This window comes from Phyllobates terribilis, unplaced genomic scaffold (assembly GCF_046119375.1).
Source record: "Phyllobates terribilis strain yellow unplaced genomic scaffold, ASM4611937v1 Scaffold_121__1_contigs__length_5197421, whole genome shotgun sequence".
Classification (NCBI taxonomy): Eukaryota; Metazoa; Chordata; class Amphibia; order Anura; family Dendrobatidae; genus Phyllobates; species Phyllobates terribilis.
Genome location: NW_027362881.1, coordinates 1,876,310 through 1,948,398, shown reverse-complemented (window position 1 = coordinate 1,948,398; position 72,089 = coordinate 1,876,310).

The following is a 72,089-nucleotide window of genomic DNA, read 5'->3' as shown; positions in this document are numbered from 1 at the left end:
ACCACCTCCTCATCTCGCCCCCTATCTGTCGGTGTCCCCCAAGGTTCAGTTCTAGGACCTCTGCTCTTCTCCATCTACACCTTTGGCCTGGGACAGCTCATAGAGTCTCACGGTTTTCAGTATCACCTCTATGCTGACGACACACAGATCTTCCTATCTGTACCCGATATCTCCTCCCTACTAACCAAAATCCCACAATGTCTGTCCGCCATGTCATCCTTCTTCTCTGACAGATTTCTAAAACTCAACATGGATAAAACAGAGTTCATCATCTTTCCACCCTCTCATTCACATCCCCCATCTGACCTAGCCATCAACGTCAATGGCTGTTCACTCTCCCCAGTCCCACAAGCTCGCTGCCTTGAAGTAACCCTGTACTCTGATCTCTCCTTCAAGCCACATATCCAAGCCCTTTAAACTTCCTGCCGTATCCAACTCAAAAACATCTCCCCGATCCGTGCATTCCTCAGCAATGACTCTGCAAAAACCCTAGTGCATACCCTCATCATATCCCGCCTCGACTACTGCAACCTCCTGCTCTGTGGCCTCCCTTACAACACTCTTGCGCCTCTCCAATCTATCCTAAACTCTGCTGCTCGACTAATTCACCTTTCCCTTAGCTATTCTCCGGCCTCTCCTCTCTTTCAATCTCTTCACTAGCTCCCCATTGCCCAGAGAATCCAGTTCAAAACTTTAACCATGGCATACAAAGCCATCCACAACCTGTCTCCCCCATACATCTGTGACCTAGTCTCCCGGTACATACCTGCACACAACCTCCGATCCTCACAAGATCTCCTTCTCTACTCCCCTCTTATCTCCTCCTCCCACAATCGTATACAAGATTTCTCCCGTGCATCCCCCCTACTCTGGAACTCTCTACCCCAACACATCAGACTCTCGCTGACAGTGGAAAACTTCCAAAGAAACATGAAGACCCACCTCTTCCGACAAGCCTTCAACCTGCAGTAACCACCGCTGCAAGACCAGCTCTACCCTCATATAATGTATCCTCATCCATCCCTTCGAGAATGTGAGCCCTCGCGGGCAGGGTACTCGCTCATCATGTACCAGTCGGTGACTCGTTTTGTTAAGATTATGTAAATGCTTTTGTTATGTATATCCCTATCACATGTAAAGTGCCATGGAATAAATGGCGCTATAATAATAAATAATAATAATAATAAAAATAATATTAATAATAAAAAGACAATATCAATTCCCATAGGAAAAGTGGTGGAGGTTACAGTGGAATAAAAAGACAATATCAATGCCCCTTTGATGAGCTGTGGAATTCAGAGTGGTTTAACCAGATGGTTTTAATGCTCCTTGGAAGAGACGTGGAGGTCATAGTAGCTTAATAAGATGTTTTTAATGCCTCTTGGAAGAGTGGTGGAGTTCGCAGTGGTTTAAAAAGACAATATCACTGCCCCTTAGAAGAGTGGTGGAGGTTACATTGGAATAAAAAGACAATATCAATGCCCCGTGGAATAGACATGGAGGTTACAGCAGCTTAACAAGACAGTTTTAATGCCCCTTGGAAGAGCTGTGGAGTTCAGAGTGGTTTAACCAGACGGTTTTAATGCCCATTGGAAGTGACGTGGAGGTCACAGTAGCTTAAAGAGACGTTTTTAATGCCCCTTGGAAAAGTGGTGGAGGTCGCAATGGATTAAAAACACAATATCAATGCACCTTGGAAGAATGATGGAGGTCTAAGTGGAAAAAAAAGACAATGTCAATGCCCCTTGGAAGAGTGGTGGAGGTTAGAGTGGAATAAAAAGACAATACCAATGCCCCTTGGAAGAGCTGTACAGTTCAGAGTGGTTCAACCAGATAGTTTTATTGCCCCTTGGAAGAGACGTGGAGCTCACAGTAGATTAACAAGATGGCCCTTGGAAAAGTGGTGGAGGTCACAGTGGATTAAAAAGACAATATCAATGCCCCGTGAAAGAGTGGTGGAGGTTACAGTGAAATAAAAAGACAATATCAATGCCTCTTGAAAGAGCTATGGAGTTCAGAGTGGTTTAACCAGATGGTTTTAATGCCCCTTGGAAGAAAGGTGGAGGTTACAGTGGAATAAAAAGACAATATCAATGCCCCTTGGAAAAGTGGTGGAGGTTACAGTGGAATAAAAAGACAATATTAATGTCCCTTGGAAGAAAGGTGGAGGTTACAGTGGAATAAAAAGACAATATCAATGCCCCTTGGAAAAGTGGTGGAGGTTACAGTGGAATAAAAAGACAATATCAATGTCCCTTGGAAGAATGGTGGAGGTTACAGTGGAATAAAAAGACAATATCAATGCCTCTTGGAAGAGTGGTGGAGGTCACAGTGGAATAAAAAGACAATATGAATGCACCTTGGAAGAGCTGTGGAGTTCACAGTGGTTTAGCCAGAAAGTTTTATTGCACCGTGGAATAGACGTGGATGTCACAGTAGATTAACAAGACGGTTTCAATGCTTCTTGGAAGAGTGGTGGAGGTTTCAATGGAATAAAGAGACAATATCAATGACCTGTGTAAGAAACTTGGAGGTCACAGTAGCTTAACAATACGGTTTTAAGGCCCCTTGGAAGAGTCGTGGACGTCGCAGAGGAATAAGAAGACAATATCAATGCCCTTGGAAGAATGCAGATGGTTACAATGGAATAAAAAGACATTGTCAATGCCCCTTGGAAGAGCTGTGGAGCTCAGAGCGGTTTAACCAGACGGTTTTAATGCCGCTTGGGAGAGACTTGGAGGTCACAGTAGCTTAGCAAGACGGTTTTAATGCCCCTTGGAAGAGTGGTGGTAGTCACAGTGGAATAAAAATACTATATCAATGCGCCTTGAAAGAGTGGTGGAAGTTACAGTGAAATAAAAAGACAATATCAATGCCCCTTGGAAGAGCTGTGGAGTACAGAGTGGTTTAACCAAACGGTTTTAGTGCCCCTTGGAAGAGACGTGGAGGTCACAGTAGCTTAACAAGACGGTTTTAATGCCCCTTGGAAGAGTGGTGGAGGTCGCAGTGGATTAGAAAGACAATATCAATGCCACTTGGAAGAGTGGTGAAGGTCCCAGTGGAATAAATAGACAATATCAATGCTCCTTGGAAGAGTGGTGGAGGTTACAGTGGAATAAAAAGACAGTATCAATGCCCCGTGAAAGAGACGTGGAGGTCACAGTAGCTTAATAAGACGACTTTAATGCCCCTTGGAAGAGAGGTGGAAGTTGCAGTGGAATAAAAAGACAATATCAATGCCCCTTGGAAGAGTGCTGGAGGGTGCATTGGAATAAAAAGACAATATCAATGCCCCTTGCAAGAGCTGTGGAGTTCAGAGTGGTTTAAATTGACGGTTTTATTGCCCCGTCGAATTGACGTGGAGGTCAAAGTAGCTTAACAACATGGTTTTAATGCCCCTTGAACGAGTGGTGGATGTTACAGTGGAATTAAAAGACAATACCAATGCCCCGTGGAAGAGACGTGGAGGTCACAGTAGCTTGACAAGATGGTTTTAATGCCCCTTGGAGGAATGGTGAAGGTCGCAGTGGAATAAAAAGACAATAATAATGCCCCTTAGAAGAGCTGCGGAGTTCAGAGTGGAATAACCAGACGGTTTTAACGCCCCTTGGAAGAGACGTTGTGGTCACAGTAACTTATCAAGACGGCTTTATTGTCCCCTGGTAGAGTGGTGGAGGTCGCAGTGGATTAAAAAGACAATATTAATGCCCCTTGGAGGAGTGGTGCAGGTTGCAGTGGAGTAAAAAAACAATATAAATGCCCCTTGGAAGATTGTTGGAGGTTACAATTGAATAAAAAGACAATAATAATGCCCCTTCGAAGACACGTGGAGGTCACAGTAGCTTAAGAAGATGGTTTTAATGCCCCTTGGAGAGTGGTGGAGGTCGCAGTGGAATAAAAAGACAATATCAATGCCCCTTGGAAGAGTGGGGGAGGCTAGAGTGGTATAAAAAGACAATACAAATGCCCCTTGGAAGAGCTGTGGAGTTCAGAGAGGTTTAACCAGATGGTTTTAATGCCCCTTGGAAAAGATTTTGACGTCACAGTAGCTTAACAAGACCGTTTTAATGCCCCTTGGAAGAGTGGTGGAGGTCGCAGTGGATTTAAAAGACAATATCAATGCCCCTTGGAAGAGTGGTGGAGGTCGCAGTGGAATAAAAAGACAAAATCAATGCCCCTTGGAAGAGTGGTGGAGGTTAGAGTGGTATAAAAAGACAATACAAATGCCCCTTGGAAGAGCTGTGGAGTTCAGAGTGGTTTAAACAGATGGTTTTAATGCCCATTGGAAGAGATTTCGACGTCACAGTAGCTTAACAAGACCGTTTTAATGCCCCTTGGAAGAGTATTGGAGGTCGCAGGGGATTAAAACGACAATATCAATGCCCCTTGGAAGAGTGGTGAAGGTTACAGTGGAATAAAAAGACAATATCAATGCCCCTCGGAAGAGCTGTGGAGTTCAGAGTGGTTTAACCAGACAGTTTTAATGCCCCTTGGAAGAGACGTGGAGGTCACAGTAGCTTAACAAGACTGTTTTAATGCCCCTTGGAAGAGTGGTGGAGGTCGCAGTGGATTAAAAAGACAAAATCAATGCTCTTTGGAAGAGTGGTGGAGGTTACAGTGGAATAAAAGACAATATCAATGCCCCGTGGAAGAGTTGTGGAAGTCACTGTAGCTCAACAAGATGGTCATAATGCCGCTTGGAAGAGAGGTGGAGGTCGCAGTGGAATAAAAAGACAATGTCAATGCCCCTTGGAAGAGTGCTGGAGGTTAGAGTGGAATAAAAAGACAATGCAAATGCCCCTTGGAAGAGCTGTGGAGTTCAGAGTGGTTTAACCAGATGGTTTTAATGCCCTTGGAAGAGACTTCGACGTCACAGTAGCTTAACAAGACGGTTTTAATGCCCCTTGGAAGAGTGGTGGAGGTCGCAGTGGATTAAAAAGACAATATCAATGCCCCTTGGCAGAGTGGTGAAGGTCGCAGTGGAATAAAAAGACAAAATCAATGCCCCTTGGAAGAGTGGTGGAGGTTACAGTGGAATAAAAAGGCAATATCAATGCTCCTCGGAAGAGCTGTGGAATTCAGAGTGGTTTAACCAGACGGTTTTAATGCCCCTTGGGAGAGACGTGGAGGTCACAGTAGCTTAACAAGACTGTTTTAATGCCCCATGGAAGAGTGGTGGAGGTCGGAGAGGATTAAAAAGACAATATCAATGCCCCTTAGAAGATAGGTTGAAGTCGCAGTGGAATAAAAAGACAATATCAATGCCCCTTGGAAGAGTGGTGGAGGTTACAGTGGAATAAAATGACAATATCAGTGCCCCGTGGAATAGACATGGACGTCACAGTAGCTTAATAAGACGGTTTTAATGCCCCTTGGAAGAGTGGTGGAGATCGCAGTGGATTAAAAAGACAATATCAATGCCCCTTAGGAGATAGGTTGAAGTCGCAGTGGAATAAAAACACAATATCAATGCCCTTTGGAAGAGTGGTGGAGGTTACAGTGGAATAAAAGACAATATCAATGCCCCGTGGAAGAGTTGTGGAGGTCACTGTAGCTTAACAAGATGGTCTTAATGCCGCTTGGAAGACTGGTGGAGGTTGCAGTGGAATAAAAAGACAATGTCAATGCCCCTTGGAAGAGTGGTGGAGGTTAGAGGGAAATAAAAAGACAATACAAATGCCCCTTGGAAGAGCTGTGGAATTCAGAGTGGTTTAACCAGATGGTTTTAATGCCCTTGGAAGAGACTTCGACGTCACAGTAGCTTAACAAGACGGTTTTAATGACCCTTGGAACAGTGGTGGAGATCGCAGTGGATTAAAAAGACAATATCAATGCCCCTTGGCAGAGTAGTGAAGGTCGCACTGGAATAAAAAGACAATATCAATGCCCCTTGGAAAAGTGGTGGAGGTTACAGTGGAATAAAAAGACAATATCAATGTCCCTTGGAAGAAAGGTGGAGGTTACAGTGGAATAAAAAGACAATATCAATGCCCCTTGGAAAAGTGGTGGAGGTTACAGTGGAATAAAAAGACAATATCAATGTCCCTTGGAAGAATGGTGGAGGTTACAGTGGAATAAAAAGACAATATCAATGCCTCTTGGAAGAGTGGTGGAGGTCACAGTGGAATAAAAAGACAATATGAATGCACCTTGGAAGAGCTGTGGAGTTCACAGTGGTTTAGCCAGAAAGTTTTATTGCACCGTGGAATAGACGTGGATGTCACAGTAGATTAACAAGACGGTTTCAATGCTTCTTGGAAGAGTGGTGGAGGTTTCAATGGAATAAAGAGACAATATCAATGACCTGTGTAAGAAACTTGGAGGTCACAGTAGCTTAACAATACGGTTTTAAGGCCCCTTGGAAGAGTCGTGGACGTCGCAGAGGAATAAGAAGACAATATCAATGCCCTTGGAAGAATGCAGATGGTTACAATGGAATAAAAAGACATTGTCAATGCCCCTTGGAAGAGCTGTGGAGCTCAGAGCGGTTTAACCAGACGGTTTTAATGCCGCTTGGGAGAGACTTGGAGGTCACAGTAGCTTAGCAAGACGGTTTTAATGCCCCTTGGAAGAGTGGTGGTAGTCACAGTGGAATAAAAATACTATATCAATGCGCCTTGAAAGAGTGGTGGAAGTTACAGTGAAATAAAAAGACAATATCAATGCCCCTTGGAAGAGCTGTGGAGTACAGAGTGGTTTAACCAAACGGTTTTAGTGCCCCTTGGAAGAGACGTGGAGGTCACAGTAGCTTAACAAGACGGTTTTAATGCCCCTTGGAAGAGTGGTGGAGGTCGCAGTGGATTAGAAAGACAATATCAATGCCACTTGGAAGAGTGGTGAAGGTCCCAGTGGAATAAATAGACAATATCAATGCTCCTTGGAAGAGTGGTGGAGGTTACAGTGGAATAAAAAGACAGTATCAATGCCCCGTGAAAGAGACGTGGAGGTCACAGTAGCTTAATAAGACGACTTTAATGCCCCTTGGAAGAGAGGTGGAAGTTGCAGTGGAATAAAAAGACAATATCAATGCCCCTTGGAAGAGTGCTGGAGGGTGCATTGGAATAAAAAGACAATATCAATGCCCCTTGCAAGAGCTGTGGAGTTCAGAGTGGTTTAAATTGACGGTTTTATTGCCCCGTCGAATTGACGTGGAGGTCAAAGTAGCTTAACAACATGGTTTTAATGCCCCTTGAACGAGTGGTGGATGTTACAGTGGAATTAAAAGACAATACCAATGCCCCGTGGAAGAGACGTGGAGGTCACAGTAGCTTGACAAGATGGTTTTAATGCCCCTTGGAGGAATGGTGAAGGTCGCAGTGGAATAAAAAGACAATAATAATGCCCCTTAGAAGAGCTGCGGAGTTCAGAGTGGAATAACCAGACGGTTTTAACGCCCCTTGGAAGAGACGTTGTGGTCACAGTAACTTATCAAGACGGCTTTATTGTCCCCTGGTAGAGTGGTGGAGGTCGCAGTGGATTAAAAAGACAATATTAATGCCCCTTGGAGGAGTGGTGCAGGTTGCAGTGGAGTAAAAAAACAATATAAATGCCCCTTGGAAGATTGTTGGAGGTTACAATTGAATAAAAAGACAATAATAATGCCCCTTCGAAGACACGTGGAGGTCACAGTAGCTTAAGAAGATGGTTTTAATGCCCCTTGGAGAGTGGTGGAGGTCGCAGTGGAATAAAAAGACAATATCAATGCCCCTTGGAAGAGTGGGGGAGGCTAGAGTGGTATAAAAAGACAATACAAATGCCCCTTGGAAGAGCTGTGGAGTTCAGAGAGGTTTAACCAGATGGTTTTAATGCCCCTTGGAAAAGATTTTGACGTCACAGTAGCTTAACAAGACCGTTTTAATGCCCCTTGGAAGAGTGGTGGAGGTCGCAGTGGATTTAAAAGACAATATCAATGCCCCTTGGAAGAGTGGTGGAGGTCGCAGTGGAATAAAAAGACAAAATCAATGCCCCTTGGAAGAGTGGTGGAGGTTAGAGTGGTATAAAAAGACAATACAAATGCCCCTTGGAAGAGCTGTGGAGTTCAGAGTGGTTTAAACAGATGGTTTTAATGCCCATTGGAAGAGATTTCGACGTCACAGTAGCTTAACAAGACCGTTTTAATGCCCCTTGGAAGAGTATTGGAGGTCGCAGGGGATTAAAACGACAATATCAATGCCCCTTGGAAGAGTGGTGAAGGTTACAGTGGAATAAAAAGACAATATCAATGCCCCTCGGAAGAGCTGTGGAGTTCAGAGTGGTTTAACCAGACGGTTTTAATGCCCCTTGGAAGAGACGTGGAGGTCACAGTAGCTTAACAAGACTGTTTTAATGCCCCTTGGAAGAGTGGTGGAGGTCGCAGTGGATTAAAAAGACAAAATCAATGCTCTTTGGAAGAGTGGTGGAGGTTACAGTGGAATAAAAGACAATATCAATGCCCCGTGGAAGAGTTGTGGAAGTCACTGTAGCTCAACAAGATGGTCATAATGCCGCTTGGAAGAGAGGTGGAGGTCGCAGTGGAATAAAAAGACAATGTCAATGCCCCTTGGAAGAGTGCTGGAGGTTAGAGTGGAATAAAAAGACAATGCAAATGCCCCTTGGAAGAGCTGTGGAGTTCAGAGTGGTTTAACCAGATGGTTTTAATGCCCTTGGAAGAGACTTCGACGTCACAGTAGCTTAACAAGACGGTTTTAATGCCCCTTGGAAGAGTGGTGGAGGTCGCAGTGGATTAAAAAGACAATATCAATGCCCCTTGGCAGAGTGGTGAAGGTCGCAGTGGAATAAAAAGACAAAATCAATGCCCCTTGGAAGAGTGGTGGAGGTTACAGTGGAATAAAAAGGCAATATCAATGCTCCTCGGAAGAGCTGTGGAATTCAGAGTGGTTTAACCAGACGGTTTTAATGCCCCTTGGGAGAGACGTGGAGGTCACAGTAGCTTAACAAGACTGTTTTAATGCCCCATGGAAGAGTGGTGGAGGTCGGAGAGGATTAAAAAGACAATATCAATGCCCCTTAGAAGATAGGTTGAAGTCGCAGTGGAATAAAAAGACAATATCAATGCCCCTTGGAAGAGTGGTGGAGGTTACAGTGGAATAAAATGACAATATCAGTGCCCCGTGGAATAGACATGGACGTCACAGTAGCTTAATAAGACGGTTTTAATGCCCCTTGGAAGAGTGGTGGAGATCGCAGTGGATTAAAAAGACAATATCAATGCCCCTTAGGAGATAGGTTGAAGTCGCAGTGGAATAAAAACACAATATCAATGCCCTTTGGAAGAGTGGTGGAGGTTACAGTGGAATAAAAGACAATATCAATGCCCCGTGGAAGAGTTTTGGAGGTCACTGTAGCTTAACAAGATGGTCTTAATGCCGCTTGGAAGACTGGTGGAGGTTGCAGTGGAATAAAAAGACAATGTCAATGCCCCTTGGAAGAGTGGTGGAGGTTAGAGGGAAATAAAAAGACAATACAAATGCCCCTTGGAAGAGCTGTGGAATTCAGAGTGGTTTAACCAGATGGTTTTAATGCCCTTGGAAGAGACTTCGACGTCACAGTAGCTTAACAAGACGGTTTTAATGACCCTTGGAACAGTGGTGGAGATCGCAGTGGATTAAAAAGACAATATCAATGCCCCTTGGCAGAGTAGTGAAGGTCGCACTGGAATAAAAAGACAAAATCAATGCCCCTTGGAAGAGTGGTGGAGGTTACAGTGGAATAAAAAGACAATATCATTGCTCCTCGGAAGAGCTGTGGAGCTCAGAGTGGTTTAACCAGACGGTTTTAATGCCCCTTGGAAGAGACGTGGAGGTCACAGTAGCTTAACAAGACTGTTTTAATGCCCCTTGGAAGAGTGGTGGAGGTTACAGTGGAATAAAATGACAATATCAGTGCCCCGTGGAATAGACATGGACGTCACAATAACTTAATAAGACGGTTTTAATGCCCCTTGGAAGAGTGGTGGAGATCGCAGTGGATTAAAAAGACAATATCAATGCCCCTTAGAAGATAGGTTGAAGTCGCAGTGGAATAAAAAGACAATATCAATGCCCTTTGGAAGAGTGGTGGAGGTTACAGTGGAATAAAAGACAATATCAATGCCCCTTGGAAGAGTTGTGGAGGTCACTGTAGCTTAACAAGATGGTCTTAATGCCGCTTGGAAGAGTGGTGGAGGTCGCAGTGGAATAAAAAGACAATGTCAATGCCCCTTGGAAGAGTGGTGGAGGTTAGAGGGAAATAAAAAGACAATACAAATGCCCCTTGGAAGAGCTGTGGAGTTCAGAGTGGTTTAAATTCACGGTTTCAATGCCCCTTGGAAGAGACGTGGAGGTCGCAGTGGATTAAAAAGACAATATCAATGCCCATTGGAAGAGTGGTGGAGGTCGCAGTGGAATAAAAAGACAATATCAATGCCCCGTGGAAGGGACGTGGAGGTCACAGTAGCTAAACAAGACAGTTTTAATGCTTCTTGGAAGAGTGATGGAGGTCGTAGAGGATTAAAAAGACAAAATCAATGCCCCTTGGAAGAGTGGTGGAGGTTACAGTGGAATAAAAATACAATATCAATGCCTCTTGCAAGAGCTGTGGAGTTAAAAGTGGTTTAAATTGACGGTTTTAATGCCCCATGGAAGAGATGTGGAGGTCACAGCAGATTAACAAGACGGTTTTAATGCCCCTTGGAAGAGTGGTGGAGGTTACAGTCGAATAAAAATACAATATCAATGCCTCTTGGAAGACCTGTGGAGTTCAGTTTGGTTTAACCAGACGGTTTTAATTCCCCTTGGAAGAGACGTTGAGGTCACAGTAGCTTATCAAAACTGTTTTAATTCCACTTGGAAGAGAGGTGGAGGTCGCAGTGGATTAAAGATACAATATCAATGCCACTTGGAAGAGTGGTGAAGGTCCCAGTGAAATAAAAAGACAATATCAATGCCCCTTGTAAGAGTGGTGGAGGTTACAGTGGAATAAAAAGACAATATCAATGCCCCGTGAAAGAGACGTGGAGGTCACAGTAGCTTAACAAGACGGTTTTAATGCCCCTTGGAAGAGAGGTGGAAGTTGCAGTGGAATAAAAAAATAATATCAATGCCCCTTCGAGAAGTGCTGGAGGTTACATTGGAATAAAAAGACAATATCAAAGCCCCATGCAAGAGCTGTGGAGTTCAGAGTGGTTTAAATTGACGGTTTTAATGCCCCTTGGTAGGGACGCAGAGGTGACAGTAGCTTAGCAAGACGGTCTTAATGCCCCTTGGAAGAGTGGTGGAGGTCGCAGTGGATTAAAAAGACAATTTGAGTGCCCCTTGGAAGAGTGGTGGAGGTCGCAGTGGAATAAAAAGACAATATCAATGCCCCTTGGAAGAGTGGTGGAGGTTACAGTTGAATAAAAAGACATTATCAATGCCCCTTGGAAGAGTGATGAAGGTTACTGTGGAATAAAAAGATAATATCAATGAGCCTTGGAAGAGTGGTGGAGGTCGCAGTGGAATAAAAAGACATTATCAATGCCCCTTGGACGAGTAGTGGAGGTTATAGTGGAATAAAAAACAATTTCAATGCCCCGTGGAAGAGACGTGGAGGTCACAGTAGCTTAACCAGACGGTTTTAATGCCTGTTGGAGGACTGGTGGAGGTCGCAGTGGAATAAAAAGACAATATCAATGCCCCTTGGAAGAGTTGTGGAGGTTACAGTGGTATAAAAAGACAATAATAATGCCCCTTGGAAGAGCTGTGGAGTTCAGAATGGTATAATCAGACAGTTTTAAAGCTCCTTGGAAGATACGTGGAGGTCACAGTAACTTAGCAAGATGGTTTTAATGCCCCTTGGAAGAGTGGTGGAGGTCGCAGTGGAATAAAAAAACAATATCAATGCCCCTTGGAAGATTGGTGGAGGTTAAAGTGGAATAAAAAAAAGAATATCAATGCCCCGTGGAAGAGTTGTAGAGGTCACTGTAGCTTAACAATATGATTTTAATGGCCCTTGGAAGAGTGGTGGAAGTCGCAGTGGAATAAAAAGACAATGTCAATGCCCCTTGGAAGAGTGGTGGAGGTTAGAGTGGAATAAAAAGACAATACAAATGCCCCTTTGAAGAGCTCTGGAGTTCAGAGTGGTTTAACCAGACGGTTTTAATGCCCCTTGGAAGAGAAGTCGACGTCACAGTAGCATAACAAGACGGTTTTAATGCCCCTTGGAAGAGTGGTGGAGATCGCAGTGGATTAAAAAGACAATATCAATGCCCCTTAGAAGATAGGTTGAAGTTGCAGTGGAATAAAAAGACAATTATCAATGCCCTTTGGAAGAGTGGTGGAGGTTACAGTGGAATAAAAGACAATATCAATGCCCCTTGGAAGAGTTGTGGAGGTCACTGTAGCTTAACAAGATGGTCTTAATGCCGCTTGGAAGAGTGGTGGAGGTCGCAGTGGAATAAAAAGACAATGTCAATGCCCCTTGGAAGAGTGGTGGAGGTTAGAGGGAAATAAAAAGACAATACAAATGCCCCTTGGAAGAGCTGTGGAGTTCAGAGTGGTTTAAATTCACGTTTTCAATGCCCCTTGGAAGAGACGTGGAGGTCGCAGTGGATTAAAAAGACAATATCAATGCCCATTGGAAGAGTGGTGGAGGTCGCAGTGGAATAAAAAGACAATATCAATGCCCCGTGGAAGGGACGTGGAGGTCACAGTAGCTTAACAAGACAGTTTTAATCCCTTTGGTAGAGAGGTGGAGGTCGCAGTTGATTAAAAAGACAATATCAATGCCACTTGGAAGAGTGGTGGAGGTTGCAGTGGAATAAAAAGTCAATATCAATGCCCCTTGGAAGAGTGGTGGAGGTTACAGTCGAATAATAAGACAATATCAGTGCTCCTTGGAAGACCTGTGGAGTACAGAATGGTTTAACCACACGGTTTTATTGCCCCTTGTAAGAGACGTAGAGGTCACAGTAGCTTATTAAGACTGTTTTAATGCCCCTTGGAAGAGTGGTGAAGGTCGCAGTGGTTTAAAAAGACAAAATCACTGCCCCTTGGAAGAGTGCTGGAGATTACAATGGAATAAAAAGACAATATCAATGCCTCTTGCAAGAGCTGTGGAGTTCAGAGTGGTTTAAATTGAGGGCTTTAATGGCCCTTGGAAGAGAAGTGAAGGTCACAGTAGCTTACTAAGACGGTTTTAATGCCACATGGAAAAGTGGTGGAGGTCTCAGTGGATTAAAAAGACAATATCAATGCCCCGAGGAAGAGTGGACGAGGTCGCAGTGGAATAAAATGACAATATCAATGCCCCTTGGAAGAGTGGTGGAGGTTACAGTGGAAAAAAAAGACGATATCAATTCCATGTGGAAGAGAGGTGGAAGTCACAGGAGCTTAACAAGATGGTTTTAATGCCCCTAGGAAGAGTGGTGAAGGTCACAGTTGATTAAAAAGACAATATTAATGCCCCTTGGAAGAGTGGTGGAGGATGCAGTGGAATAAAAAGGCAATATCAATGCCCCGTGGAATTGACGTGGAGGTCAAAGTAGCTTAACAACACGGCTTTAATGGCCCTTGGAAGAGTGGTGGAGGTCGCAGTTGATTAAAAAGACAATATAAATGTCCATTAGAAGAGTGGTGGCGGTCGCAATGGAATAAAAAGACAATATCAAAGCCCCTTGGAAGAGCTGTGGAGTTCACAATGGTTTGACCAGAAGTTTTTAAGGCACCATGGAATAGACGTGGAGGTCACAGTAGCTAAACAAGACAGTTTTAATGCTTCTTGGAAGAGTGATGGAGGTTGTAGAGGATTAAAAAGACAAAATCAATGCCCCTTGGAAGAGTGGTGGAGGTTACAGTGGAATAAAAAGACATTGTCAAAGTTCCTTACAAGAGCTGTGGAGCTCAGAGCGGTTTAACCAGACGGTTTTAATGCACCTTGGAAGAGACTTGGAGGTCACATTAGCTTAACAAGACCGATTTAATGCCCCTTGGAAGAGTGGTGGAGGTCTCAATGGAATAAAAAGACAATATCAATGCCCCGTGGACGGGACATGGAGGTGACAGTAGCATAACAAGACAGTTTTAATGCCCATTGGAAGAGTGGTGGAGGTCGCAGTGGATAAAAAAGACAATATCAAAGCGTCTTGGAAGAGTGGTGGAGGTCGCAGTGGAAAACAGACAATATCAATGCCCCTTGGAAGAGTGGTGGAGGTTACAGTCGAATAAAAAGACAATATCAATGCCTCTTGGAAGAGCTGTGGAGTACAGAGTGGTTTAACCAGACGGTTTAATGCCCCTTGGAAGAGACTTGGAGGTCACAGTAGCGTAAGAACATGGTTTTAATGCCCCTTGGAAGAGAGTTGGAGGTCGCAGTGGAATAAAAAGACAATATTAATGCCCCTTGGAAGAGTAGTGGAGGTCTCTGTAAAATAAAAAGACAATATCAATGCCCCTTGGAAGAGTGGTGGAGGTTACAGTGGAATAAAAAGACAATATCAATGCCTCTTGGAAGACCTGTGGAGTTCAGTTTGGTTTAACCAGACGGTTTTAATTCCCCTTGGAAGAGACGTTGAGGTCACAGTAGCTTATCAAAACTGTTTTAATTCCCCTTGGAAGAGAGGTGGAGGTCGCAGTGGATTAAAGATACAATATCAATGCCACTTGGAAGAGTTGTGAAGGTCCCAGTGAAATAAAAAGACAATATCAATGCCCCTTGTAAGAGTGGTGGAGGTTACAGTGGAATAAAAAGACAATATCAATGCCTCTTGGAAGACCTGTGGAGTTCAGTTTGGTTTAACCAGACGGTTTTAATTCCCCTTGGAAGAGACGTTGAGGTCACAGTAGCTTATCAAAACTGTTTTAATTCCCCTTGGAAGAGAGGTGGAGGTCGCAGTGGATTAAAGATACAATATCAATGCCACTTGGAAGAGTTGTGAAGGTCCCAGTGAAATAAAAAGACAATATCAATGCCCCTTGGAAGAGAGGTGGAAGTTGCAGTGGAATAAAAAGATAATATCAATGCCCCTTCGAGGAGTGCTGGAGGTTACATTGGAATAAAAAGACAATATCAAAACCCCATGCAAGAGCTGTGGAGTTCAGAGTGGTTTAAATTGACGGTTTTAATGCCCCTTGGTAGGGACGCGGAGGTGACAGTAGCTTAGCAAAACGGTCTTAATGCCCCTTGGAAGAGTGGTGGAGGTCGCAGTGGATTAAAAAGACAATTTGAATGCCCCTTGGAAGAGTGGTGGAGGTCGCAGTGGAATAAAAAGACAATATCAATGCCCCTTGGAAGAGTGGTGGAGGTTACAGTTGAATAAAAAGACAATATCAATGCCCCTTGGAAGAGTGATGAAGGTTACTGTGGAATAAAAAGACAATATCAATGAGCCTTGGAAGAGTGGTGGACGTCGCAGTGGAAAAAAAAGACATTATCAATGCCCCTTGGAAGAGTGGTGGAGGTCGCAGTGGAATAAAAAGACAATATCAATGCCCCTTGGACGAGTAGTGGAGGTTATAGTGGAATAAAAGACAATTTCAATGCCCCGTGGAAGAGACGTGGAGGTCACAGTAGCTTAACCAGACGGTTTTAATGCCTGTTGGAGGACTAGTGGAGGTCGCAGTGGAATAAAAAGACAATATCAATGCCCCTTGGAAGAGTTGTGGAGGTTACAGTGGTATAAAAAGACAATAATAATGCCCCTTGGAAGAGCTGTGGAGTTCAGAATGGTATAATCAGACAGTTTTAACGCTCCTTGGAAGAGACGTGGAGGTCACAGTAACTTAACAAGACGGTTTTTATGCCCCTTGGAAGAGTGGTGGAGGTCGCAGTGGAATAAAAAAAACAATATCACTGCCCCTTGGAAGATTGGTGGAGGTTAAAGTGGAATAAAAAAAACAATATCAATGCCCCTTGGAAGAGTTGTGGAGGTCACTGTAGCTTAACAATATGATTTTAATGGCCCTTGGAAGAGTGGTGGAGGTCGCAGTGGAATAAAAAGACAATGTCAATGCCCCTTGGAAGAGTGGTGGAGGTTAGAGTGGAATAAAAAGACAATACAAATGCCCCTTGGAAGAGCTGTGGAGTTCAGAGTGGTTTAACCAGACGGTTTTAATGCCCCTTGGAAGAGAAGTCGACGTCACAGTAGCATAACAAGATGGTTTTAATACCCCTTGGAAGAGTGGTGGTGTTCGCAGTGGATTAAAAAGACAATATCAATGCCCCTTGGAAGAGTGATGGAGGTCGCAGTGGAAGAATAAGACAATATCAATGCCTCGTGGAAGGGACGTGGAGGTCACAGTAGCTTAACAAGACGGTTTTCATGCCCCTTGGAAGAGTGGTGGAGGTTACAGGGGATTAAAAAGACAATAACAATGCCCACTGGAAGAGCGGTGGAGGTCGCAGTGGAATAAAAAGACAGAGTCAATGCCCTTTGGAAGAGTGGTGGAGGTTACAGTGGAATAAAAAGACAATATCAATGCCGATTGGAAGAGCTGTGGAGTTCAGAGTGGTTTAACAGATGGATTTAATGCCCCTTAGAAGAGACGTGGAGGTCACAGTAGCTTAACAAAACTGTTTTAATGCCCCTTGGAAGAGTGGTGGAGGTTGCAGTGGATTAAAAAGACAATATCAATGCCCATTCGAAGAGTTGTGGAGGTCACTGAAGCTTAACAAGATGGTCTAAATGCCCCGTGGAAGAGTGCTGGAGGTCGCAGTGGAATAAATAGACAATGTCAATGACCCTTGGAAGAGTGGTGGAGGTTAGAGTGGATTAAAATGACAATACCAGTGTTCCTTGAAAGAGCTGTGTGTAACATACCTGGCGGCGTCCTTGCATGGTGGTCCATCTCCCACTGTGCAAGAGCGCGCACTTGATCTCCAGTCCAGAATGTCTCTCTGGCTTCCCTCCTTGCTGTCTGTTTGTCTGTTTTGGCTGCATAGGGCGACGCCCGCTGAACTTAATGTTTCTTGTACCTGCTGCGGACACGCCCCTGTTGCACCTTCAGCCTATTGCTGTCCATCTTTGGGTATTTATACCACCTTCTTCCTCAAGATGGCGCCTGAGCATTGTTTCTTGTCAGTTGGCGTTTTGTCTCTGACATGCCAGGTCCTATCCTGTTTTCCTGCCTGTTTTCCAGTTCTGTGTCTGAACTGTGGTCTGTTCTTGTGAACACGCTTCTTGCCTGTTCTTTCGCCTTCTAGGGGCCGTATTCCTAGATCTGCCTGTCTGTGCCTTGCGGTATCTGTTCCCGTCTGAACAGAGTCCTGTTTGTGTCTCTGCCTTGCGGTATCTGTTCCCGTCTGAACAGAGTCCTGTTTGTGTTCCTGCCTTGCTGTCTCTGTTCCCGTTCCTCTGTTCCCTGTTGTCTGTGCCTCGTTTCTACTTTAACCTTGTCTCCCTTTTCCCTCTATGTCTGTTTTCTGCGTCTTTCTGCAGAGTCTGAACCCGCTCCTAAATTCCTTCTCGTCGTCTCTGTACCTCTGTTGTGAATTTAGTGTACGCTCGCTACTTCTATGTAAGTACTGTGCGTGCTTCTGGTTCTGCCTTTCCTTCTCCGTCTGTTCTTTGTGAACAGAGTCCTATCTCCTGCCTTGTTTACCGCTCTGCGGTGTCCGCTCTGCTCCTGGTTAGCTTGCCGCTCTTGCGGTTTCTGCTCTGCTCCTGCCTTGTTTACCGCTCTGCGGTGTCCACTCTGCTCCTGCTTAGCTTGCCGCTCTTGCGGTTTTCACTCTGCTCTTGCCTTGCTTGCCGCTCTTGCGGTTTCTGCTCTGCTCTTATCTTGCTTACTGCTTCTGCAGTTTCCGCCCTGCCCTGCTTCTGCCCGCTGCTCCGGCAGTCCTGTCCTGCTCTGTTCTTGCCCACCGCTTCGGGCGTTCCCTCTCTGCTGTGGTTGTCTACCGCATCTGCGGTTCTGTGACCCAGTCTGTACTGGGTCTTAACCTCTCTGTGCTCCAGCCCGTCCTTTCGGCCAGTACCTCCCTGCCTGCATACTCGCCTGTATCCACCCATCTGCATACCTGCCGTGTTTGCTTACATCCACCAGTCTGTGCCAGCCTAACCTGCCTGTTCCAGTAATCCCAGTGTGGGTCAACCCCCGTGTCCGGAGATTGACCTGGAGTAGCACCTGGTCCCTCTGCCCGGTTTCTCCCTGGTGCACTGGCGTCGTATGCCGTCGTGCCACCTTGGTCGGATCGGCCAGATACTTAGTCACGCCCCTCCAGGCACTCTCCGGTCCATGGTCCAGTGGAACCACAACACCCGCACACGCCAGTCAGTCCGGGCGTGTGCATAACACTGTGGAGTTCAGAGTGGTTTAAATTGACGGTTTTAATGACCCTTGGAAAAGACGTGGAGGTCACAGTGGATTAAAAAGACAATATCAATGCCCCTTGAAAGAGTGGTGGAGGTCGCATTGCATTAAAAAGACAATATCAATGCCCCGTGGAAGGGACGTGGAGGTCACAGTAGCTTAACAAGACGGTTTTCATGCCCCTTGGAAGAGTGGTGGAGGTTACAGGGGATTAAAAAGACAATAACAATGCCCACTGGAAGAGCGGTGGAGGTCGCAGTGGAATAAAAAGACAGAGTCAATGCCCTTTGGAAGAGTGGTGGAGGTTACAGTGGAATAAAAAGACAATATCAATGCCGATTGGAAGAGCTGTGGAGTTCAGAGTGGTTTAACAGATGGATTTAATGCCCCTTAGAAGAGACGTGGAGGTCACAGTAGCTTAACAAAACTGTTTTAATGCCCCTTGGAAGAGTGGTGGAGGTTGCAGTGGATTAAAAAGACAATATCAATGCCCATTCGAAGAGTTGTGGAGGTCACTGAAGCTTAACAAGATGGTCTAAATGCCCCGTGGAAGAGTGCTGGAGGTCGCAGTGGAATAAATAGACAATGTCAATGACCCTTGGAAGAGTGGTGGAGGTTAGAGTGGATTAAAATGACAATACCAGTGTTCCTTGAAAGAGCTGTGTGTAACATACCTGGCGGCGTCCTTGCATGGTGGTCCATCTCCCACTGTGCAAGAGCGCGCACTTGATCTCCAGTCCAGAATGTCTCTCTGGCTTCCCTCCTTGCTGTCTGTTTGTCTGTTTTGGCTGCATAGGGCGACGCCCGCTGAACTTAATGTTTCTTGTACCTGCTGCGGACACGCCCCTGTTGCACCTTCAGCCTATTGCTGTCCATCTTTGGGTATTTATACCACCTTCTTCCTCAAGATGGCGCCTGAGCATTGTTTCTTGTCAGTTGGCGTTTTGTCTCTGACATGCCAGGTCCTATCCTGTTTTCCTGCCTGTTTTCCAGTTCTGTGTCTGAACTGTGGTCTGTTCTTGTGAACACACTTCTTGCCTGTTCTTTCGCCTTCTAGGGGCCGTATTCCTAGATCTGCCTGTCTGTGCCTTGCGGTATCTGTTCCCGTCTGAACAGAGTCCTGTTTGTGTCTCTGCCTTGCGGTATCTGTTCCCGTCTGAACAGAGTCCTGTTTGTGTTCCTGCCTTGCTGTCTCTGTTCCCGTTCCTCTGTTCCCTGTTGTCTGTGCCTCGTTTCTACTTTAACCTTGTCTCCCTTTTCCCTCTATGTCTGTTTTCTGCGTCTTTCTGCAGAGTCTGAACCCGCTCCTAAATTCCTTCTCGTCGTCTCTGTACCTCTGTTGTGAATTTAGTGTACGCTCGCTACTTCTATGTAAGTACTGTGCGTGCTTCTGGTTCTGCCTTTCCTTCTCCGTCTGTTCTTTGTGAACAGAGTCCTATCTCCTGCCTTGTTTACCGCTCTGCGGTGTCCGCTCTGCTCCTGGTTAGCTTGCCGCTCTTGCGGTTTCTGCTCTGCTCCTGCCTTGTTTACCGCTCTGCGGTGTCCACTCTGCTCCTGCTTAGCTTGCCGCTCTTGCGGTTTTCACTCTGCTCTTGCCTTGCTTGCCGCTCTTGCGGTTTCTGCTCTGCTCTTATCTTGCTTACTGCTTCTGCAGTTTCCGCCCTGCCCTGCTTCTGCCCGCTGCTCCGGCAGTCCTGTCCTGCTCTGTTCTTGCCCACCGCTTCGGGCGTTCCCTCTCTGCTGTGGTTGTCTACCGCATCTGCGGTTCTGTGACCCAGTCTGTACTGGGTCTTAACCTCTCTGTGCTCCAGCCCGTCCTTTCGGCCAGTACCTCCCTGCCTGCATACTCGCCTGTATCCACCCATCTGCATACCTGCCGTGTTTGCTTACATCCACCAGTCTGTGCCAGCCTAACCTGCCTGTTCCAGTTATCCCAGTGTGGGTCAACCCCCGTGTCCGGAGATTGACCTGGAGTAGCACCTGGTCCCTCTGCCCGGTTTCTCCCTGGTGCACTGGCGTCGTATGCCGTCGTGCCACCTTGGTCGGATCGGCCAGATACTTAGTCACGCCCCTCCAGGCACTCTCCGGTCCATGGTCCAGTGGAACCACAACACCCGCACACGCCAGTCAGTCCGGGCGTGTGCATAACACTGTGGAGTTCAGAGTGGTTTAAATTGACGGTTTTAATGACCCTTGGAAAAGACGTGGAGGTCACAGTGGATTAAAAAGACAATATCAATGCCCCTTGAAAGAGTGGTGGAGGTCGCATTGCATTAAAAAGACAATATCAATGCCCCGTGGAAGGGACGTGGAGGTCACAATAGCTTCACAAGATGGTTTTAATGCCCCTTGGAAGAGAGTTGGAGGTCGCAGTTGATTAAAAATACAATATCAATGCCCCTTGGAAGAGTGGTGGAGGTCACAGTGGTATAAAAAGACAAAATCAATGCCGCTTGGAAGAGTGGTGGAGGTTACAGTGGAATAAAAAGACAATATCAATTCCTCTTGCAAGAGCTGTGGAGTTCAGAGTGGTTTAAATTGACGGTTTTAATGCCCCTTGGAAGAGACGTGGAGGTCACAGTAGCTAAACAAGACGGTTTTAATGCCCCTTCGAAGAGTGGTGGAGGTCGCAGTGGATTAAAAAGACAGTATCGATGCCCCTTGGAAGATTGGTGGAGGTTACAGTGGAAAAAAAAGACAATATCAATGTTCTTTGAAAGAGGGGTAATTGTCGCAGTGGAATAAAAAGACAATATCAATGTCCCTTGGAAGAGTGGTGGAGGTCGCAGTGGATTAAAAAGACAATATCAATGCCCCTTGGTAGAGTGGTGGAGGTCGCAGTGGAATAAAAAGACAATATAAATGCCCCGGGGAAGGGAGGTAGAGGTCACAGTAGCTTAACAAGATGCTTTTAATGCCCCTTGGAATAGTGGTGGAGGTCGCAGTGGATTAAAAAGACTATCAAATCCCAATGGAGGAGTGGCTTAGGTCACAGTGGAAATTAAAGACAATATCAATGCCCCTTGGAAGACTGGTGGAGGTTGCAGTTGAATAAAAAGACAATATCAGTGCACTTGGAAGAGTACAGAAGGTTACAATGGAATAAAAAGACATTGTCAATGCCCCTTGGAAGAGCTGTGGAGCTCAGAGCGGTTTAACCAGACGGTTTTAATGCCCCATGGAAGAGACTTGGAGGTCACAGTAGCTTAACAAGACGGTTTTAATGCCCCTTGGAAGAGTAATGGAGGTCGCAATGTAATAAAAAGACAAAATCAATGCCCCGTGGAAGTGACGTGGAGGTCACAGTAGCATAACAAGATGGTTTTAATGCCCATTGGAAGAGTGGTGGAGGTCGCAGTGGATAAAAAAGACAATATCAAAGCCCCTTGGAAGAGTGGTGGAGGTCGCAGTGGAAAACCGAGACAATATCAATGCCCCTTGGAAGAGTGGTGGAGGTTACAGTCGAATAAAAAGTCAATATCAATGCCTTTTGGAAGAGCTGTGGAGTACAGAGTGGTTAAACCAGACGGTATAAGGCCCCTTAGAAGAGACGTGGAGGTCACAATAGCTTATGAATACTGTTTTAATGCCCCTTGGAAAAGAGGTGGAGGTCGCAGTGGAATAAAAAGACAATATCAATTCACCTTGGAAGAGATGTGGCGGTCGCAGTGGAATAAAAAGACTAAATCAATGCCTCGTGGAAGAGACTTGGAGGTCACAGTAGCCTAACAAGATGGTCTTAATGCCCCTTGGAAGAGATGTGGATGTCGCAGTGGAATAAAAAGACAATATCAATGCCCCTTGGAAGAGTGGTGGAGGTTACAATGGAATAAAAAGACAATATCAATGACCCTTGGAAGAGTGGTGGAGGTCGCAGTGGAATAAAAAGACAATATTAATGCCCCTTGGAAGAGTGATGGAGGTCGCAGTAAAATAAAAAGACAATATCAATGCTCCTTGGAAGAGTTGTGGAGGTTACAGTGGAAGAAAAAACAATATTAATGACCCTTGGAAGAGCTGTGGAGTTCACAGTGGTTTAACCAGAAGGTTTTAAGGCACCGTGGAATAGACATGGAGGTCACAGTAGCTTAACAAGACCGTTTTAATGCTTCTTGGAATAGTGATGGAGGTCGCAGTGGATTAAAAAGACAAAATCAATGTCCCTTGGAAGAGTGGTGGAGGTTACAGTGGAATAAAAAGACAATATCAATGCCTCTTGCAAGAGCTGTGGAGTTCAGAGTGGTTTAAATTGATGGTTTTAATGCCACTTGGAAGAGACGTGGAGGTCACAGTAGCTTATCAAGACGTTTTTAATGCCCCTTGGAAGAGTGGTGGATGTTACAGTCGAATAAAAAGACAATATCAATGCCTCTTGGTAGAGCTGTGGAGTTCAGAGTGGTTTAACCAGATGGTTTTAATGCCCCTTGGAAGAGACGTGGAGGTCACAGTAGCTTATCAAAACTGTTTTAATGCCCCTTGAAAGAGTGGTGGATGTCGTAGTGGATTAAAAAGACAATATCAATGCCCCTTAGAAGAGTGGTGGAGGTCGCAGTGGAAAAAAAAGACAATATCAATTCCACTTTTAAGAGATGTGGAGGTCGCAGTGGAATAAAAAGACAATATCAATGCCACGGGGAAGAGACTTGGAGATCACAGTAGCTTAACAAGATGGTTTTAATGCCGCTTGGAAGATATGTAGAGGTCGCAGTGGAATAAAAAGACAATATCAATGCCCCTGGGGAGGGTGGTGGAGGTTACAGTGGAATAAAAAGACAATATTAATGCCCCTTGGAAGAGCTGTGGAGTTCACAGTGGTTTAACCAGAAGGTTTTAATGCACCGTGGAATAGACGTGGAGGTCACAGTAGCTAAACAAGATTGTTTTAATGCTTCTTTGAAGAAAGATGGAGGTCGCAGTGGATTAAAAAGACAAAATCAATGCCCCTTGGAAGAGTGGTGGAGGTTACAGTGGAATAAAAAGACAATATCAATGCCTCTTGCAAGAGCTGTGGAGTTCAGAGTGATTTAAATTGACGGTTTTAATGCCACTTGGAAGAGACGTGGAGTTCACAGTAGCTTATCAAGACGTTTTTAATGCCCCTTGGAAGAGTGGTGGATGTTACAGTCGAATAAAAAGACAATATCAATGCCTCTTGGTAGAGCTGTGGAGTTCAGAGTGGTTTAACCAGATGGTTTTAATGCCCCTTGGAAGAGACGTGGAGGTCACAGTAGCTTATCAAAACTGTTTTAATGCCCCTTGATAGAGTGGTGGATGTCGCAGTGGATTAAAAAGACAATATTAATGCCCCTTAGAAGAGTGGTGGAGGTCGCAGTGTAAAAAAAAGACAATATCAATTCCACTTTTAAGAGATGTGGAGGTCGCAGTGGAAAAAAAAGACAATATCAATGCCACGGGGAAGAGACTTGGAGGTCACAGTAGCTTAGCAAGATGGTTTTAATGCCCCTTGGAAGAGTGGTGGAGATCGCAGTGGATTAAAAAGACAATATCAATGCCCCTTAGAAGATAGGTTGAAGTCGCAGTGGAATAAAAAGACAATATCAATGCCCTTTGGAAGAGTGGTGGAGGTTACAGTGGAATAAAAGACAATATCAATGCCCCTTGGAAGAGTTGTGGAGGTCACTGTAGCTTAACAAGATGGTCTTAATGCCGCTTGGAAGAGTGGTGGAGGTCGCAGTGGAATAAAAAGACAATGTCAATGCCCCTTGGAAGAGTGGTGGAGGTTAGAGGGAAATAAAAAGACAATACAAATGCCCCTTGGAAGAGCTGTGGAGTTCAGAGTGGTTTAAATTCACGTTTTCAATGCCCCTTGGAAGAGACGTGGAGGTCGCAGTGGATTAAAAAGACAATATCAATGCCCATTGGAAGAGTGGTGGAGGTCGCAGTGGAATAAAAAGACAATATCAATGCCCCGTGGAAGGGACGTGGAGGTCACAGTAGCTTAACAAGACAGTTTTAATCCCTTTGGTAGAGAGGTGGAGGTCGCAGTTGATTAAAAAGACAATATCAATGCCACTTGGAAGAGTGGTGGAGGTTGCAGTGGAATAAAAAGTCAATATCAATGCCCCTTGGAAGAGTAGTGGAGGTTACAGTCGAATAATAAGAAAATATCAGTGCTCCTTGGAAGACCTGTGGAGTACAGAATGGTTTAACCACACGGTTTTATTGCCCCTTGTAAGAGACGTAGAGGTCACAGTAGCTTATCAAGACTGTTTTAATGCCCCTTGGAAGAGTGGTGAAGGTCGCAGTGGTTTAAAAAGACAAAATCACTGCCCCTTGGAAGAGTGCTGGAGATTACAATGGAATAAAAAGACAATATCAATGCCTCTTGCAAGAGCTGTGGAGTTCAGAGTGGTTTAAATTGAGGGCTTTAATGCCCCTTGGAAGAGAAGTGGAGGTCACAGTAGCTTACTAAGACGGTTTTAATGCCACATGGAAAAGTGGTGGAGGTCGCAGTGGATTAAAAAGACAATATCAATGCCCCGAGGAAGAGTGGACGAAGTCGCAGTGGAATAAAATGACAATATCAATGCCCCTTGGAAGAGTGGTGGAGGTTACAGTGGAAAAAAAAGACGATATCAATTCCATGTGGGAGAGACGTGGAAGTCACAGGAGCTTAACAAGATGGTTTTAATGCCCCTAGGAAGAGTGGTGAAGGTCACAGTTGATTAAAAAGACAATATTAATGCCCATTGGAAGAGTGGTGGAGGATGCAGTGGAATAAAAAGGCAATATCAATGCCCCGTGGAATTGACGTGGAGGTCAAAGTAGCTTAACAACACGGTTTTAATGGCCCTTGGAAGAGTGGTGGAGGTCGCAGTTGATTAAAAAGACAAAATCAATGCCCCTTGGAAGAGTGGTGGAGGTTACAGTGGAATAAAAAGACATTGTCAAAGTTCCTTGGAAGAGCTGTGGATCTCAGAGCGGTTTAACCAGACGGTTTTAGTGCACCTTGGAAGAGATTTGGAGGTCACATTAGCTTAACAAGACCGATTTAATGCCCCTTGGAAGAGTGGTGGAGGTCGCAGTGGATAAAAAAGACAATATCAAAGCCCCTTGGAAGAGTGGTGGAGGTCGCAGTGGAAAACAGACAATATCAATGCCCCTTGGAAGAGTGGTGGAGGTTACAGTCGAATAAAAAGACAATATCAATGCCTCTTGGAAGAGCTGTGGAGTACAGAGTGGTTTAACGAGACGGTTTAATGCCCCTTGGAAGAGACTTGGAGGTCACAGTAGCGTAAGAACATGGTTTTAATGCCCCTTGGAAGAGAGTTGGAGGTCGCAGTGGAATAAAAAGACAATATTAATGCCCCTTGGAAGAGTAGTGGAGGTCGCTGTAAAATAAAAAGACAATATCAATGCCCCTTGGAAGAGTGGTGGAGGTTACAGTGGAATAAAAAGACAATATCAATGCCTCTTGGAAGACCTGTGGAGTTCAGTTTGGTTTAACCAGACGGTTTTAATTCCCTTTGGAAGAGACGTTGAGGTCACAGTAGCTTATCAAAACTGTTTTAATTCCCCTTGGAAGAGAGGTGGAGGTCGCAGTGGATTAAAGATACAATATCAATGCCATTTGTAAGAGTGGTGGAGGTTACAGTGGAATAAAAAGACAATATCAATGCCCCGTGAAAGAGGCGTGGAGGTCACAGTAGCTTAACAAGACGGTTTTAATGCCCCTTGGAAGAGAGGTGGAAGTTGCAGTGGAATAAAAAGATAATATCAATGCCCCTTCGAGGAGTGCTGGAGGTTACATTGGAATAAAAAGACAATATCAAAACCCCATGCAAGAGCTGTGGAGTTCAGAGTGGTTTAAATTGACGGTTTTAATGCCCCTTGGTAGGGACGCGGAGGTGACAGTAGCTTAGCAAGACGGTCTTAATGCCCCTTGGAAGAGTGGTGGAGGTCGTATTGGATTAAAAAAACAATTTGAATGCCCCTTGGAAGAGTGGTGGAGGTCGCAGTGGTATAAAAATACAATATCAATGCCCCTTGGAAGAGTGGTGGAGGTTACAGTTGAATAAAAAGACAATATCAAAGCCCCTTGGAAGAGTGATGAAGGTTACTGTGGAATAAAAAGACAATATCAATGAGCCTTGGAAGAGTGGTGGAGGTCGCAGTGGAATAAAAAGACATTATCAATGCCCCTTGGAAGAGTGGTGGAGGTCGCACTGGAATAAAAAGACAATATCAATGCCCCTTGGACGAGTAGTGGAGGTTATAGTGGAATAAAAGACAATTTCAATGCCCCGTGGAAGAGACGTGGAGGTCAAAGTAGCTTAGCCAGACGGTTTTAATGCCTGTTGGAGGACTGGTGGAGGTCGCAGTGGAATAAAAAGACAATATCAATGCCCCTTGGAAGAGTTGTGGAGGTTACAGTGGTATAAAAAGACAATAATAATGCCCCTTGGAAGAGCTGTGGAGTTCAGAATGGTATAATCAGACAGTTTTAACGCTCCTTGGAAGAGTCGTGGAGGTCACAGTAACTTAACAAGACGGTTTTAATGCCCCTTGGAAGAGTGGTGGAGGTCGCAGTGGAATAAAAAAACAATATCAATGCTCCTTGCAAGATTGGTGGAGGTTAAAGTGGAATAAAAAAACAATATCAATGCCCCGTGGAAGAGTTGTGGAGGTCACTGTAGCTTAACAATATGATTTTAATGGCCCTTGGAAGAGTGGTGGAGGTCGCAGTGGAATAAAAAGACAATGTCAATGCCCCTTGGAAGAGTGGTGGAGGTTAGAGTGGAATAAAAAGACAAAACAAATGCCCCTTGGAAGAGCTGTGGAGTTCAGAGTGGTTTAACCAGACGGTTTTAATGCCCCTTGGAAGAGAAGTCGACGTCACAGTAGCATAACAAGATGGTTTTAATACCCCTTGGAAGAGTGGTGGTGTTCGCAGTGGATTAAAAAGACAATATCAATGCCCCTTGGAAGAGTGATGGAGGTCGCAGTGGAAGAAAAAGACAATATCAATGCCTCGTGGAAGGGACGTGGAGGTCACAGTAGCTTAACAAGACGGTTTTCATGCCCCTTGGAAGAGTGGTGGAGGTTACAGGGGATTAAAAAGACAATAACAATGCCCACTGGAAGAGTGGTGGAGGTCGCAGTGGAATAAAAAGACAGAGTCAATGCCCTTTGTAAGAGTGGTGGAGGTTACAGTGGAATAAAAAGACAATATCAATGCCGATTGGAAGAGCTGTGGAGTTCAGAGTGGTTTAACAGATGGATTTAATGCCCCTTAGAAGAGACGTGGAGGTCACAGTAGCTTAACAAAACTGTTTTAATGCCCCTTGGAAGAGTGGTGGAGGTTGCAGTGGATTAAAAAGACAATATCAATGCCCATTCGAAGAGTTGTGGAGGTCACTGAAGCTTAACAAGATGGTCTAAATGCCCCGTGGAAGAGTGCTGGAGGTCGCAGTGGAATAAATAGACAATGTCAATGACGCTTGGAAGAGTGGTGGAGGTTAGAGTGGATTAAAATGACAATACCAGTGTTCCTTGAAAGAGCTGTGTGTAACATACCTGGCGGCGTCCTTGCATGGTGGTCCATCTCCCACTGTGCAAGAGCGCGCACTTGATCTCCAGTCCAGAATGTCTCTCTGGCTTCCCTCCTTGCTGTCTGTTTGTCTGTTTTGGCTGCATAGGGCGACGCCCGCTGAACTTCCTGTTTCTTGTACCTGCTGCGGACACGCCCCTGTTGCACCTTCAGCCTATTGCTGTCCATCTTTGGGTATTTATACCACCTTCTTCCTCAAGATGGCGCCTGAGCATTGTTTCTTGTCAGTTGGCGTTTTGTCTCTGACATGCCAGGTCCTATCCTGTTTTCCTGCCTGTTTTCCAGTTCTGTGTCTGAACTGTGGTCTGTTCTTGTGAACACGCTTCTTGCCTGTTCTTTCGCCTTCTAGGGGCCGTATTCCTAGATCTGCCTGTCTGTGCCTTGCGGTATCTGTTCCCGTCTGAACAGAGTCCTGTTTGTGTCTCTGCCTTGCGGTATCTGTTCCCGTCTGAACAGAGTCCTGTTTGTGTCCCTGCCTTGCAGTATCTGTTCCCGTCTGAACAGAGTCCTGTTTGTGTTCCTGCCTTGCGGTATCTGTTCCCGTCTGAACAGAGTCCTGTTTGTGTTCCTGCCTTGCTGTCTCTGTTCCCGTTCCTCTGTTCCCTGTTGTCTGTGCCTCGTTTCTACTTTAACCTTGTCTCCCTTTTCCCTCTATGTCTGTTTTCTGCGTCTTTCTGCAGAGTCTGAACCCGCTCCTAAATTCCTTCTCGTCGTCTCTGTACCTCTGTTGTGAATTTAGTGTACGCTCGCTACTTCTATGTAAGTACTGTGCGTGCTTCTGGTTCTGCCTTTCCTTCTCCGTCTGTTCTTTGTGAACAGAGTCCTATCTCCTGCCTTGTTTACCGCTCTGCGGTGTCCGCTCTGCTCCTGCTTAGCTTGCCGCTCTTGCGGTTTCTGCTCTGCTCCTGCCTTGTTTACCGCTCTGCGGTGTCCGCTCTGCTCCTGCTTAGCTTGCCGCTCTTGCGGTTTTCACTCTGCTCTTGCCTTGCTTGCCGCTCTTGCGGTTTCTGCTCTGCTCTTATCTTGCTTACTGCTTCTGCGGTTTCCGCCCTGCCCTGCTTCTGCCCGCTGCTCCGGCAGTCCTGTCCTGCTCTGTTCTTGCCCACCGCTTCGGGCGTTCCCTCTCTGCTGTGGTTGTCTACCCCATCTGCGGTTCTGTGACCCAGTCTGTACTGGGTCTTAACCTCTCTGTGCTGCAGCCCGTCCTTTCGGCCAGTACCTCCCTGCCTGCATACTCGCCTGTATCCACCCATCTGCATACCTGCCGTGTTTGCTTACATCCACCAGTCTGTGCCAGCCTAACCTGCCTGTTCCAGTAATCCCAGTGTGGGTCAACCCCCGTGTCCAGAGTTTGACCTGGAGTAGCACCTGGTCCCTCTGCCCGGTTTCTCCCTGGTGCACTGGCGTCGTATGCCGTCGTGCCACCTTGGTCGGATCGGCCAGATACTTAGTCACGCCCCTCCAGGCACTCTCCGGTCCATGGTCCAGTGGAACCACAACACCCGCACACGCCAGTCAGTCCGGGCGTGTGCATAACACTGTGGAGTTCAGAGTGGTTTAAATTGACGGTTTTAATGACCCTTGGAAAAGACGTGGAGGTCACAGTGGATTAAAAAGACAATATCAATGCCCCTTGAAAGAGTGGTGGAGGTCGCATTGCATTAAAAAGACAATATCAATGCCCCGTGGAAGGGACGTGGAGGTCACAATAGCTTCACAAGATGGTTTTAATGCCCCTTGGAAGAGAGTTGGAGGTCGCAGTTGATTAAAAATACAATATCAATGCCCCTTGGAAGAGTGGTGGAGGTCACAGTGGTATAAAAAGACAAAATCAATGCCGCTTGGAAGAGTGGTGGAGGTTACAGTGGAATAAAAAGACAATATCAATTCCTCTTGCAAGAGCTGTGGAGTTCAGAGAGGTTTAAATTGACGGTTTTAATGCCCCTTGGAAGAGACGTGGAGGTCACAGTAGCTAAACAAGACGGTTTTAATGCCCCTTCGAAGAGTGGTTGAGGTCGCAGTGGATTAAAAAGACGGTATCGATGCCCCTTGGAAGAGTGGTGGAGATTACAGTGGAAAAAAAAGACAATATCAATGTTCTTTGAAAGAGGGGTAATTGTCGCAGTGGAATAAAAAGACAATATCAATGTCCCTTGGAACAGTGGTGGAGGTCGCAGTGGATTAAAAAGACAATATCAATGCCCCTTGGTAGAGTGGTGGAGGTCGCAGTGGAATAAAAAGACAATATAAATGCCCCGGGGAAGGGAGGTGGAGGTCACAGTAGCTTAACAAGATGCTTTTAATGCCCCTTGGAATAGTGGTGGAGGTCGCAGTGGATTAAAAAGACTATCAAATCCCAATGGAGGAGTGGCTTAGGTCACAGTGGAAATTAAAGACAATATGAATGCACCTTGGAAGACTGGTGGAGGTTGCAGTTGAATAAAAAGACAATATCAGTGCACTTGGAAGAGTACAGAAGGTTACAATGGAATAAAAAGACATTGTCAATGCCCCTTGGAAGAGCTGTGGAGCTCAGAGCGGTTTAACCAGACGGTTTTAATGCCCCATGGAAGAGACTTGGAGGTCACAGTAGCTTAACAAGATGGTTTTAATGCCCCTTGGAAGAGTAATGGAGGTCGCAATGTAATAAAAAGACAAAATCAATGCCCCGTGGAAGTGACGTGGAGGTCAAAGTAGCATAACAAGATGGTTTTAATGCCCATTGGAAGAGTGGTGGAGGTCGCAGTGGATAAAAAAGACAATATCAAAGCCCCATGGAAGAGTGGTGGAGGTCGCAGTGGAAAACCGAGACAATATCAATGCCCCTTGGAAGAGTGGTGGAGGTTACAGTCGAATAAAAAGACAATATCAATGCCTCTTGGAAGAGCTGTGGAGTACAGAGTGGTTAAACCAGACGGTTTAATGCCCCTTAGAAGAGACGTGGAGGTCACAATAGCTTATGAATACTGTTTTAATGCCCCTTGGAAAAGAGGTGGAGGTCGCAGTGGAATAAAAAGACTAAATCAATACCTCGTGGAAGAGACTTGGAGGTCACAGTAGCCTAACAAGATGGTCTTAATGCCCCTTGGAAGAGATGTGGATGTCGCAGTGGAATAAAAAGACAATATCAATGCCCCTTGGAAGAGTGGTGGAGGTTACAGTGGAATAAAAAGACAATATCAATGACCCTTGGAAGAGTGGTGGAGGTCGCAGTGGAATAAAAAGACAATATTAATGCCCCTTGGAAGAGTGATGGAGGTCGCAGTAAAATAAAAAGACAATATCAATGCTCCTTGGAAGAGTTGTGGAGGTTACAGTGGAAGAAAAAACAATATTAATGACCCTTGGAAGAGCTGTGGAGTTCACAGTGGTTTAACCAGAAGGTTTTAAGGCACCGTGGAATAGACATGGAGGTCACAGTAGCTTAACAGGACCGTTTTAATGCTTCTTGGAATAGTGATGGAGGTCGCAGTGGATTAAAAAGACAAAATCAATGCCCCTTGGAAGAGTGGTGGAGGTTACAGTGGAATAAAAAGACAATATCAATGCCTCTTGCAAGAGCTGTGGAGTTCAGAGTGGTTTAAATTGCTCTAACAGGAGCTCTATGGAACGCTCGCTCTGTCTGCAACAAACTTTCCTTCATCCACGATCTTTTCATTACAAACAAACTTTCCTTCCTCGCCATCACTGAAACCTGGCTCACCCCCTCTGACACAGCCTCCCCAGCTGCACTTTCATATGGCGGATTCCACCTTTCCCACACACCCCGCCCCAACGGCAAACATGGCGGAGGCGTAGGTTTTCTCCTATCAGAACACTGCGCTTTCACCCAAATCCCACTGCCACCCTCCGTTACACTCCCCTCTTTTGATGTGCACTGTGTGCGCATCTATTCCCCCTCCAATCTCCAACTGGCCGTCGTTTACTGACCCCCAGGGCAAGCCACCACCTTCTTAGACCACTTCACCACCTGGCTGCTTCACTTCCTCTCCACTGACATCCCCACTATCATAATGGGTGACTTCAACATCCCCATTAACACTTTCCACTCATCTGTCTCTAAGTTCCTATCTCTCACTTCCTCCTTCGGACTCACTCAATGGTCTTCCACACCCACCCACAAAGATGGCCACACACTGGACCTCATCTTCACCCGCCTCTGTTCCCTATCTAACCTCTCTAACTCACCTCTACCTCTCTCTGATCACAGCCTACTTACATTCTCTTCTCTCTCCTCCCCGGGCAACCATTCTCCACTCCACAAACTTGCATACCCTCGCAGAAATCTCAAACACCTTGACTTACACTCACTCTCTGAATCCCTCCTCCCTCTTACAGACATAAATTCCTTACACGATGCAGACGTTGCTGCTGCTTCATATAACACCACAATAGCTGCAGCTCTAGACTCGATCGCTCCTTTTACACACACCACATCTCGCACATTCAACAGGCAACCCTGGCACACTAAACTTACTAAATAACTGCGCCGGGCCTCCAGGGTTGCGGAGCGGAGATGGAAAATGTCTCACTCCATTGAGCACTTCATCGCATTCAAGCAATCCCTCACTAATTTCAAGTCCGCACTCACTACAGCAAAACAAACCTACTTCTCATCTCTCATATCCTCCCTATCTCACAACCCTAAACAGCTATTTAGCACGTTCAACTCTCTCCTTCATCCCCCAGCACCTCCTCCCTCTTCTCTCATCTCAGCCGCCGACTTTGCCTCATTCTTCAAACAGAAGATTGACACCATCAGACAAAATTTTTGCCTAAAGTCCATACAACCCCTTCTCATATCTATTCAACCCTCCTCCTCCAAACCCCACTTCTCCACCATTACAGAAGGTCAAGTCTCCTCTTTACTCTCCAAATCACACCTCACCACCTGCGAACTTGACCCAATCCCATCCCACCTCATCACTAACCTTACCACAGTCTTCAGCCCAACCCTTACCCACCTCTTCAATCTGTCACTAACAACCGGTGTCTTCCCCTCATGTTTCAAACATGCCGCAATCACACCCATCCTCAAAAAGCCCTCCCTTGACTCTTCCTCTCTGACTAGCTACCGCCCCATATCACTCCTCCCCTTTGCCTCAAAACTATTAGAACAACATGTCCACCTTGAACTGTCCTCCCACCTCTCCTCCTGCTCCCTCTTCGACCGCCTGCAATCTGCCTTCCGACCGCATCACTCGACTGAAACTGCCCTGACCAAAGTCACCAACGACCTACTAAATGCCAAATCCAAGCGACACTACTCCATCCTCCTCCTTCTGGACCTGTCATCTGCCTTTGACACAGTGGACCATTCCCTCTTACTCCAGATTCTCTCATCTCTTGGCATCACTGACTTGGCTCTATCTTGGATCTTCTCATACTGAACAGACAGGACATTCAGAGTCTCCCACTCACGCACCACCTCCTCATCTTGCCCCGTATCTCTCTGTGTTCCCCAAGGTTCAGTTGTAGGACCTCTGCTCTTCTCCATCTACACCTTTGGCCTGGGACAGCTCATAGAGTCTCACGGTTTTCAGTATCACCTCTATGCTGACGACACACAGATCTACCTCTCAGGACCCGATATCTCCTCCCTACTAACCAAAATCCCACAATGTCTGTCCGCCATGTCATCCTTCTTTTCTGACTGATTTCTAAAACTCAACAGGGATAAAACAGAGTTCATCATCTTTCCACCCTCTCATTCACATCCCCCATCTGACCTAGCCATCAACGTCAATGGCTGTTCACTCTCTCCAGTCCCACAAGCTCGCTGCCTTGGAGTAACCCTGGACTCTGATCTCTCCTTCAAGCCACATATCCAAGCCCTTTCCACTTCCTGCTGACTCCAACTCAAAAACATCAGACTCTCGCCGACCGTGGAAACCTTCAAAATAAACCTGAAGACTCACCTCTTCCGACAAGCCTACAACCTGCAGTAACCTCCGCTGCACGACCAGCTCTTCCCTCACCTCATGTATCCTCACCCATCCCTTCTAGAATGTGAGCCGTCGCGGGCAGGGTCCTCGCTACTCCTGTACCAGTCACTGACTCGTTTTGTTAAGATATGTAAATGCTTTTATTATGTATATCCCTACCACATGTAAAGCGCCAAGGAATAAATGGCGCTATAATAATAAATAATAATAATAATAATAATAATAAAAAGACAATATCAATTCCCATAGGAAAAGTGGTGGAGGTTACAGTGGATTAAAAAGACAATATCAATGCCCCTTAGAAGAGAGGTGGAAGTCGCAGTGGAATAAAAAGACAATGTCAATGCCACTTGGAAGAGTGGTGGATATGGCAGTGGAATAAAAAGACAATATCAATGCCCCTTGGAAGAATGATGGAGGTCGCAGTGGAATAATAAGACAATGTCAATGCCCCTTGGAAGAGTGGTGGAGTTTAGAGTGGAATAAAATTACAATACCAATGCCCCTTGGAAGAGCTGTGGAGTTCAGAGTGGTCTAACCAGATGGTTTTATTGCCCCTTGGAAGAGACGTGGAGGTCACAGTAGATTAACAAGACGGTTTTAATGCCCCTTGGAAAAGTGGTGGAGGTCACATCGGATTAAAAAGACAATATCTATGCCCCGTGGAAGAGTGGTGGAGGTTACAGTGGAATAAAAAGACAATATCCATGACCCTTGGAAGAGTGGTGGAGGTCGCAGTGGAATGAAAATACAATATTAATGCCCCTTGAAAGAGTGGAGGAGGTCGCAGTAAAATAAAAAGACAATATCAATGCCCCTTGGAAGAGTGGTGAAGATTACAGTGGAATAAAAAGACAATATCAATGCCCCTTGGAAGAGCTGTGGAGTTCACAATGATTTAATCAGAAGGTATTAAGGCACCGTGGAATAGACATGGAGGTCACAGTAGCTAAACAAGATGGTTTTAATGCTTCTTGGAAGAGAGATGGAGGTCGCAGTGGATTAAAAAGACAAAATCAATGCCCCTTGGAAGAGTGGTGGAGGTTACAGTGGAATAAAAAGACAATATCAATGCCTCTTGCAAGAGCTGTGGAGTTCAAAGTCGTTTAAATTGACGGTTTTAATGCCCCTTGGAAGAGACGTGGGGTCACAGAAGCTTAACAAGACGGTTTTAATGCCCCTTGGAAGGGTGGTGGAGGTCGCAGTGAAATAAAAAGAAAATATCAGTGCCCCTTAGAAGAGTGGTGGAGGTTACAGTGGAAAAAAAAGACAATATCAATGTTCCTTGGAAGAGGGGTGAAGGTCGCAGTGGAATAAAAAGACAATATCAATGTCCCTTGGAAGAGTGGTGGAAGTCGCAGTGGATTAAAAAGACAATATCAATGCCCCTTGGAAGAGTGGTGGAGGTCGCAGTGGAATAAAAAGACAATATCAAAGCCCCGTGGAAGGGAAGTGGAGGTCACAGTAGCTTAACAAGACAGTTTTAATGCCTCTTGGAAGAGTGGTGGAGGTTGCAGTGGATTAAAAAGACTATCAAATCCGCTTGGAAGAGTGGTGGAGGTCGCAATGGAAAAAAAAGACAATATCAATACCCCTTGGAAGAGTGGTGGAGATTACAGTTGAATAAAAAGACAATATCAATGCCTCTTGGAAGAGCTGTGGAGTTCAGAGTGGTTTAACCATGCGGTTTTAATGCCCAATGGTAGAGACGTGGAGGTCACAGAAGCTTATCAAGACTGTTTTAAAGCCCCTTGGAGGAGTGGTAGAGGTCGCAGTGGAATAAAAAGACAATATCATTGCCCCTTGGAAGAGTGGTGGAGGTTCCAAGTAAATAAAAAGACAATGTAAATGCCCCTTGGAAGAGACGTGGAGGTCACAGTGGAATAAAAAGACAATATTGATGCCCCTTGGAAGAATGGTGGAGGTCGCAGTAAAATAAAAAGACAATATCAATGCCCCTTGGAAGAGTGGTGGAGGTTAGAGTGGAATAAAAAGACAATATCAATGCCCCTTGGAAGAGCTGTGGAGTTCACAGTGGTTTAACCAGAAAGTTTTAATGCACCGTGGAATAGAAGTGGAGGTCACAGTCGCTTAACAAGACGGTTTCAATGCTTTTCGGAAGAGTGATGGAGGTCGCAGTGGATTAAAAAGACCATATCAATGCCCCTTGGAAGAAGGGTGGAGGTTACAGTGAAATAAAAAGACAATATCAATGCCCTGTGTAAGAAACTTGGAGGTCACAGTAGCTTAACATGACAGTTTTAATGCCCCTTGGAAGAGTCGTGGACGTCACAGAGGATTAAAAAGACAAAATCAATGCACTTGGAATAGTGCAGAAGGTTACAATGGAATAAAAAGACATTGTCATTGCCCCTTGGAAGAGCTGTGGAGCTCAGAGTGGTTTAACAAGACGGTTTTAATGCCCCTTGGAAGAGACTTGGAGGTCACAGTAGCTTAACAAGACGGTTTTAATGCCCCTTGGAAGAGTGGTGGAGGTCACAGTGGATTAAAAAGACAATATCAATGCCCCTTGAAAGAGTGGTGGAAGTTACAGTGAAATAAAAAGACAATATCAATGCCCCTTGGAAGAGCTGTGGAGTACAGAGTCGTTTAACCAAAAGGTTTTAGTGCCCCTTGGAAGAGACGTGGAGGTCACAGTAGCTTAACAAGACGGTTTTAATTCCCCTTGGAAGAGTGGTAGAGGTCGCAGTGAATTAAAAAGACAATATCAATGAACCTTGGAAGAGTGGTGGAGGTCGCAGTGGAATAAAAAGACAATGTCAATGCCCCTTGGAAGAGTGGTGGAGGTTAGAGTGGAATTAAAAGACAATACCAATGCACCTTGGAAGAGCTGTGGAGTTCAGAGTAGTTTAACCAGACGGTTTTAATTGCCACTGGAAGTGACGTGGAGATCACAGTAGCTTAAAAATACGTTTTTAATGCCCCTTGGAAAAGTGGTGGAGGTCGCAGGACATTAAAAAGACAATATCAATGCCCCTTGGAAGAGTGGTGGAGCTGGCAGTGGAAAAAAAAGACAATATCAATGCCCCTTGGAAGAATGATGGAGGTCGCAGTGGAATAAAAAGACAATGTCAATGCCCCTTGGAAGAGTGGTGGAGGATAGAGTGGAAAAAAAAGACAATACCAATGCCCCTTGGAAGAGCTGTGGAGTTCAGAGTGGTTTAACCAGATGGTTTTATTGTCCCTTGGAAGAGATGTGGAGGTCACAGAAGATTAACAAGATGGTTTTAATGCCCCTTGGAAAAGTGGTGGAGGTCACCTTGGATTAAAAAGACAATATCAATGCCCCGTGGAAAACACGTGGAGGTCACAGTAGCTTAACAAGACAGGTTTAATGCCCCTTGGAAGAGTGGTGGAGGTCGCAGAGGAATAAAAAGACAATATCAATGCCCCTTGAAAGAGTGGTGGAGGTTACAGTGAAATAAAAAGACAATATCAATGCCTCTTGAAAGAGCTATGGAATTCAGAGTGGTTTACCAGACGGTTTTATTGACCCGTGGAAGAGATGTGGAGGTCACAGTAGCTTAACAAGACGGTTTTAATGCCTCTTGAAAGAATGGTGGAGGACGCAGTGGATTAAAAAGACAATATCAATGCCCCTTAGAAGAGAGGTGGAAGTCGCAGTGGAATAAAAAGACAATATCAATACCCCTTGGAAGAGTGGTGGAGGATACAGTGGAATAAAAAGACAATATCAATGCCCCGTGGAATAGACATGGACGTTACAGTAGCTAAACAAGAAGTTTTTAGTGCACCTTGGGAGAGTGGTGGAAGTCGTATTGTAATAAAAAGACAATATCAATGCCCCTTGAAAGAGTGCTGTAGGTTACAGTGGAGTAAAAAGACAATATCAATGCCTCTTGCAAGAGCTGTGGAGTTCACAGTGGTTTAAATTGACGGTTTTAATGCACCTTGGAAGAGACGTGGAGGTCACAGTAGCTTAACAATACGGTTTTAATGCCCCTTGGAAGAGAGGTGGAGGTCGCAGTGGATTAAAAAGACAATATCAATGCCACTTGGAAGAGTGGTGAAGGTCCCAGTGGAATAAAAAGACAATATCAAGGCCCCTTGGAAGAGTGGTGGAGGTTACAGTGGAATAAAAAAACAATATCAATGCCCCGTGAAAGAGACGTGGAGGTCACAGTAGCTTAACAAGACGGTTTTAATGCCCCTTGGAAGAGAGGTGGGAGTTGCAGTGGAATAAAAAGACAATATCAATGCCCCTTGGTAGAGCGCTGGAGGTTACATTGGAATAAAAAGACAATATCAATGCCCCTTGCAAGAGCTGTGGAGTTCAGAGTGGTTTAAATTAACGGTTTTAATGCCCATTGGAAGGGACATGGAGGTGAAAGTAGCTTAACAAGACAGTTTTAATCACCCTTGGAAGACTGGTGGAGGTCGCAGTGAATTAAAAAGGCAATATGAATGCCCCTTGGAAGAGTGGTGGAGGTCGCAGTGGAATAAAAAGACAATATCAATGCCCCTTGGAAGAGTAGTGGAGGTTACAGTTGAATAAAAAGACAAAATATCAATGCCCCTTGGAAGAGTGATGGAGGTTACAGTGGAATAAAAAGACAATATCAATGCCCCTTGGAACAGTGGTGGAGGTTACAGTTAAATAAAAAGAAAATATCAATGCCCCGTGGAAGAGATGTGGAGGTCACAATATCTTAACAAGACAGTTTTATTGCCCCTTGGATGAGTGGTGGAGGTCGCAGTGGATTAAAAAGACAATATCAATGAGCCTTTGAAGAGTGGTGGAGGTCGCAGTGGAATAAAAAGACAATTTCAATGCCCCGTGGAAGAGACGTGGATGTCACAGTAGCTTAACAAGATGGTTTTAATGCCCCTTGGAAGAGTGGTGGAGGTCGCAGTGGATTAAAAAGACATTATCGATGCCCCTTGGAAGAGTGGTGGAGATCGTTGTGGATTTAAAAGACAATATCAATGCCCCTTAGAAGTGTGCTGGAGGTCGCAGTGGAATAAAAAGACAATATCAATGCCCCTTGGAATATTTGTGGAGGTTACAGTGGAAAAAAAAGACAATATCAATGCCCCTTGGAAGAGTGGTGGAGGTTACAGTGGAATAAAATGACAATATCAATGCCCTGTGTAAGAAACTTGGAGGTCACAGTAGCTTAACAAGACGGTTTTAATGCCCCTTGGAAGAGTTGTGGACGTCGCAGAGGAATAAAAAGACAATATTAATGCACTTTGAAGAGTGCAGAAGGTTACAATGGAATAAAAAGACAATATCAATGCCCCTCGGAAGAGTGGTGGTTACAGTAGAATAAAAAGACAATATCAATCACCCTTGGACGAGTGGTGAAGGTCGCAGTGGAATAAAAAGACAATATTAATGCCCCTTGGAAGAGTGGTGGAGGTTGCAGTAAAATAAAAAGACAATATCAATGCCCCTTGGAAGAGTGGTGGAGGTTACAGTGGAATAAAAAGACAACATCAATGCTCCTTGGAAGAGCTGTGGAGTTCACAGTGGTTTCACCATAAGGTTTTAAGGCACCGTGGAATAGACGTGGAGGTCACAGTAGCTAAAAAGAGATGGAGGTCGCAGTGGATTAAAAAGACAAAATCAATGCCCCTTGGAAGAGTGGTGGAGGTTACAGTGGAATAAAAAGACAATATCAATGCCTCTTGCAAGAGCTGTGGAGGTCAGAGTGGTTTAAATTGACGGTTTTAATGCCCCTTGGAAGAGGTCACAGTAGCTTAACAAGATGGTTTTAATGCCCCTTGGAAGAGTGGTGGAGGTTGCAGTGTATTAAAAAGACATTATCGATGCCCCTTGGAAGAGTGGTGGAGGTCGCAGTGGAATAAAAAGACAATATCAATGCCCCTTAGAAGAGTGGTGGAGGTTACTGTGGAAAAAAAAGACAATATCAATATTCCTTGGAAGAGGGGTGAAGGTCGCAGTGGAATAAAAAGACAATATCAATGTCCCTTGGAAGAGTGGTGGAGGTTGCAGTGGATTAAAAAGACAATATCAATGCCCCTTGGAAGAGTGGTGGAGGTCGCAGTGGAATAAAAAGACAATATCAATGCCCCGTGGAAGGGACGTGGAGGTCACAGCAACTTAACAAGACGGTTTTAATGCCCCTTGGAAGAGCGGTGGAGGTTACAGTCGAATAAAAAGACAATATCAATGCCTCTTGTAAGAGCTGTGGAGTTCAGAGTGGTTTAACCATGCGGTTTTAATGCCCCTTGGAAGAGACGTGGAGGTCACAGAAGCTTATCAAGACTGTTTTAAAGCCCCTTGGAGGAGTGGTAGAGGTCGCAGTGGAATAAAAAGACAATATCAATGCCCCTTGGAAGAGTGGTGGAGGTTACACTGGAATTAAAAGACAATATCAATGTCCCTTGGTAGAATGGTGGAGGTTACAGTGGAATAAAAAGACAATATCAATGCCCCTTGGAAGAGTGGTGGAGTTTCCAATTAAATAAAAAGACAATGTCAATACCCCTTGGAAGAGACGTGGAGATCACAGTGGAATAAAAAGACAATAGTAATGCCACTTGGAAGAGCGGTGGAGGTCGCAGTAAAATAAAAAGACAATATCTATGCCCCTTGGAAGAGTTGTGGAGGTTAGAGTTGAATAAAAAGACAATATCAATGCCCCTTGGAAGAGTTGTGGTGTTCACAGTGGTTTAACCAGAAAGTTTTAATGCACCATGGAATAGACGTGGAGGTCACAGTAGCTTAACAAGACGGTTTCAATGCTTCTTGAAAGAGTGTTGGAGGTCGCAGTGTATTTAAAAACAATATCAATGCCCCTTGGAAGAGTTGTGGAGGTTACAGTGGAATAAAAAGACAGTATCAATGCCCTGTGTAAGAAACTTGGAGGTCACAGTAGCTTAACAAGACGGTTTTAATGCCCCTTGGTAGAGTGGTGAACGTCGCAGAGGAATAAAAAGACAATATCAATGCACTTGGAAGAGTGTAGAAGGTTACAATGGAATAAAAAGACATTGTCAATGCCCCTTGGAAGAACTGTGGAGCTCAGAGCGGTTTAACCAAACGGTTTTAGTGCCCCTTGGAAGAGACGTGGAGGTCACAGTAGCTTAACAAGACGGTTTTAATGCCCCTTGGAAGAGTGGTGGAGGTCGCAGTGAATTAAAAAGACAATATCAATGAACCTTGGAAGAGTGATGGAGGTCGCAGTGGAATAAAAAGACAATATCAATGCCCCTTGGAAGAGTGGTGGAGTTTACAGTGGAACAAAAAGACAATATCAATGCCTCTTGGAAGAGTGATGGAGGTTACAGTGGAATAAAAAGACAATATCAATGCCCCGTGGAAGAGACGTGGACATCACAGTAGCTTAACAAGACGGTTTTAATGCCCCTTGGCAGAGTGGTGGAGGTCGCAGTGGAATAAAAAGACAATAACAATGCCCTGTGGAAGAGACGTGGAGGTCACAGTAGCTTAACAAGACGGTTTTAATGCCCCTTAGAACTGTGGTGGAGGTTACAGTGGAATAAAAGACAATATCAATACCTTTGGAAGAGTGGTGGAGGTCGCCGTGGAATAACCTCATTGGTACATGCTCTGCATAACTTATCTGCTTGCCGTGTCTGCTGTAATCTAATGCTTTGCTTGGCTGATTCACTTCACTGGTACATGCTCTGCATAACTTCTCTGCTTGCTGTGTCTGCTGTAATCTAATGCTCTGCTTTGCTGATTCACCTCACTGGAACATGCTCTGCATAACTTCTCTGCTTGCTGTGTCTGCTGTAATCTAATGCTCTGCTTTGCTGATTCACCTCACTGGTACATGCTCTGCATAACTTCTCTGCTTGCTGTGTCTGCTGTAATCTAATGCTCTGCTTTGCTGATTCACCTCATTGGTACATTCTCTGCATAACTTTTCTGCTTTATCTGTCCCAATCCATTCAATACCCACATATGTCTGTCCCTTCCCCACTATAGATCTTATCTGATTTTTAGAGGTGCTAAACTGCAGAGACTAGAGTCCTAGCTCTGTGTTTGATCACCCAGCCATCTCCTGGTGAGACGACCCACTGCTAATTTAGCCATATGCAGCTCCCACAATGCCCTTCACCTGATAGTTTAATGTGCCCTATATATTTAGAAGCTCTGTAAGGGGTGCACTTGTGCTGGGGTGTGCACGCGTCTTATTGTGCAAAGTGGCTTCTGAGATAAGTGGCAATTATTTCAGAGGCAGTAAGTCAGGGCAGGAGTCAGGTAACCAACACTTTGACCACTTACTCTCTTTTAACTATGTTAACGCTTGCTCTGTCTGCAACAAACTTTCCTTCATCCACGATCTTTTCATTACAAACAAACTTTACTTCCTCGCCATCACTGAAACCTGGCTCAACCCCTCTGACACAGCCTCCCCAGCTGCACTTTCATATGGCGGATTCCACCTTTCCCACACCGCCCCCCCAACGGCAAACATGGCGGAGGCGGAGGTTTTCTCCAATCAGAACACTGTGCTTTCACCCAAATCCTACTGCCACCCTCCGTTACACTCCCATCTTTTGAGGTGCACTGTGTGCGCATCTATTCCCCCTCCAACCTCCAACTCGCCGTCGTTTACCGACCCCCAGGGCAAGCCACCACCTTCTTAGACCACTTCACCACCTGGCTGCTTCGCTTCCTCTCCACTGACATCCCCACTATCATAATGGGTGACTTCAACATCCCCATTAACACTTCCCACTCGTCTGTCTCTAAGTTCCTATCTCTCACTTCCTCCTTCGGACTCACTCAATGGTCTTCCACACCCACCCACAAAGATGGCCACACACTGGACCTCATCTTCACCCGCCTCTGTTCCCTATCTAACCTCTCTAACTCACCTCTCCCTCTCTATGATCACAGCCTACTTACATTCTCTTCTCTCTCCTCCCCGGGGCAACAATCCCCACTCCACAAACTTGCATACCCTCACAGAAATCTCAAATACCTTGACTTACAATCACTCTCTGAATCCCTCCTCCCTATTACAGACATAAATTCCTTACACGATGCAGACGTTGCTGCTGCTTCATATAACACCACAATAGCTGCAGCTCTAAACTCAATCGCCCCTCTCACACACACCACATCTCGCACATTCAACAGGCAACCCTGGCACACTAAACTTACTAAAGAACTGCGCCGGGCCTCCAGGGTTGTGGAGCGGAGATGGAAAAGGTCTCACTCCATCGAGCACTTCATCGCATTCAAGCAATCCCTCACTAATTTCAAGTCCGCACTCACTACAGCGAAACAAACCTACTTCTCATCTCTCATATCCTCCCTATCTCACAACCCTAAACAGCTATTTAACACTTTCAACTCTCTCTTCGTCCCCCAGCACCTCCTCCCTCTTCTCTCATCTCAGCCGACGACTTTGCCTCATTCTTCAAACAGAAGATTGACACCATCAGACAAAACTTTTGCCTAAAGTCCACACAACCCCTCCTCATATCTATTCAACCCTCATCCTCCAAACCTAACTTCTCCACCATTACAAAAGGTCAAGTCTCCTCTTTACTCTCCAAATCACACCTCACCACCTGCGCACTTGACCCAATCCCATGCCACCTCATCACTAACCTCACCACAGTCTTCATCCCAACCCTTACCCACCTCTTCAATCTGTCACTAACAACCGGTGTCTTCCCCTCATGTTTCAAACATGCCGCAATCACACCCATCCTCAAAAAGCCCTCCCTTGACCCTTCCTCTCTGACTAGCTACCGTCCCATATCACTCCTCCCCTTTGCCTCAAAACTACTAGAACAACATGTCCACCTTGAACTGTCCTCCCACCTCTCCTCCTGCTCCCTCTTCGACCGCCTGCAATCTGGCTTCCGACCGCATCACTCGACTGAAACTGCCCTGACCAAAGTCACCAACGACCTACTAAATGCCAAATCCAAGCGACACTACTCCATCCTCCTCCTTCTGGACCTGTCATCTGCTTTTGACACAGTGGACCATTCCCTCTTACTCCAGATTCTCTCATCTCTTGGCATCACGGACTTGGCTCTATCTTGGATCTCTTCATACTTAACAGACAGGACATTCACCGTCTCCCACTCACGCACCACCTCCTCATCTCGCCCCCTATGTGTCGGTGTCCCCAAGGTTCAGTTCTAGGACCTCTGCTCTTCTCCATCTACACCTTTGGCCTGGGACAGCTCATAGAGTCTCACGGTTTTCACTTTCACCTCTATGCTGACGACACACAGATCTACCTCTCTGGACCCGATATCTCCTCCCTACTAACCCAAATCCCACAATGTCTGTTCGCCATATCATCCTTCTTCTCTGACAGATTTCTAAAACTCAACATGGATAAAACAGAGTTCATCATATTTCCACCCTCTCATTCACATCCTCCATCTGACCTAGCCATCAACGTCAATGGCTGTTCACTCTCCCCAGTCCCACAAGCTCGCTGCCTTGGAGTAACCCTGGACTCTGATCTCTCCTTCAAGCCACATATCAAAAGCCCTTTCCACTTCCTGCTGACTCCAACTCAAAAACATCTCCCGGATCCGTGCATTCCTCAGCAAAGACTCTGCAAAAACACTAGTGCATGACCTCATCATATCCCGCCTCGACTACTGCAACCTCCTGCTCCGTGGCCTCCCTTACAACACTCTTGCGCCTCTCCAATCTATCCTAAACTCTGCTGCTCGACTAATTCACCTGTCCCCCCGCTATTCCCCGGCCTCTCCTCTCTGTCAATCTCTTCACTGGCTCCCCATTGACCAGAGAATCCAGTTCAAAACTCTAACCATGGCATACAAAACCATCCACAACCTGTCTCCCCCATACATCTGTGACCTAGTCTCCCGGTACTAACCTGCACGCAACCTCCGATCCTCACAAGATCTCCTTCTCTACTCCCCTCTTGTCTCCTGCTCCCACAATCGTATACAAGATTTCTCCCGTGCATCACCCCTACTCTGGAACTCTCTACCCCAACACATCAGACTCTCGCCGACAGTGGAAACCTTCAAAAGAAATCTGAAGACCAACCTCTTCCGACAAGCCTACAACCTGCAGTAACCACCGCTGCACGACCAGCTCTACCCTCACCTAATGTATCCTCACCCATCCCTTTTAGAATGTGAGCCCTCGCGGGCAGGGTCCTCACTCCTCCTGTACCAGTCGCTGACTCGTTTTGTTAAGATTATGTAAATGCTTTTGTTATGTATATCCCTATCACATGTAAAGCGCCATGGAATAAATGGCGCTATAATAATAAATAATAATAATAATAAAAATAAAAAGACAATATCAATTCCCATAGGAAAAGTGGTGGAGGTTACAGTGGAATAAAAATACAATATCAATGCCCCTTTGATGAGCTGTGGTGTACAGAGTGGTCTTATCAGACAGTTTAATGACCCTTGGAAGAGACGTGGAGGTCACAGTAGCTTATGAAGACTGTTTTAATGCCACTTGGAAGAGTGGTGGAGGTCGCAGTGTATTAAAAAGACAATATCAATGCCCCTTAGAAGAGTGGTGGAGGTCGCAGTGGAATAAAAAGACAATATCAATTCTACTTGGAAGAGATGAGGAGGTCGCAGTGGAATAAAAAGACAATATCAAAGCCCCTTGGAAGAGTGGTGGAGGTCGCAGTGGAAAACAGAGACAATATCAATGCCCCTTGGAATTGAGGTGGAGGTCGCAGTGGAATAAAAAGACAATATCAATGCCCCTTGGAAGAGTGGTGGAGGTTACAGTGGAATAAAAAGACAATATCAATGACCCTTGGAAGAGTGGTGGAGGTCGCAGTTGAATAAAAAGACAATTTTAATGCCCCTTGGTAGAGTGGTGGAGGTCGCAGTAAAATAAAAAGACAATATCAATGCCCATTGGAAGAGTGGTGGAGGTTACAGTGGAATAAAAAGACAATATCAATGCCCCTTGGAAGAGCTGTGGAGTTCACAGTGGTTTAACCAGAAGGTTTAAAGGCACCGAGGAATAGACATGGAGGTCACAGTAGCTAAACAAGACGGTTTTAATGCTTCTTGGAAGAGTGATGAAGGTTACAGTGGAGTAAAAAGAAAATATCAATGCCTCTTGCAAGAGCTGTGGAGTTCAGAGTAGTTTAAATTGACGGTTTTAATGCACCTTGGAAGAGACGTGGAGGTCACAGTAGCTTAACAATACAGTATTAATGCCCCTTGGAAGAGTGGTGGAGGTCGCAGTGGATTAAAAAGACAATATCAATGCCACTTGGAAGAGTGGTGAAGGTCCCAGTGGAATAAAAAGACAATATTAATGCCCCTTGGAAGAGTGGTGGAGGTTACAGTGGAATAAAAAAACAATATCAATGCCCCGTGAAAGAGACGTGGAGGTCACAGTAGCTTTTAATTCCCTTTGGAAGAGAGGTGGAAGTTGCAGTGGAATAAAAAGACAATGGCAATGCCCCTTGCAAGAGTGTTGGATGTTAGAGTGGAATAAAAAGACAATACAAATGCCCCTTGGAAGAGCTGTGGAGTTCAGAGTGGTTTAAACAGATGGTTTTAATGCCCCTTGGAAGAGATGTCGACGTCACAGTAGCATAACAAGACGGTTTTAATGACCCTTGGAAGAGTGGTGGAGTTCGCAGTGGATTACAAAGACAATATCAATGACCCTTGAAAGAGTGGTGGAGGTCGCAGTGGAATAAAAAGACAATATCAATGCCCCGTGGAAGGGACGTGGAGGTCACAGTAGCTTAACAAGACTGTTTTAATGCCCCTTGGAAGAGTGGTGGAGGTCGCAGTGGATTAAAAAGACAATATCAATGCCCCTTGGAAGAGTGGTGGAGGTCGCAGTGGAATAAAAAGACAATATCAATGCCCCATGGAAGGGACGTGTAGGTCACAGTAGCTTCACAAGACGGTTTTAATGCCCCTTGGAAGAGAGGTGGAGGTCGCAGTTGATTAAAAAGACAATATCAATGCCCCTTGGAAGAGTGTCGGAGGTCGCAGGGAATAAAAAGACAATATCAATGCCGCTTGGAAGTGTGGTGGATGTTACAGTCGAATAAAAAGACATTATCAATGCCTCTTGTAAGAGCTGTGGAGCTCAGAGTGTTTAACCAAACGGTTTTAATGCCCCTTGGAAGAGACGAGGAGGTCACAGTAGCTTAACGAGACTGTTTTAATGCCCCTTGGAAGAGTGGTGGAGATAGTTGTGGATTTAAAAGACAATATCAATGCCCCTTAGAAGAGAGGTGGAAGTCGCAGTGGAATAAAAAGGCAATGTCAATGCCACTTGGAAGAGTGGTGTAGGTTACAGTGGAATAAAAAGACAATATCAATGCCACGTGGAATAGACATGGACGTGACAGTAGCTTAACAAGACGGCTTTAATGCCCCTTGGAAGAGTGGTGGAGGTTGCAGTGGATTAAAAAGACAGTATCAATGCCCATTGGAAGAGTGGGAGAGGTCGCAGTGGAATAAAAAGACAAAATCAATGCCCCTTGGAAGAGTGGTGGAGGTTACAGTGGAATAAAAAGACAATATCAATGCCCCATGGAAGAGTTGTGGAAGTCACTGTAGCTTAACAAGATTGTCTTAATGCCCCTTGGAAGCGTGTTGGAGGTCGCAGTGGAATAAATATACAATGTCAATGCCCCTTGGAAGATTTGTGGAGGTTAGAGTAGAATAAAAAGACAATACCAGTGCTCCTTGGAAGAGCTGTGGAGTTCAGAGTGGTTTAAATTGACGTTTATAATGCCCCTTGGAAGAGACGTGGAGGTCACAGTGGATTAAAAAGACAATATCAATGCCCCTTGAAAGAGTGGTGGAGGTCGCAGTGGATTAAAAAGACAATATCAATGCCCCTTGGAAGAGTGGTGGAGGTCGCAGTGGAATAAAAAGACAATATCAATGCCCCGTGGAAGGGACGTGGAGGTCACAGTAGCTTCACAAGACGGTTTTAATGCCCCTTGGAAGAGAGGTGAAGGTTGCAGTTGATTAAAAAGACAATATCAATGCCCCTTGGAAGAGTGGTGGAGGTCGCAGTGGAATAAAAAGACAATACCAATGCCGCTTGGAAGAGTGGTGGATGTTACAGTTGAATAAAAAGACAATATCAATGCCTCTTGTAAGAGCTGTGGAGTTCAGAGTGTTTAACCAGACGGTTTTAATGCCCCTTGGAAGAGACGAGGAGGTCACAGTAGCTTAACGAGACTGTTTTAATGCCCCTTGGAGGAGTGGTGGAGATAGTTGTGGATTTAAAAGACAATATTAATGCCCCTTAGAAAAGTGGTGGACGTCGCAGTGGAATAAAAAGACAATATCAATGCCCCTTGGAAGATTGGTGGAGGTTACAGTGGAATAAAAAGACAATATCAATGCCCCTTGTAAGAGGGGTGGAGGTTACACTGGAATAAAAAGACAATATCAATGCCCTGTGTAAGAAACTTGGAGGTCACAGTAGCTTAACAAGACGGTTTTAATGCACCTTGGAAGAGTCGTGGACGTCGCAGAGGAATAAAAAGACAATAACAATGCACTTGGAAGAGTGCAGAAGGTTACAATGGAATAAAAAGACATTGTCAATGCCCATTGGAAGAGCTGTGGAGCTCAGAGCGGTTTAACCAGACTGTTTTAATGCCCCTTGGAAGAGACTTGAAGGTCACAGTGGCTTAACAAGATGGTTTTAATGCCCCTTGGAAGAGTGGTTGAGGTCGCAGTGGATAAAAAAGACAATATCAAAGCCCCTTGCAAGAGTGGTGGAGGTCGCAGTGGAAAACAGAGACAATATCAATGCACATGGAAGAGTGGTAGAGGTTACACTCGAATAAAAAGAGAATATCAATGTCTCTTGGAAGAGCTGTGGAGTACAGAGTGGTTTAATCAGACGGTTTAATGCCCCTTGGTAGAGACGTGGAGGTCACAGTAGCTTATCAAGACTGTTTTAATGCCCATTGAAAGAGTTGTGGAGGTCGCAGTGGATTAAAAAGACAATATCAATGCCCCTTAGAAGAGTGGTGGAGGTCGCAGTGGAATAAAAAGACAATATAAATTCCCCTTGGAAGAGATGTGGAGGTCGCAGTGGAATAAAAAGACAATATCAATGCCTCGTGGAACAGACTTGGAGGTCACAGTAGCTTAACAAGATGGTTTTAATGACCCTTGGAAGAGAGGTGGAGGTCGCAGTGGAATAGAAAGACAATATCAATGCCCCTTGGAAGAGTGGTGGAGGTTACAGTGGAATAAAAAGACAATATCAATGACCCTTGGAAGAGTGGTGGAGGTCGCAGTGGAATAAAAAGACAATATTAATGCCCCTTGGAAGAGTGGTGGAGGTCGCAGTAAAATAAAAAGACAATATCAATGCCCCTTGGAAGAGTGGTGGAGGTTACAGTGGAATAAAAAGACAATATCAATGCCCCTTGGAAGATCTGTGGAGTTCACAGTGGTTTAACCAGAAGGTTTTAAGGCACCGTGGAATAGATGTGGAGTTTACAGTAGCTAAACAAGATGGTATTAATGCTTCTTGGAAGAGTGATGGAGGTCGCAGTGGATTAAAAAGACAAAATCAATGCCCCTTGGAAGACTGGTGGAGGTTACAGTCGAATAAAAAGACAATATCAATGCCTCTTGGAAGAGCTGTGGAGTTCACAGTGGTTTAACCAGAAAGTTTTTAATGCATCGTGGAATAGACGTGGAGGTCACAGTAGCTTAACAAGACGGTATAAATGCTTCTTGGAAGAGTGGTGGAGGTTACAGGTGAATAAAAAGACAATATCAATGAACCTTGGAAGAGTGGTGGAGGTCGCAGTGGAATAAAAAGACAATATCAATGCCCCTTGGTAGAGTGGTGGAGGTTAAAGTGGAATTAAAAGACAATATCAATGCCTCTTGGAAGAGTGGTGGAGGTTACATTGGAATAAAAAGACAATATCAATGCCCCGTGTAAGAGACATGGACATCACAGTAGCTTAACAAGACGGTTTAATGCCCCTTGGCAGAGTGGTGAAGGTCGTAGTGGAATAAAAAGACAATATCAATGCCCCTTGGAAGAGCTGTGGAGTTCAGAGTGGTTTAACCAGACGGTTTTAATACCCCTTGGAAGAGAAGTGGAGGTCACAGTAGCTTAACAAGACTGTTTTAAAGCCCCTTGGAAGAGTGGTGGAGGTCGCAGTGGATTAAATAGTAGTGTTGAGCCACCCCCGTAGTGTTCGAGTTCGGTTCGGTTCGGTTCGTCGAACTGTTCATCGAACTGTTCGTCGAACACCTTCGAACACCGTTAAAACCAATGGCAGGCAAGCAAAAACACATAGAAACACATAGAAAACACCTTCAAAGGTGTCCAAAAGCTGACAAACTGCTCAGAAGACACAACTAACACATGGAAAAGTGACAAGTACATATAGTCATGCGAAAAGAAAAGAGGTGGAGGAGTAAAAGGAGGGGGAGACACAGATATAGGCATGTCATGCGCTTCTAAAATCCAAAAAGTGAGAAGCCGACACGTTCAGTCCGCTCCTGCCCGTGCCACCTCCGTGTCGCCGGGTTTGTGCCAGAGCCGTGGTGAACCCTGACGGCCAGCCCCCCTCTCCCAATACTGGTGCCTGTCCGCTGGTGGGTCGAGCGAGCCCCCCTGTGGTGGAGGCAGCTCTAAGCTTTTTAATTTAAATTGTCTCTCTAATTTGAATGAATACACTTTAAATCCATTTACAAGGATCTATTGGAGGGCAAGTCTCATGCCAGTAGCCGCGTAATTCCAGCTCCAGTAGCGTCCACTAAAGCTGCTGCAGTTAAAAAGCTTTTATAAGGATCGAGCTCGGCTGTCCACCGCAAGGCATCCTACTGCCAGTCCCAGCCCCTATGCCTTGGGGTGCCTCCTGATGCTCTTCACTGAGTATCCCGTGGTCCCGAAGCATTTCCTTTGAAAAAATTAAGTGTCCAAACTACAGGTGGTGTAGCTTGCTTAACAGCCGGGATAATCCGCTGACTAGCAGACACTGCTACTAGGCACAAAGTATTTCCTGGGCTAGATGCAGTTAAAAATTTGTAATTATATACTCTCGTTGGATGCTGAGAAAGCATTCCATAGAGTCTCCTGGCACGCCATATATGATTCTCTTAAAAAGCTTGGGGTAGGGGTCTAGGGGACCCTTTTATAGCCAAAATCACGGCCCTGTATCACAATACGTCACCTAGGCTGAAGATAACTGGAACTGTAGCACCCTGAGGGCTCGTTTGCTACAGAGGTATTGCACCTCACCCAGAGGTGTGATATCTCACTCTCAGGTAAGGATGGAGTGTGGATCAGGACCCCGACACCTGCATGCATTACACCACATTGCCGTGGGGCAGGGAGACCAATATGCCCCTGAGATGGGCACGACAGTCACTGACCCTGGCTGGAGTGGGGGGAGGGAACACTGAGGAAGGGGAACCCTGTAGTGCAGGAGCAGGGAGGAAGCAGTTCCTGGGTGCATTGATAAGGGAGTATAAAAGGTGGGCACCATATTAGTTCAGAGCAGAGAAGTCTGAGCAGAAGTGACAGGGAGCAGGGGCTCTGCATGAGCTCTGCTCCGGAGGCGGGCCTAGTAACACAGGCCCAGGCCTGGAAGAGGGAGAAGGAAGGAAGAAGAGCGGAGAAGGCTCCAGGAACGAGGAATGAAGGGATCCCAGGGTTGCGGACGGGCGAGTCGCCACCGCACGCCCGAATCCACCTGCGTAGAGGGGTCAGGCCAAAGGGGGAGACCGGTCCCTGAAACTAGTGGAGGCGGGAAACGACCCTCAGCTAGAAACCGGAGGCTGTGACATTTACACCCGCTAGGAAGGCACCACATAGGGTCAGGGAAACTGGTGCCAAGTTTACCAAGAGGAGGCCCGAGGCAGCCGGACAGAAGCGTTGGTAAGAAAGGCCAGACAAAGGACACACAAAGGGGGTCCTGTGAAGCGCTCCAAAGTTATCTGGGAGTTGTCTGAGCCCCTCACCTGGTGAGCACAGTACGACGTGGGCAGCCATTACCTGCAGACGTGGTCTGGATAATAAGAACTGTGAGTAAAGGCCCTGGACTGCATCACTGACTCCGTGTCGTTACTGCTGCTGCCCTGCACCATCACCCCCATCCTCCGCATACACTGCCCTGAGGCTATACTCCTCCCGTGGGGAGTTATGCTACGCTCTGCTGCACCCACAACACCAGCCTCAGCGGTCTGCCCTGCAGCGGCGGTTCACTCTGACCGCAATCCACGGGTGGCGTAGTCGGACATTTAAACATCAAAACCACATAAATAGTTCCGCCACTGGTTTGACCACCCTGAGCCACGGAACCGGGTCGCCGCCACGAAGACTACAACCACCAGCATCCACCAAAAAGGGTCCGGCTCCGGGTGTCCCAAGGCCCAGGGGGTGTGTCAGAACATTTTCATCACCTTTCACAATCACCAATGGGACAAGGCAGGGATGTCCTCTGTCCCCTCTCTTATACATCCTAGTGACAGAGCACCTGCTCTCATCAATTCGCCATAACCCCAATATTAGGTGGATTGAGGTGGGAGGCACCGAGTACAAGTGCTCTCTATTTGCTGATGATGTCCTAGTATATATCACTCAATCACATATATCCATCCATGCTGTTATGGCTGAAATAGATCACTTTGTTACATGGTCAAATTTTAAAATCAATCAAGTCTGAGGCCCTCGATGTCTCCCTCCCCAAATCCATATAGGATTCCATCCAGTCCAACTTTCCCTTTGCCTGGCCCTCACAGGGTATCAAATACTTAGGAATTCCTATTCATAGAGACCTCTCCCATCTATGTTATCTTAATTTTGGGCCCTTTATTGAACAACTCCATACAGACCACGGTTGGCAAGTTAGAACTGTAAGATTCACTACGTGAACCACTGGTGTTTTGTGGAAAAGCACATGTACACTGTGTTCCAAATTATTATGCAAAAAGTGTTTAGGAGTGATAAGGGAAGAATTTGTTTGTTTGTCAGTTAAACTCATTGATGGTGATGTGTGTCAGGGCTCTTTATATCACTGTAAGCAATTGCAGACACATGTGCTAATTAGTTTGGCAGGTGTGTCCAATGAAAGGCAAGACTACTTAAGAAGGCTGTCTCACATTATTAAGCAGCCTACATTTTCTGCCAAAATGGGAAAGAAAAAGGATGTGTCGGCTGCTGAGAAGCAACAAATTGTGGAGTGTTTAGGTCAAGGCATGACTACAATCAACATTGTGCGATGATCAGGATGAAGTGTCTTGGCAATCAAGAAGTATGTAGCTGATTCACAGTACACACGTGTGCGTGCTGATAAGGGCAAATTGAGGACTCTTTCCTACAGGCAATTACGTCAGGTTAAAAGAGCAGCGGCAAAAAAGCCTTGTCATAGCAGCAGACAAGTTTTTGAAGCTGCTTGTGCCTCCAACGTCCCCCGAACAACAAGATGCAGGGTCCTTCAGAGGTTTGCAGCTGTGCATACGCCATCCTGTCGACCTCCTCTATCCACTTCACACAAGCAGAAACGGCTCCAGTGGGCCAAACATTACATGAAGACTGATTTCAAAACTGTTTTGTTCACGGATGAGTGCCGTGCAGCGCTCGATGGTCCAGATGGATGGAGTGGAGGATGGCTGGTTGATGGACACCCCACGCAAACACGGCTACAGCGCCAACAAGGAGGAGGTGGAGTAATGTTTTGGGCTGGAATCATGGGGAGAGAGATTGTCGGCCCCTTTAGGATCCCTGAAGGCGCTAAAGATGAACTCCATAATGTATGTGGATTTTCTCAAACAGCACTTCCTGCCATGGTTCAAGAAGAAGAACCGTGTATTTCACAGCAAGATCATTTTTTTGTATGATAATGCACCATCTCATGCTGCACATAAAACATCTGCATCTCTGGCTGATATGGGCATAAAAGGGGACAAACTTATGGTGTGACCCCCATGCTCCCCTGACCTCTACCCCATTCAGAACCTCTGGAGCATCATCAAAAGGAGTGTCTATGATGACGGGAGGCAGTTCACATCTAAGCAACAGCTCTGGGAGGGTATTCTGTCCTCATGCAAAACAATTGAAGCAGAAACCATCCAAAACCTGACAAATTCAATGGACGAGAGAGTTCAGAAGCTCCTTTTGAACAAGGGGTCCTATGTGAAAATGTAACATCACCTAGAATAAAGTTTTGAGTTGAAAACTGTTTGATTTCAGTTTCTAATAACCTGCTAATGCTTATAATTTCAAAAATGACCATTTTTTTGGTCTTTATTAAAATGAAAAGGTTGATCGAAAAGTTTGGGGGATCTAAGAGTGTGGCAACCCAGTAGTCATGATTACTTCAAATTCTGACAATATGAGGGTCATGTTGCAGGTAGTGCAGCAAGAAGGCACTTATGTGTCTTGCGCATCTCGGAGCCCCAAAATTATTTTCCGGGCTAGATGCAGCTAAAAATTATTATTAATTTTAAATCTGGTGGAGCTTAGTATAGATGGCCTAATAGGATCAGTGCTGCACACTGCTACAAAGCCCAAATTATTTTCCAGTCAAGATACAGATAAACATGATTAGTAATTTTAAATCTGGTGGAGCTTATTATAGATGGCCTAATAGAATCAGTGCTGCACACTGCTACAAAGCCCAAATTATTTTCCAGCCAAGATACAGATAAACATGATTAGTAATTTGAAAGCTTAAAACGGTTAGTAGGGTGATTTTAACCAATCATCAAGCTTTTACTCTCCCCAGGATGACACAGGGGTAGAAAAGTCATTTCGGATCCATGATTTGTTCATCTTTATGAACGTGAGTCTGTCTACATTATCAGTGGAGAGCCGCGTGCGCTTATCTGTCAGCACACCACCAGCAGCGCTGAACACACGTTCAGACAGAACGCTGGCTGCGGGGCATGACAAGATCTCCAAGGCGTAAGTGGCTAGCTCCGGCCATTTATCCAGATTGGAAGCCCAAAAAGAGCAAGGGTCCAGTGACACAGTCATGGCTTCAATGTTTACTTGGAGATACTCCTGTACCATCGTCTCTAGGCGTTGACTATGTGTCAGACTTCTTGTCTCCTGTGGCCTTGCAAAGGATGGGCTAAAAAAGTGGTGAAATGATTCCGCAAAATTGATGTTACCAGCAGATACTGTGGTTCTGTTACGGTTTGAGTGCTGAACACTTGACGGTCCCACGGTTGGCAAGTTGGAACTGTGAGATTCACTACGTGCACCACTGGTGTTTTGTGGAAAAGCACATGTAAGATTCTGCAACAGTCTCTGCTGATACTCCTGCATGCGTGCATCCCTTTCTATGGCAGGAATAATTTCTGCAAATTTACTTTTGTACCGGGGATCTAACAGTGTGGCAACCCAGTAGTCAGGATTATTTCTAATTCTCACAATTCGAGGGCCATGTTGCAGGTAGTGCAGCAAGAAGGCACTCAAGTGTGTTGCGCATCCAGGAGCACCAAGTCCCTGTTGTGTTGGTGGCGAGGTAACAATCATGCTTCCTTCCTCTGTCCTCTCCCCCCAACCTCGCACAACAGAAATGTGATCAAGGTCTCCCTCGTCTGATGAGTCTTCCATCAGTTCGTCCTCCAATCCTTCCTGGGCTCCTGCACCTTCCTCACTAGTTTGGCTGCTACCATGCGCCCTGGTAAAACCATCTCCCCCACCCTCACATGCCTGCCTCCTTGGTGCTGCCGACCGTCTGGACCTTGCAGATGTTAGCCCTTCCGCATACAACTCCTCCTCCTCTACTTCCTCCACCTCCTCTTGTGCCACCACCTAACTCCGAATTCTGTTTAACATGTGCTCCAGCATGTAAATCACCGGAATAGTCATGCTGATAATGGCATCGTCAGCACTAAACATCTTCGTCGCCATTTCAAAACTGTGCAGAAGGGTGCATAGGTCCCTGATCTGAGACCACTCCTCCAGCGTGATTTGCCCCACCTCTGGATCTCGTTGGCCCAGGCTATACGTCAGAACGTATTGCACCAGGGCTTTTCGGTGCTGCCACAGTCGCTGCAACATGTGCAGAGTTGAATTCCACCGGGTAGGCACGTCGCATTTTAGCCGGTGAAGTGGCAGGCCCAACGACTTCTGTAGAGATGTAAGTCGCTGAGCTGCGGGATGCGAACGGCGGAAGTGAGCACACAGCGACTGTGCCCTCTGCAGAAGGCCATCTAGTCTGGGATAGTGGGCTAAAAATTGCTGGACAACCAGGTTCAACACGTGAGCCATACAAGGCACGTGTGTGACATTGCCCCGGCGAAGGGCCGCACCCAGGTTTGCAGCATTGTCGCACACGGCCTTCCCTGGTTTCAGGTCCAGTGGAGACAACCATTCATGAAATTGGTTCCCCAGAGCTGACCACAACTCCTCAGCTGTGTGACTCACATTTCCCAGACATTTCAAAGTAAAAACCGCCTGATGACGTTGAGCCCTACTGCCAGCATAGTAAGGAGGTGTGCAGGATCCCTTCTGCGCAGTTAGAAAGCTTGTGGCATGACCAGACAGGCTTTGGGTGCAGGTGGAAGACCGAGAGGAGGTTGAGGAGGCAGAAGCAGTGGAGGAACTTTGACATAAAGAGGATTGACGCAAAACTCGTGCGTACGGCAAGACTTGGACAGCAGCCCCTTGTCCTGCTGTCACCATAGTTACCCAGTGCCCAGTCAGCGACATGTAACGCCCCTGTCCATGTCTACTCGTCCAAGTGTCTGTAGTGAAATGCACCCTGTCACACACAGAGTTTCTCAAAGAAGCGGTGATGTTGTGTGCGACATGCTGGTGGAGCGCAGGCACACCTTTCTTTGAGAAGTAGTGACGACTGGGCATCTGGTACTGGGGCACTGCGACGGACATAAGGTCTCGAAAATCCTCTGTGTCCACCAGGCGGAAAGGCAGCATTTCTGTAGCCAAGAGCTTGCAGATGGTGAAATTCAACCTCCAAGCTTTCTCATGGCTAGGAGGAAATGGTCTTTTACTTGTCCACATCTGAGGGACCGAGGGCTGGCTGTTGTGCTTAGACGGGGTTGATAAGGGTGTCCCCGGCAAACTGCCGGTCTGTGAGGAAGATGCAGGCGGACATGTTAGGTTGCCTTGATCCAAAGATGGTGCTATCGATGTCGGACAGCGCTCAACACCAGCTGGTGTTACCACCTCCAAAGAAAATGATGACCTGCCAATCACGCTGGCTGTTGCGGGTAAAGAGGTGGCAGGTCTGCGCCCCAAAACAGGTGTGACTGCTGTCCCCCCAGTCACAGAGGATGAAGAGGCCGCGGATGCACAAGATATGGCAGACAGCGGTTGGACCGGCCGGCTAGGCCGCATTGTAGCACACTGAGCTTCCCACTGCAACTTATGCTTCATGTCCATGTGTCGGTTCATGCATGAAGTACTCAAACTATGTATTTTTTGGCCTCTACTTAGCTTTTGCTGACAAATGTTACAGATAACACGAGTTGGGTCATCTTTATTGATCTGAAAAAATGCCCAGGCTATGCAAGGCTTAGCACCCATGCGACCTGAAGAGCCACCACGACTTGTGGTGAGAGGCAGAGTTGTGTTTGAGGATGCAGTTGTTGACGTGCTTCCAGTACTACGTCTCTGTCCAGGAAGGCGCAACCTGACCTCGTCGTCACTAGCATCTTCCTCCACCTCCTCTGCTGACCTCATCTCTTGGCTGACTGTGGGTTGACAGTAAGTGGGATCTCCAACCTCATCATCATCACCCTGTGCGTTATCACACCCGTCGTCCTCAGAGCCAACCTGTTCCTGCCCTGACAAAAAACTAAAGTTGTCGCTCCAATCAGGTATTTGAGTCTCATCATCGTCTTCCTTATTGTCTCCACCAACAGGAGTTACAGTTTGGGAATGAGGGTCTACATTATGGTCAGAACCTTCTGAGTCTGGTCCTGGATCCGACTCATAAAGATTCTGGGCATCAGTGCAGATCATTTCCTCGTCTGGATTCACAGAAGCGCTGGAGTCGACCTCTGATTCCCAGGCTATAGTATGAGTAAACAGCTCTGCAGACTCAACCATCTGTTCTACCTCATACTCAGACGGGCAGCTGGAGATTTGGGAGCTGTGAGGAAGCAAGTGCGATTGGGGTGACACCTTTGAGGACTGGAGTATTTGTGATGTTAAAGTTGATGTGGAGGAGAGCCCACTTAAAGGAGCACTTGATATCCGTTGAAGCACCTGCTGTTTTTGTGCCTCATCTGGAATTTGTAGCGATTCAGAGCTAGATGCAGAAAAAAATTATATTCAGTTTGCAACCTGATGGAGGTCAGTATCTATGGACTAATAGAACAAGTCCCACACACAGCTAGAAGGCCAAATATTTTTTCAGAGGTAGATGCAGATAAAAATTATTTTTAATTTGCAGCCTGATGGAGGTCAGTATAGATGGACTAATAGAGAAAGTCCCACACACTGCTAGAAGGCCAAATATTTTTTCAGAGCTAGATGCAGACAAAAAATTATTTGGAATTTGCAACCTGATGGAGGTCAGTATAGATGGACTAATAGAACAAGTCCCACACACATCTAGAAGCCCAAATATTTTTTCAGAGGTAGATGCAGAAAAAAATTATATTCAGTTTGCAACCTGATGGAGGTCAGTATAGATGGATTAATAGAACAAGACCCACACACAGCTAGAAGCCCAATATTTTTTCAGAGGTAGATGCAGAAAAAAAATATATTCAGTTTGCAACCTGATGGAGGTCAGTATAGATGGACTAATAGAGAAAGTCCCACACACAGCTAGAAGGCCAATATTTTTTCAGAGCTAGATGCAGATATAAATTAGTTTTAATTTGCAACCTGATGGAGGTCAGTATAGATGGACTAATAGAGAAAGTCCCACACACTGCTAGAAGGCCAAATATTTTTTCAGAGCTAGATGCAGAAAAAAATTATATTCAATTTGCAACCTGATGGAGGTCAGTATAGATGGACTAATAGAATGATGCTATGCCCAAAAGATTTTACTTCACTAGCTGCAGTAAAAAAATTGGTATTCTACACACAGGTGGTATATCTTGCAACACAGATAGGCTACTCCACTGACTAACACACTCTGCAATAGGCCAAAAAGGATTAGCTTTGCTAGATTCAGCCAAATGCTGTGAAAAAAACTTGCACAGCACTGGCACAGACCTGCCTGGCAAAAACTGATAGGAACTGATGTAACCTAGTCCTGAAAAGGACTGCAATTACAATTAGTCTTTACTCCCACAACCTATCTATTTAAGAGCACAGACCTGCCTGATAAAAGTCGTAGGAAATGCTGTAACCTCGTCCTTAAAAGGACTGCAATCACAACTATTCCCTACTAGTGTTGAGCCACCCCCGTAGTGTTCGAGTTCGGTTCGTCGAACACCCGTGTGTTCGCCGAACTGTTCGTCGAACTGTTCGTCGAACACCTTCGAACACCGTTAAAACCAATGGCAGGCAAACAAAAACACATAGAAACACATAGAAAACACCTTCAAAGGTGTCCAAAAGCTGACAAACTGCTCAGAAGACATAACTAACACATGGAAAAGTGACAAGTACATATAGTCATGCGAAAATAAAAGAGGTGGAGGAGTAAAAGGAGGGGGAGACACAGATATAGGCATGTCATGCCCTTCTAAAATCCAAAAAGTGGATGCTGAGAAAGCATTCCATAGAGTCTCCTGGCACGCCATATATGATTCTCTTAAAAAGCTTGGGGTAGGGGTCTAGGGGACCCTTTTATAGCCAAAATCACGGCCCTGTATCACAATACGTCACCTAGGACTGAAGATAAATTGGAACTGTAGCACCCTGAGGGCTCGATTGATACAGAGGTATTGCACCTCACCCAGAGGTGTGATATCTCACTCTCAGGTAAGGATGGAGTGTGGATCAGGACCCGACACCTGCATGCATTACACCACATTGCCGTGGGGCAGGGCGACAAATATGCCTCTGAGATGGGCACGACAGTCCCTGTCCCTGGCTGGAGTGGGGGGAGGGAACACTGAGGAAGGGGAACCCTGTAGTGCAGGAGCAGGGAGGAAGCAGTTCCTGGGTGCATTGAGAAGGGAGTATAAAAGGTGGGCACCATCTTAGTTCAGTGCAGAGAAGTCTGAGCAGAAGTGGCAGAGAACAGGGGCTCTGCATGAGCTCTGCTCCGGAGGCGGGCCTAGTAACAGAGGCCCAGGCCTGGAAGAGGGAGAAGGAAGGAAGAGGAGCGGAGAAGGCTCCAGGAACGAGGAATGAAGGGATCCCAGGGGTGCGGACGGGCGAGTCGCCACCGCACGCCCGAATCCACCTGCGTGGAGGGGTCAGGCCAAAGGGGGAGACCGGTCCCCGAAACTAGTGGAGGCAGGAAACGACCCTCAGCTAGAAACCGGAGGCTGTGACATTTTATGTGGCGCAGCCCCTCGCTACACCCGCTAGGAAGGCACCACATAGGGTCAGGGAAACTGGCGCCAAGTTTACCAAGAGGAGGCCCGAGGCAGCCGGACAGAAGGGTTGGTAAGAAAGGCCAGACAAAGGACACACAAAGGGGTCCTGTGAAGCGCTCCAAAGTTATCTGGGAGTTGTCTGAGCCCCTCACCTGGTGAGCACAGTACGACGTGGGCAGCCGTTACCTGCAGACGTGGTCTGGATAATAAGAACTGTGAGTAAAGGCCCTGGACTGCATCACTGACTCCGTGTCGTTACTGCTGCTGCCCTGCACCATCACCCCCATCCTCCGCATACACTGCCCTGAGGCTATATTCCTCCCGTGGGGAGTTATGCTATGCTCTGCTGCACCCACAACACCAGCCTCAGCGGTCTGCCTGCAGCGGCGGTTCACTCTGACCGCAATCCACGGGTGGCGTAGTCGGACATTTAAACATCAAAACCACATAAATAGTTCCGCCACTGGTTTGACCACCCTGAGCCACGGAACCGGGTCGCCGCCACGAAGACTACAACCACCAGCATCCACCAAAAAGGGTCCGGCTCCGGGTGTCCCAAGGCCCAGGGGGTGCATCAGAACATTTTCATCACCTTTCACAATCACCAATGGGACAAGGCAGGGATGTCCTCTGTCCCCTCTCTTATACATCCTAGTGACGGAGCACCTGCTCTCATCAATTCGCCATAACTCCAATATTAGGTGGATTGAGGTGGGAGGCACCGAGTACAAGTGCTCTCTATTTGCTGATGATGTCCTAGTATATATCACTCAATCACATATATCCATCCATGCTGTTATGGCTGAAATAGATCACTTTGTTACATGGTCAAATTTTAAAATCAATGCAGCGAAGTCTGAGGCCCTCGATGTCTCCCTCCCCAAATCCATATAGGATTCCATCCAGTCCAACTTTCCCTTTGCCTGGCCCTCACAGGGTATCAAATACTTAGGAATTCCTATTCATAGAGACCTCTCCCATCTATGTTATCTTAATTTTGGGCCCTTTATTGAACAACTCCATACAGACCACGGTTGGCAAGTTAGAACTGTAAGATTCACTACGTGAACCACTGGTGTTTTGTGGAAAAGCACATGTACACTGCGTTCCAAATTATTATGCAAAAAGTGTTTAGGAGTGATAAGGGAAGAATTTATTTGTTTGTCAGTTAAACTCATTGATGGTGATGTGTGTCAGGGCTCTTTATATCACTGTAAGCAATTGCAGACACCTGTGCTAATTAGTTTGGCAGGTGTGTCCAATGAAAGGCAAGACTACTTAAGAAGGCTGTCTCACATTATTAAGCAGCCTACATTTTCTGCCAAAATGGGAAAGAAAAAGGATGTGTCGGCTGCTGAGAAGCAACAAATTGTGGAGTGTTTAGGTCAAGGCATGACTACAATCAACATTGTGCGATGATCAGGATGAAGTGTCTTGGCAATCAAGAAGTATGTAGCTGATTCACAGTACACACGTGTGCGTGCTGATAAGGGCAAATTGAGGACTCTTTCCTACAGGCAATTACGTCAGGTTGAAAGAGCAGCGGCAAAAAAGCCTTGTCATAGCAGCAGACAAGTTTTTGAAGCTGCTTGTGCCTCCAACGTCCACCGAACAACAAGATGCAGGGTCCTTCAGAGGTTTGCAGCTGTACATACGCCATCCTGTCAACCTCCTCTATCCACTTCACACAAGCAGAAACGGCTCCAGTGGACCAAACATTACATGAAGACTGATTTCAAAACTGTTTTGTTCACGGATGAGTGCCGTGCAGCGCTCGATGGTCCAGATGGATGGAGTGGAGGATGGCTGGTTGATGGACACCCCACGCAAACACGGCTACAGCGCCAACAAGGAGGAGGTGGAGTAATGTTTTGGGCTGGAATCATGGGGAGAGAGATTGTCGGCCCCTTTAGGATCCCTGAAGGCGCTAAAGATGAACTCCATAATGTATGTGGATTTTCTCAAACAGCACTTCCTGCCATGGTTCAAGAAGAAGAACCGTGTATTTCACAGCAAGATCATTTTTTTGCATGATAATGCACCATCTCATGCTGCACATAAAACATCTGCATCTCTGGCTGATATGGGCATAAAAGGGGACAAACTTATGGTGTGACCCCCATGCTCCCCTGACCTGTACCCCATTCAGAACCTTTGGAGCATCATTAAAAGGAGTCTCTATGATGGCGGGAGGCAGTTCACATCTAAGCAACAGCTCTGGGAGGGTATTCTGTCCTCATGCAAAACAATTGAAGCAGAAACCATCCAAAACCTGACAAATTCAATGGACGAGAGAGTTCAGAAGCTCCTTTCGAACAAGGGGTCCTATGTGAAAATGTAACATCACCTAGAATAAAGTTTTGAGTTGAAAACTGTTTGATTTCAGTTTCTAACAACCTGCTAATGCTTATAATTTCAAAAATGACAATTTTTTTGGTCTTTATTAAAATGAAAAGGTTGATCGAAAAGTTTGGGGGATCTAAGAGTGTGGCAACCCAGTAGTCATGATTACTTCAAATTCTGACAATATGAGGGTCATGCTGCAGGTAGTGCAGCAAGAAGGCACTTATGTGTCTTGCGCATCTCGGAGCCCCAAAATTATTTTCCGGGCTAGATGCAGCTAAAAATTATTATTAATTTTAAATCTGGTGAAGCTTTAGTATAGATGGCCTAATAGATGGCTGCACACTGTTACAAAGCCCAAATTATTTTCCAGTCAAGATACAGATAAACATGATTAGTAATTTTAAATCTGGTGGAGCTTATTATAGATGGCCTAATAGAATCAGTGCTGCACACTGCTACAAAGCCCAAATTATTTTCCAGCCAAGATACAGATAAACATGATTAGTAATTTGAAAGCTTAAAACGGTTGGTAGGGTGATTTTAACCAATCATCAAGCTTTTACTCTCCCCAGATGACACAGGGGTAGAAAAGTCGTTTCGGATCCATGATTTGTTCATCTTTATGAACGTGAGTCTGTCTACATTATCAGTGGAGAGCCGCGTGCGCTTATCTGTCAGCACACCACCAGCAGCGCTGAACACACGTTCAGACAGAACGCTGGCTGCGGGCCATGACAAGATCTCCAAGGCGTAAGTGGCTAGCTCCGGCCATTTATCCAGATTGGAAGCCCAAAAAGAGCAAGGGTCCAGTGACACAGTCGTGGCTTCAATGTTTACTTGGAGATACTCCTGTAACATCGTCTCTAGGCGTTGACTATGTGTCAGACTTCTTGTCTCCTGTGGCCTTGCAAAGGATGGGCTAAAAAAGTGGTGAAATGATTCCGCAAAATTGATGTTACCAGCAGATACTGTGGTTCTGTTACGGTTTGAGTGCTGAACACTTGACGGTCCCACGGTTGGCAAGTTGGAACTGTGAGATTCACTACGTGCACCACTGGTATTTTGTGGAAAAGCACATGTAAGATTCTGCAACAGTCTCTGCTGATACTCCTGCATGCGTGCATCCCTTTCTATGGCAGGAATAATTTCTGCAAATTTACTTTTGTACCGGGGATCTAACAGTGTGGCAACCCAGTAGTCAGGATTATTTCTAATTCTCACAATTCGAGGGTCATGTTGCAGGTAGTGCAGCAAGAAGGCACTCATGTGTGTTGCGCAACCAGGAGCACCAACTCCCTGTTGTGTTGGTGGCGAGGTAACAATCATGCTTCCTTCCTCTGTCCTCTCCCCCCAACCTCGCACAACAGAAATGTGATCAAGGTCTCCCTCATCTGATGAGTCTTCCATCAGTTCGTCCTCCACTTCTTCCTGGGCTCCTGCACCTTCCTCACTAGTTTGGCTGCTACCATGCGCCCTGGTAAAACCATCTCCCCCACCCTCACATGCCTGCCGCCTTGGTGCTGCCGACCGTCTGGACCTTGCAGATGTTAGCCCTTCCGCATACAACTCCTCCTCCTCTACTTCCTCCACCTCCTCTTGTGCCACCACCTGACTCCGAATTCTGTTTAACATGTGCTCCAGCATGTAAATCACCGGAATAGTCATGCTGATAATGGCATCGTCAGCACTAAACATCTTCGTCGCCATTTCAAAACTGTGCAGAAGGGTGCATAGGTCCCTGATCTGAGACCACTCCTCCAGCGTGATTTGCCCCACCTCTGAATCTCGTTGGCCCAGGCTATACGTCAGAACGTATTGCACCAGGGCTTGTCGGTGCTGCCACAGTCGCTGCAACATGTGCAGAGTTGAATTCCACCGGGTAGGCACATCGCATTTTAGCCGGTGAAGTGGCAGGCCCAACGACTTCTGTAGAGATGTAAGTCGCTGAGCTGCGGGATGCGAACGGCGGAAGTGAGCACACAGCGACCGTGCCCTCTGCAGAAGGCCATCTAGTCTGGGATAGTGGGCTAAAAATTGCTGGACAACCAGGTTCAACACGTGAGCCATACAAGGCACGTGTGTGACATTGCCCCGGCGAAGGGCCGCACCCAGGTTTGCAGCATTGTCGCACACGGCCTTCCCTGGTTTCAGGTCCAGTGGAGACAACCATTCATGAAATTGGTTCTCCAGAGCTGACCACAACTCCTCAGCTGTGTGACTCACATTTCCCAGACATTTCAATGTAAAAACCGCCTGATGACATTGAGCCCTACTGCCAGCATAGTAAGGAGGTGCGCAGGATCCCTTCTGCGCAGTTAGAAAGCTTGTGGCATGACCAGACAGGCTTTGGGTGCAGGTGGAAGACCGAGAGGAGGTTGAGGAGGCAGAAGCAGTGGAGGAACTTTGACATAAAGAGGATTGACGCACAACTCGTGGGGACGGCAAGACTTGGACAGCAGCCCCTTGTCCTGCTGTCACCATAGTTACCCAGTGCCCAGTCAGCGACATGTAACGCCCCTGTCCATGCCTACTCGTCCAAGTGTCTGTGGTGAAATTCACCCTGTCACACACAGAGTTTCTCAAAGAAGCGGTGATGTTGTGTGCGACATGCTGGTGGAGCGCAGGCACACCTTTCTTTGAGAAGTAGTGCCGACTGGGCATCTGGTACTGGGGCACTGCGACGGACATAAGGTCTCGAAAATCCTCTGTGTCCACCAGGCGGAAAGGCAGCATTTCTGTAGCCAAGAGCTTGCAGATGGTGAAATTCAACCTCTTAGCTTTCTCATGGCTAGGAGGAAATGGTCTTTTACTTGTCCACATCTGAGGGACCGAGGGCTGGCTATTGTGCTTAGACGGGGTTGATAAGGGTGTCCCCGGCAAACTGCCGGTCTGTGAGGAAGATGCAGGCGGACATGTTAGGTTGCCTTGATCCAAAGGTGGTGCTATCGATGTCGGACAGCGCTCAACACCAGCTGGTGTTACCACCTCCAAAGAAAATGATGACCTGCCAATCACGCTGGCTGTTGCGGGTAAAGAGGTGGCAGGTCTGTGCCCCAAAACAGGTGTGACTGCTGTCCCCCCAGTCACAGAGGATGAAGAGGCCGGGGATGCACAAGATATGGCAGACGGTGATTGGCCCGGCCGGCTAGGCCGCATTGTAGCACACTGAGCTTCCCACTGCAACTTATGCTTCATGTCCATGTGCCGGTTCATGCATGAAGTACTCAAACTATGTATTTTTTGGCCTCTACTTAGCTTTTGCTGACAAATGTTACAGATAACACGAGTTGGGTCATCTTTATCGATCTGAAAAAATGCCCAGGCTATGCAAGGCTTAGCACCCATGCGACCTGAAGAGCCACCACGACTTGTGGTGAGAGGCAGAGTTGTGTTTGAGGATGCAGTTGTTGACGTGCTTCCAGTACTACGTCTCTGTCCAGGAAGGCGCAACCTGACCTCGTCGTCACTAGCATCTTCCTCCACCTCCTCTGCTGACCTCATCTCTTGGCTGACTGTGGGTTGACAGTAAGTGGGATCTCCGACCTCATCATCATCACCCTGTGCGTTATCACACCCGTCGTCAACAGAGCCAACCTGTTCCTGCCCTGACAAAAAACTAAAGTTGTCGCTCCAATCAGGTATTTGAGTCTTATCATCGTCTTCCTCATTGTCTCCACCAACAGGAGTTACAGTTTGGGAATGAGGGTCTACATTATGGTCAGAACCTTCTGCGTCTGGTCCTGGATCCGACTCATAAAGATTCTGGGCATCAGTGCAGATCATTTCCTCGTCTGGATTCACAGAAGCGCTGGAGTCGACCTCTGATTCCCAGGCTATAGTATGAGTAAACAGCTCTGCAGACTCAACCATCTGTTCTACCTCATACTCAGACGGGCAGCTGGAGATTTGGGAGCTGTGAGGAAGCAAGTGCGATTTGGGTGACACCTTTGAGGACTGGAGTATTTGTGATGTTGAAGTTGATGTGGAGGAGAGCCCACTTAAAGCAGCACTTGATATCCGTTGAAGCACCTGCTGTTTTTGTGCCTCATCTGGAATTTGTAGCGATTGGCGTGGCCGTAAGAAAGGGATCTTATCACATTGTCCGCTAAAAGAAGTAGACATTTTAGTTTGGCTGGAAGATGGTCTTTCTTCTGCAGATGTTACTGTTGCTTTAACACCTACCCCACGGACACAATCTTTTTTCCCCTTCCCAACACGCCTATTCCCCTTTCCACCAGCAGCAGGCCTTTTTCCACTCATTTTGGTGGTTAACTAATTCACAACTCTGGAGTTGTTTGCACAAAAAAACAATGGATGGTAACCGAGCAGAACTGAGTGGCCAAACTGTGGTATTAGGCCAAAACTATTGGCTGGGTTAGATGCAGAAAAAAATTATTTTGAATTTGCAACCTGATGGAGGTCAGTATAGATGGACTAATACAAATAGTCCCACACACAGCTAGAAGCCCAAATATTTTTTCAGAGGTACTGTAGATGCAGATAAAAATTAGTTTTAATTTGCAACCTGATGGAGGTCAGTATAGATGGACTAATAGAGAAAGTCCGACACACTACTAGAAGGCCAAATATTTTTTCAGAGGTAGATGCAGAAAAAAATATATTCAGTTTGCAACCTGATGGAGGTCAGTATAGATGGACTAATACAAATAGTCCCACACACAGCTAGAAGCCCAAATATTTTTTCAGAGGTACTGTAGATGCAGATAAAAATTATTTTTAATTTGCAACCTGATGGAGGTCAGTATAGATGAACTAATAGAGAAAGTCCGACACACTGCTAGAAGCCCAAATATTTTTTCAGAGCTAGATGCAGAAAAAAATTATATTCAATTTGCAACCTGATGGAGGTCAGTATAGATGGACTAATAGACCAAGTCCCACACACTGCTAGAAGCCCAAATATTTTTTCAGAGCTAGATGCAGAAAAAAATTATTTTTAATTTGCAACCTGATGGAGGTCAGTATAGATGGACTAATAGACCAAGTCCCACACACTGCTAGAAGCCCAAATATTTTTTCAGAGCTAGATGCAGAAAAAAATTATTTTTAATTTGCAACCTGATGGATGTCAGTATAGATGGACTAATAGACCAAGTCCCACACACCGCTAGAAGCCCAACTATTTTTTCAGAGCTAGATGCAGAAAAAAATGATATTCAATTTGCAACCTGCTGGAGGTCAGTATAGAAGGACTAATAGAACAAGTCCCACACACTGCTAGAAGCCCAAGTATTTTTTCAGAGCTAAATGAAGAAAAAAATTATTTTTAATTTGCAACCTGATGGAGGTCAGTATAGATGGACTAATAGACCAAGTCCCACACACTGCTAGAAGCCCAAATATTTTTTCAGAGCTAGATGCAGAAAAAAATTATTTTAATTTGCAACCTGATGGAGGTCAGTATAGATGGACTAATAGACCAAGTCCCACACACCGCTAGAAGCCCAACTATTTTTTCAGAGCTAGATGCAGAAAAAAATTATATTCAATTTGCAACCTGCTGGAGGTCAGTATAGAAGGACTAATAGACCAAGTCCCACACACCGCTAGAAGCCCAACTATTTTTTCAGAGCTAGATGCAGAAAAAAATTATATTCAATTTGCAACCTGCTGGAGGTCAGTATAGAAGGACTAATAGAACAAGTCCCACACACTGCTAGAAGCCCAAATATTTTTTCAGAGCTAAATGAAGAAAAAAATTATTTTTAGTTTGCAACCTGATGGAGGTCAGTATAGATGGACTAATAGACCAAGTCCCACACACTGCTAGAAGCCCAAATATTTTTTCAGAGCTAGATGCAGAAAAAAATTATTTTTAATTTGCAACCTGATGGAGGTCAGTATAGATGGACTAATAGACCAAGTCCCACACACCGCTAGAAGCCCAACTAATTTTTCAGAGCTAGATGCAGAAAAAAATGATATTCAATTTGCAACCTGCTGGAGGTCAGTATAGAAGGACTAATAGACCAAGTCCCACACACCGCTAGAAGCCCAACTATTTTTTCAGAGCTAGATGCAGAAAAAAATGATATTCAATTTGCAACCTGCTGGAGGTCAGTATAGAAGGACTAATAGAACAAGTCCCACACACTGCTAGAAGCCCAAATATTTTTTCAGAGCTAAATGAAGAAAAAAATTATTTTTAGTTTGCAACCTGATGGAGGTCAGTATAGATGGACTAATAGACCAAGTCCCACACACTGCTAGAAGCCCAAATATTTTTTCAGAGCTAGATGCAGAAAAAAATTATATTCAGTTTGCAACCTGATGGAGGTCAGTATAGATGGACTAATAGAATGATGCTATGCCCAAAAGATTTTACTTCACTAGGTGCAGTAAAAAAATTGGTATTCTATACACAGGTGGTATATCTTGCAACACAGATAGGCTACTCCACTGACTAACACACTCTGCAATAGGCCAAAAAGGATTAGCTTTGCTAGATTCAGCCAAATGCTGTGAAAAAAACTTGCACAGCACTGGCACAGACCTGCCTGGCAAAAACTGATAGGAACTCATGTAACCTAGTCCTGAAAAGGACTCCAATTACAATTAGTCTTTACTCCCACAACCTATCTCTTTAAGAGCACAGACCTCCCTGATAAAAGTCGTAGGAAATGCTGTAACCTAGTCCTTAAAAGGACTGCAATCACAACTATTACCTACTCCCAAGCTATCTGTATATTTGTGCGAAAATTGGCATGAAATTAACAAGGTATAGCGCACACAGCAACAGCGGTGCCGTCTAACACGCAGCTGCAGCAGTGAGAAAATGGTGGCGACGGGGAAAATGGCTTGGTCTTATAGGGCAAGGACATGTGACATACACTGCCAATGACACATGCCCTTGCTTGTGTGAAAAAAAGCACTTCGCTCCGTGTGTGCGCTGCTGATAGGCTGACAGATTGCACCTCCCCACTGCAAATGCGGGAAAGAGAAAAAAAAATGGAGATCTTCATTGTTCCTGCAGAGATCCATCCCCTGCCCCTCCCCCCACCCCGCTGTACACTCAAACTGCGTATTAACATTAATTTTCATCATTACTGAGAAAAAATCCAGTTATGATTTTGGTGCACGAACAGTTATCGAACATAACCTCGAACAGCCGAATTTTTCTCAAATTGTTCGTGTTCGCCGATCGGCTCGAACACCGCCCAAAACAGCTCGAATTTGAGATTGGCGAACAGTTCGAGTAGAACAACGCTCATCTCTATTCCCTACTCCCAAGCTATCTGTAGATTTGTGCGAAAATTGGCTTGAAATTAACAAGGTATAGCGCACACAGCAACAGCGGTGCCGTCTAACACGCAGCTGCAGCAGTGAGAAAATGGTGGCGACGGGGAAAATGGCTTGGTCTTATAGGGCAAGGACATGTGACATACACTGCCAATGACACATGCCCTTGCTTGTGTGAAAAACAGCAGTTCGCTCCATGTGTGCGCTGCTGATAGGCTGACAGACTGCACCTCCCCACTGCAAATGCGGGAAAGAGAAAAAAAAATGGAGATCTTCATTATTCCTGCAGAGATCCATCCCCTGCCCCTCCCCCCACCCCGCTGTACACTCAAACTGCGTATTAACTTTAATTTTCATCATTACTGAGAAAAAATCCAGTTATGATTTTGGTGCACGAACAGTTATCGAACATAACCTCGAACAGCCGAATTTTTCTCAAATTGTTCGTGTTCGCCGACCGGCTCGAACACCGCCCAAAACAGCTCGAATTTGAGAATGGCGAACAGTTCGAGTAGAACAACGCTCATCTCTATTAAATAGACAATATCAATGCCCCTTAGAAGAGAGGTGGAAGTCGCAGTGGAATAAAAAGACATTGTCAATGCCACTTGGAAGAGTGGTGGAGGTTACAGTGGAATAAAAATACAATATCAATGCCCATTGGAAGAGTGGTAGAGGTCGCAGTGGAATTAAAACACAAAATCAATGCCCCTTGGAAGAGTGGTGGAGGTTACAGTGGAATAAAAAGACAATATCAATGCCCCAATGAAGAGTTGTGGAGGTCACTGTAGTTTAACAAGGTGGTCTTAACGCCCCTTGGAAGAGTGGTGGAGGTCGCAGTGGAATAAATAGTCAATGTCAATGCCCCTTGGAAGAGTGGTGGAGGTTAGAGTGGAATAAAAAGAAAATGCCAGTGCTCCTTGGAAGATCTGTGGATTTCAGAGTGGTTTAAATTGACGGTTTTAATGCCCCTTGCAAGAGACGTGGAGGTCACAGTGGATTAAAAAGACAATATCAATGCCCCTTGGAAGAGTGGTGGAGGACGCAGTGGATTCAAAAGACAATATCAATGCCCCTTATAAGAGTGGTGGAGGTCGCAGTGGAATAAAAAGACAATATCAATGCCCCGTGGAAGGGACGTGGAGGTCACAGTAGCTTCACAAGACGGTTTTAATGACCCTTGGAGGAGAGGTGGAGGTCGCAGTTGATTAAAAAGACAATATCAATGCTCCTTGGAAGAGTGGTGGAGGTCGCTGTGGAATAAAAAGACAATATCAATGCCGCTTGGAAGAGTGGTGGATGTTACAGTCGAATAAAAAGACAATATCAATGCCTCTTGTAAGAGCTGTGGAGTTCAGAGTGTTTAACCAGACTGTTTTAATGCCCCTTGTAAGAGACGAGGAGGTCACAGTAGCTTAACAAGACTGTTTTAATGCCCCTTGGAAGAGTGGTGGAGGTCGCAGTGGATTAAAAAGACAATATCAATGCCCCTTAGAAGAGTGGTGGAGGTCGCAGTGGAATAAAAAGACAATATCAATTCCACTTGAAAGAGATGTGGAGGTCGCAGTGGAATAAAAAGACAATATCAGTGCCTCGTGGAAGAGACTTGGAGGTCACAGTAGCTTAATAAGATGGTTTTAATACCCCTTGGAAGAGAGGTGGAGGTCGCAGTGGATTAAAAAAGATACTATCAATTCCCCTTGAAAGAGTGGTGGAAGTTACAGTGAAATAAAAAGACAATATCAATGCCCCTTGGAAGAGTGGTGGAGTTCGCTGTGGAATAAAAAGACAATTTCAATGCCCCTTGGAAGAGCTGTGAAGTTCAGAGTGGTTTTACCAGACGGTTTTAATGCCGCTTGGAAGAGACGTGGAGGTCATAGTAGCTTAACAAGATGGTTTTATTGCCCCTTGGAAGAGTGGTGGAGGTTACATTCTAATAAAAAGGCAATATCAATGCCCCTTGGAAGAGTGGTGGAGGTTACAGTGGAATAAAAAGACAATATCAATGCCCTGTAGAAGAGACGTGGAGGTCACAATAGCTTAACAAGATGGTTTTAATGCCCCTTGGAAGAGTGGTGGAGGTCGCAGTGGATTACAAAGACAATATCAATGCCCCGTGGAAGAGTGGTGGAGGTTACAGTGAATTAAAAAGACAATATCAATGCCCCGTTGAAGAGACGTGGTGGTCACAGTAGCTTAACAAGACTGTTTTAATGCCCCTTGGAAGAGTGGTGGAGGTTGCAGTGAAATAAAAAGACAATATCAATGCCCCTTGGAAGAGTGGTG